The sequence below is a fragment of the Pelmatolapia mariae genome, linkage group LG3_W (genome assembly GCF_036321145.2).
Source record: "Pelmatolapia mariae isolate MD_Pm_ZW linkage group LG3_W, Pm_UMD_F_2, whole genome shotgun sequence".
Classification (NCBI taxonomy): domain Eukaryota; kingdom Metazoa; phylum Chordata; class Actinopteri; order Cichliformes; family Cichlidae; genus Pelmatolapia; species Pelmatolapia mariae.
In genome coordinates, this window is record NC_086229.1 from 1,043,291 (window position 1) to 1,105,191 (window position 61,901).

General features: G+C 42.3%; 2 protein-coding genes across 3 annotated transcripts; both read right to left on the minus strand.

Moving 5' to 3' along the window:
- Positions 1–32,191: 32,191 nt before the first annotated feature.
- On the minus strand, positions 32,192–34,453 carry LOC134624146 (E3 ubiquitin-protein ligase TRIM21-like). The gene has a single exon (XM_063469125.1). It carries the CDS (start codon positions 34,394–34,396, stop codon positions 32,738–32,740), a length of 1,659 nt encoding a protein of 552 aa, XP_063325195.1. The 5' UTR covers positions 34,397–34,453; the 3' UTR covers positions 32,192–32,737.
- Positions 34,454–56,131: 21,678 nt separating this feature from the next.
- LOC134624147 (butyrophilin-like protein 2) lies at positions 56,132–58,915 on the minus strand. 2 transcript variants are annotated; one of them, XR_010093456.1, is made up of 4 exons: positions 58,622–58,915; positions 57,102–57,452; positions 56,279–56,972; positions 56,132–56,191 (listed from the first exon to the last, which is right to left on the minus strand). XR_010093456.1 is itself a non-coding variant. In XM_063469126.1 (3 exons), the coding sequence occupies exons 1-3, from the start codon at positions 58,839–58,841 to the stop codon at positions 56,656–56,658; spliced, it is 888 nt and encodes a 295-aa protein (XP_063325196.1). In that variant the 5' UTR covers positions 58,842–58,915; the 3' UTR covers positions 56,169–56,655. The 2 variants fall into 2 exon arrangements, 1 of the variants encoding a protein (XP_063325196.1); XM_063469126.1 differs by having other exon boundaries at positions 56,169–56,972.
- Positions 58,916–61,901: the final 2,986 nt, after the last annotated feature.

Genomic DNA, 61,901 nt, shown 5'->3' on the forward strand with positions numbered 1-61,901 from the left:
GCTGAGACAGTGTCCTTCGCCCTGCCAGGCTAAGTAAACAGTCTTCCTGCCAACCCAGGTGGCCTTGCGTAGGATAGGAAGAACAGTCAATGCACAGTCTGACCTGATCACTGATCTACGTACAGAATCAAGCTGATGTTTGCAGTGTGAAAACATCTTTAAGAAGATTTGTCACCCTCATCAGCTTCCTCTCTATCAGCCCTGCAGTATTTTTAGCCTCCCATCTCCCCTCTGCATCACTTCTTCTTTCTGTGGTTTTTCTGCTAATCTGAGGACAGCTGTCCTTATTTTAACTGTGGGCTCTCCTGGTTGCTCTTCAGACTGTGACAGACGTCAGGGATTAAACATGATTATATTTAACATTAGTGTAATGTCTGACAGGGAATCATAGCTGAGTTCATCACATGTTTATGCACATCTTTAAAACACTTCTATTGGATCCATAAAGGGCTGTGAGGTCACTAACAAACATATCTGTGGTTTGTCCACACTGACCTCAGACCGCCTCGCTCCTGATCGTCGCTTCAGTCACATGTCAGAGTAAAGGCCCCGTCTCTCAGTCCTGAGGCTCCTTCTAGCTGTTTATAATATTCATAATCATTTCAGTTTGTGGTCAGTACAAAGTGAATGTTTCTCTTATGAACAGCCCACACTCCCAGGTTTCCTGTATGTTTTAACTCCACCTCCCTGGATCTTTGACTCTTCTATGACTTTAAAGTTGAAAATATCTTCACAGAGTTGAACGTCCTAAATCTGTAACAATGTCCAGTCCTGCTGGTTGTCCAGCTCACAGGGACAGCAGCCTAAAAGTTCAGCTCACCGATGCTGCGGAGCTCTGAAAGTGACTGACACTCTTTAATAAACCATCCCTCTGCAGATGTTCATACAGCTGTTTTACTGCTACTCTGGAGAGTTTCAGTGGGAACTCACCTGGAGGGTCTTCACACAGGCTTCTTAGGAGGACAAAGCTATGAGCACAAACAGCAAGGTAGAAAAATCCCAGTCTGTCCAACTAATCAGAGAGCTCCTTACATCACATGGTGTGGTTTATTTCACATTTCTTCAAAGTTTTAGAAGTGAGAGAGCTAATCTGATAGCTAATCCAGGAGCTAATCCAATAGTTAACCCAAAGGTAATCTCTTTGCTAATATAATGTGTATGTGCTAATCAGTGAGCGAACAGGAAAGACAAAAGTAGTGAGGAAATGGATTTGTAAATGAGGAATTTAAATGTCAGACACAAAGGTTTTTTGTTTTTTTTAAAAAATATTCAACTGTCCAAATTCGTAGACTCCTCCGAATGCAGCCGACAAATGCGTCCTCCTTTTCCCCGAATCTGAAGGATAGTTCGGGTGTACCACCATATCCCAGAATTCTTAGCGCGGCCCAGCCAAACTCCAGTTACCGGCAATGGCAGCCACTACTAAGTTTTAAAATTACTCTTATTAATCTTTCTGGGTTACAATATAAAGTTTTAACATATTAGGTTTGTGAATTTGCATCGACTTGTATTATTTATTTAAACAATCTTCGTAAAAAGTGCCTGTAAACTAGCTTGTATGGTGGGTCCTGCGGTTTTTCATTGCCGCTTACATACAGCTATTTTTTATTTTTCCCAATTAACTCTTTTGTGATATGTTTATAGGGACCAACGAGCAAATGGTGGACCTCATAAAAATTAGAGGAAAAAAAGATCAACTCTTCACCGGGGTAAAAGATTCAGCCACTGTGGGATGGAGGTACAAGAATAAATCAATTTACACATCATATTCATCTGAGTACGGTTTCAATAACCCTCATTCTGTACAGAACCTGTGATGTCCAGACGGATTTCCTCTTCTGCTCTGCTGTGAAAACTTTTGGATTTAGGGATTATCATAGTTGTCATGGTGTTGACTATGGAGGACCACAAGAGCCACGTGCATCGAAATAAAATATTCTGTGCTTAATTTTAATAAACTGATTTTTAAAATGCTTTTCAAGTCTTCATTTCAAAAAACATTTTCGAATTGCACTTTAATAAACTGCATTTCAAAATCCATTTCCCTTTCCTGTTCGCTCAAGGATAAAGTATTATACCTGATAATAAAGGTTTATTTTGTGTTTATTAAATGCTGTTCTGGAGTCTGCATTTTGGGTCCAGATTTTCCACAACAACTACACTTTATATATTCTCAGAGTTGAGAAATTGTCTGCTCCAGCAGACTGTCTGGTTTTACAGGCATCGATTCAATTTAATTCAATTGTATTTATACAGCAGCAAAACAACAACAGTTAAAGCAGAGCCTACAATAATCTAAAAGAACATCTAAGTAGCTCTGTCACTCAGCTCTGTGCTGTTTCCTTCCTCAGTAATCATCTATTTTTGTTGTGGCACGTCCTCCTTTTTTCTTTTGTTCCTGTTTTCATCTTCTTATCACTGTGAATCATTTTTTCATGTGACATTCATAACTGAGCCTCCTGCTTAGTTCAGGGTCACTCGGGTAAAACAGCAATTTCAGTCACAGATCAGGGTGACTTATTAGACTCCTCACATATTGATTTAATTACTTATTTATTTTGCATTTTTAAAATTAATTATAAGTGACAAGTTTGTGCCAGCTGGTGTTTTCTTTTTATATTTAATGGACAAAGAAATTTGGAGGTGTGTCATAAATGATTTCTCTGTATGTGAAACATGAGAGAAACTGTGTTTTTAAAAAAACATTTTCTCAACAGACATAGTCTACACCAAGCCTATTCAAATGGCGGCCCGCGGGCCAAATGCGGCCCAGAAGCAACCTGCGAGTGGCCCTGCATGGTCCTGGCAGAAACACAGAGAAAAAGCAAAAAATTAATTCAATAATTAATTTTAAAAAAATTAAAAATTCCTACAGCGTAGTGTAGACTGTGAATGCAACACTCCTAGTAGTCTAGCAATATTTAACCCACAATGCACAGTGATGTAAACATATTAAACTATCATCGTAATATATGATGCGACAACAGCATGTCTTTCTCACTCCAAAAGCGCAAAATTGACAATGAAAACTGTTTAACGGTTTAACCCTGCCTGGACTGACAAATACCACCAAATCCAAATGCCAAACCTGTGTTTAATTTGCAGTGAGTGTGTTGCGGTACTTACAAAGGCACCACAATGACAAACACCAGACTTTTTCCACAAACTTTCCAGAGCAATCTCAGGAGAGGGCTGCAAAAGTACAGTTTAATTGCGAGTTTAATAATCTTACAACTGGAGTTGTACTACCATGGTGAAGGTCCTGTACAGCCCAAGAGAGAGCTGCAGCAGCTTCCCTTCGCGTTTGCTTCTTGGCGAAGAAGAAAAGGCCTTTCACAGATTCTGAAACAGTGAAATACTGCATGCTGGCCGTGGTGGATGCGGTGATAAGTGACGAAAAAATTAAAGTAAGTGTGACATCTGCTATTAAAAACGTACCCCTGTAGGACAGTTCAAATATTCGTAGAGTTGAAGTTCTGGCGTCAGACGAGTTTGAAATGCTGTTAGATGACTTGAAGAAAACTGATGTAATGTCTATAGCAGGAGATGGGTTCACAGACAGAACTGATAATGCATATATGTCCGATTTTTGGATGGGAAATTGCTCGGCTTACTACCGTTAGAGGGACACACAGCTGGCAAAATAATGCTTGAGATGATTTCAGCTCTTTTTGAGGAAAATGGTCTGGATATGAAGTGTGTCTGTATAATTGTGACTAGGGATGGGTGCACCGGTTCTGACATAAACGGTAGTAACCAGACCGAAAAGCAGCGCACATTTCGGTGCTTTTTTTTCTTGAGCTGTCATACACTTTGGATTCTAGCCAATCATTTTACATTTAAGAGGATAGTAGGCGGGTCCAGGTACGTACGTTCTTTTAGAGCAGAGCTACAGATTAAAAATGCCCAAGGTGAAGCGGTCAAAAGTCTGGCTGTACTTCACAGCAAAAGATACAAACTCAGCAGCCTGCAACAAGTGCTTTAAGCCCCACGCCCCCGGTACCGCGAGCAAAAAGGAGGAGATCACGTTTAATCGGTTATAAGACGGGGTGAGAAATATAAGTCCAGACATGTGTGGTATCCACAGAAACCTCTGAGTCTCAGCTAAAATGTCATATAAACCATTTCTACAACCACCAAACTCAACGAAAACAAGCCATGATTAAACGAGCAGTTATGTAAATGCGCACAAGTCCACTAAACAAACAAGGCGAACCAGAAATTCTCCAGACTTCATGTAACCGGCTAAAGATAGGCTGGTTAGCTTCCAGGGCTATCACTAATTCCAAACACCAAGTTTCACCACGATCAGACCAAAATGCACTGAAATAGTCGCAAAAGAAGACCGCAAAAACACACAGCGGCGCAAATGCGCTAAGACAGAAATTGGCTTACCGTCCAGATTTCCTCCGTTATTTTCGCCGGTAGCCGGTAGCCGGTAGCCATGTGATTATCAGCAGTTGCCACGCCTACCTAGCTGCATCAGAGCCGTTTTCCGTCAACAACCTCCATTTTAGACCCACCTACAGACACGTGACCGGACAGACGCCACATGCAGTAAATTTGGACCCACGTGGGTTTTGGCATTACAACGCCTGATTGGTTGAAGTAACGTGAACGTGGCATCGTTACTGTGACTCTATTGGCTCAAACAATTAAAAAGAGGTGTCAATCATGCAAATTAACCAAAAGAAACCAAAGTTACAGCCCCTCAGAGTTTAAAGGGCCAGAGGCCAATTAAGCGCTCCATGGCGGAAAAGGCCCATTACCATGTAAATGTGTGGTTAATTCTTCAAAAACGTATTTTTAACAAAAGCATTTTTAGGCATGTTAATAAAATTAATTAATTTCTGCTCTTAAATACCTAAAAAAATCAACTGGCGTGGTGTCTAATTGTGTGCCAGAATTGGACATTTTTGTACAATGTGTGGATATTCATGTATTGACAGCGCTATAATTTTTCACTGTTTCACTTTGAAAACATAAATCTTTGCACAGATGATGTTTATATGTTGTTACGGTTCTTATCATTTTGCAGAAAAAAAGAGACTGCTAAAAATAAAAACATGAGAGGTTTTTGGACGAAGTTTGTGTTCTCCATTCTTTAAGCACCGGTTTGAGCACCGTTTAAGCACCGGCACCGTTTCAAAAGTACCGGTTTGGCACCGGTATCGGATAAAACCTAAACGATACCCAACCATAATTGTGACGGATGGGGCTCCATCCATGGCAGGAAAATCCGTGGTCAGCGGAATATTTATTTTAATTTGAAAGGGAATTATCAAAATGTTATTATTATTATAATTATTATTTCAAATGTGCAAAAAATTGTTTAGTTATAGCTCCCTTTTTTAATGCACCTTTTGGTATGCATTTGTGAGAGGTCACCAGATTTACAGGGGAAAAAGGAATAAAAAAAATTACTTGTTTTTCAATACAGTTGTGTGGGTTTGAAACTGATCATGTTCTGCTGTTTACTGACTGCAAAAAAATATCTGGCCCAGATAAATTCCTCAGTTTGAAAATCTGGCCCAACTAACTTCTTAGTTGAATAGCCATGGTCTCCACTGTAGTGTGGAGAATATACTGCTGATCACATGTACAGATCCCACATTAGGGACTCCACACACAGTGTCCATAAAGCTTTAACTAAACCTCTGTCATGGCGGGGTAACAGTGGAATGGACCCACAAACAGACACTAGAGAGAGCAGCTGAAGTTTTAAACACAAAGCCAGCCTTTTATTGTGGCTGATGACACAAAGCGAACGGGAACAAAACTAAATTAAAGCCTAAACTGGAATGACTGACTATTAAACAGGGACATGAACACAACTCTGCACAGGTGTGTGAGAAAAACTCTGAAGAACATGAACATGAATATAACCTGAGCATCGTGAAAGTCCTGACGTGACGTGGTAGGAGGAGAACAGACGAGCTGACACAGAACCAAACAGAGGACTTAAATAAAGAGGAAGTGGAAACACCTGGCAAACAGCTGACACAAATGGACATGACGACATCACAGGAGAAGAGTAAAACTCAACACACAGAACAAAGAAACACATCATCATCGGAGATGAGCCCCATCAGAGTGGTGTCGTCTGCAGATTTGATGATGATGTTGATGATGCATGGAGGTTCAGTCACTGGTGTAGATGGTGTATGGGAGAGGACTCAGCACACACCCCTGTGGTAAAGTCAATCTTTATTGTCACATATAAAGTTACACATCACATGTTGCATGTTACACGTACAATTACTTGCAGTGAAACTGGAGCCCTACCGACCACACAAGCACAAACATTCACATAGTGAAGACAGGTCAGAGAGGTGGAATGGCAGGAAAAACAAAGGAAATTCCCCACATCAGGTACAAGAGGAGAAAAACAGAACTCAAACTGAGCTCCTATGGGAGGCAGTTTATTGCTCTGAACACAGTGAACCTGCTGTTCTTGGAGGCTAAATGTGTGTTTGCTGTGCTCACAGGAGGCTGTGGGCAGTGTGCATGGTGGGGGTGTCTGCAGTTCTCTCGAAGTGGAAGTTCCTCTGCTAATGAGATGTCCATGTTATCTGTATTTGTCCCGTTGCCTTTGTAGTTGGTGATGTGTTTCAGGCCCTCCCATACCTTCCTGGAGTCGTTATCAGAGAGGAGATCTGATAACTTGTTTGAAATGTCCAGTTTTGCTGCTCTGATGCCTTTTTTAAGGTCTGCTCTTGCTCTGCTGTACATGTCCTGGTCCCCAGATTTGTATGTAGAGTTGCCTTTAACATGCCTGAACCTGACTTGTCATCCAGGGTTTACGGTTTGTCGCACTTTTCCGTGGTGACAGTGTCCATGCAGTGTTTGATGTAACCCAGCACTGCGGTTGTGTGAGTCTCTAGGTCGTCCTGTTCAGAGACACTCTGTGAGCAAAACAGTCCTGCAGCTGAGCCAGAGCTTCCTCACAAAAGGTGTTAATGGTTCTGATGGTGGGCTTTGTCCTTTTCCTGAGTGTTTGTTTGCTGGGACAATGATGAACTTTAGCTTGGTACATGATAACTACAGGCTGCGGTGCAGTAAAGTAAGCCCCGCCCTCACCAACCACACAGTGTGGTGGAGTTCAGCCAGTGAAACACTTCATGTGTTAAACTTGTTAAAGGGGAAGTGATGAAGCTGAAGGCGTCTCGCTGCTGCTCAGACTGATGTTCAGTCGTCATCCAGACACGATGAAGACTCCGTGTGTCTCTCTGCTCCTCGGTGAGTCAAACTCAGAGCTGCTGCTCATTTATTCATCAGCATTAAACTGAATGGAAGCTCTGCTACACACAGCCGGGAATGTGGGAAACTGTGATGCAGGACAGACACAGACACTAAATCCACACTGTGAAATCTAATTAGCTCCCAGAATTACAAAACTAATAAACTTGTTGCCTCAAAAAACAGAGTAAAGCTTAAGATGATTATATTAGGACAACTTATTCATTAAGTGCACAGTTCTAAGAATAACTTGATGACTGTGTAACACTGATTGTTCACCCACTGACAAACATGTCAAGTTCTGCTACATTAAAGAACAACTTGTAGTAACTTCTATTAATATAACACTGAATGCAAATGTGTTTCAAAGACAATAATTAACAACACTTCTTGTAATGGTGTTTAAATCAGCCCAACTTTTATTTTGAAATGTAAAACAAAGCCAACATCCTGGACACTGTTCTGCTGAACAACAACAGTTATACTGTCATCATTGTTATAATCTTACAATGAAACAACGTCTCAGATTTAATTATTCTTATTATTAGTTTATTAAGTTTGTTTGTAGTTACATTACTTCTATAATCAAAATAAAATGTATTTATTGTTCAGTCTCCAGATCAAACAACACATTTGTTTTACATTCAAACACAGGAGCTGGTGTGTTGTAATATTTTAAGGATGCTTGTTTCCAGTCCAGGCATCACTGCCTGAATGACTGTCATGGATCGAGCTGATCCAAATGTAAGTGCAGCAGAAAGTCTTTAACTTCCCTTCAGTACAGTGGCAGTGGATGTGGGCTGGAGATACAATGACCTTTGACCTGCAGGTCACTGACCAACCATCTGTGATGGAGGACTCATCTCTGCTGGTGTCCTGCAAGCAAACAATCAGATTCTTTAGAACAAAAACTTATTTGTTTTTCTTAAAAACTTTTTATTTGCTATTGAACAGACCCCAATATAGACAATCTCAGGCTCCCTCCCCACCAGAGAGGTGACATTCACTGATAGCTCTGACCACCACCCCACACACGATAATGTCATGAAAGCATAATTTTAAAAATAGAATAATTTGGCCACAAAACAAATTTCACTGTTCAAAAACTTGCAGACTTCACTATATACAGTGCAGACAGTGTGGACCCTCTAAACTAAGTCTGTGATCTTTGAATAAATGCAGACCAAACTGTCGTTGATTGTATTTACTTACACAGCATGTCTTGTAGGATTAACTGGAGTCATCAGCAACAGCACAGAGCAGTCACATCTCAGGTCTAATAACTAACTAGTAACTACATGTGACTTCCTGCTGACTTCCACTCGACTGGAAACCAGTGAGAAAACAACCAAATATGTCCAAAGAAAAAACTTGAATGCTGATCCTAAACCCTGGAGAACTGCTGCTCAAGACCACTTCAACCTCCCTCCGTGATACTTTGACCTTGGCCTCCAGTCTCCTTCTCCATGGAGACCACTGCTGCTTGTAGCATCTCACTGATCTCTCCTGCTGTAGTTTAAAGTTTAAAGAGGTCGTGTCAGAGAAAATGTCTTGAAGCTAAAGTCCAGAGGATCAAACATAAACACACAGATACAGATATGTAGATGCAACATAGAAGTAAACACATATGTAAGACTGTTCATGTGCATAATGCTCCATTTTAACATAATACAATGTGATGCATGTTCAAAGGGAGATAAATAAAAAGAGAAAGAACTTGAATTTCCTCTTTTCTGTTTCACACACTGACTGTGTCTCAGTGATACTGGTAACACATCTCAACCACAGTTTCCACTCTCCTGTGCTTTTGCACGTTTCTGCTCTGTGAGTAAACTGAGCTCCAGCTTGTGCTGCCAGGATTTTAACCCTGGCTGACTCAGAGCCTCACACACATGTGGAGGAGCTCACTGATGAGCTGGGAACCATATTTAGCTGTGATTATGTTGACTGTGGAGAAACTGCTTTAGTGTGTGGAGCCAAACATGGTGACGATGCTCAGAGTCAAAGCTGAGAAACTCGTCTCAGTGGTGGAAGGTCACCTCTTACAAGCTTCAGGTCCACGTTAGTCACATCAGCTGACTGCAGGCTGGAAAATCTGATTTGGTTGTTGGTTTGGATCTGACAGGGTCTGGGTCTGGACTGTGGTCTGCCTGTTTGTGACCTCTGACCTTTAGTGACCTCTGTCCTCCTGTTGCAGGTGTGTGTGTGCTGCTGCTGTCTGCACCGACTGTTTCTGCAGGTGAGTTGATGAAGTGAAAACAATCAGTGAGACTCCAACAAGAATACAAATACATTTACTGTGTGTGTGTGTGTGTGTGTGTGTGTGTGTGTGTGTGTGTGTGGTGTGTGTGTGCGTGTGTGTGTGTGTGTGTGTCTGTCTGTCTGTCTGTCTGTCTGTCTGTCTGTCTGTGTGTGTGTGTGTGTGTGTGTGTGTCCTCCAGTGTCTCTGTCTGTCGGTCCAAACCTTCAGCAGGTCTTCAGTGGATCTGAGTTGTGTTGATGATGGACAGACAGCTGATGGATGGACAGTGAAGAGGACCAGAGGAGGACTCACTGAGGACTGTGGAGCAGCTCCAGGCTTTGGGAGGCTTCTTGGTTCCTACTGTGTTGTGGATCTTTCTGCTCCCAGTGAAACCTTCTGGTGTGAGGACTCCTCTGGACAGCAGAGTGACAGAGTCTCCTTCAGTGTCCAATCAGACACTACAGGTGAGATGTTCCAGCTGTGTCTCTGTCTCTGTGTGACTCTGCTCTCATTAACTCTGTTTGTCTCTGATGGTCAGATAGAAGTGTCATCCTGGAGATCCCTGCACTTCCTGTGAGGAGAGGAAGTGATGTCATTCTGCGCTGCAGACAGAGGAATGGTGCCACAGTCAAAGCTTATTTCTCCATCAAAGGAAGTTCTGTTGGTCCTAAACCAGAGCTCATCATCACTAACATCACGCAGGCTGATGAAGGTCTCTACTCTTGTGCTACTGATGAGGGTGGAAAGTCTCCTCAGAGCTCTCTGAGGGTCAGAGGTCAGAACACTGACATCACTTCCTGTTTAAAAGCTGATGTAACATTGTGACCTGATAATAAACTGACTGAACCATCTTCATCATCTCTCCTGCAGATCCTCCTACAATCATCCATCCTCCTCCTCCTCCAAGCACCTCCACAGACTTTGCTCCTCCCTTAAAAACTGCTCTTACGTGTCCTCCCTGTTCTTCTCCTCCTCCTCCTCCCTCTCTCGTGGTCCCAGTTGTAGCAGGTCTGGTCTCTGGGGTTCTCCTGGTTCTGGTTCTGGGTGGAGTTCTGTTCCTCTGCAGTAAACTCAAAGGTGATAAACCTGCACAGAAGTAAAAGTCTTGTTCCTTTATCGCTTAAAGCTGACGAGAGCAGCCGCGCTCCCATCAACTCCTTTAAAACGTGCTGCAGGATGAGTTGGAACAATAATGTTTGTGCGTTTGAAAACAGAGGAGTTGTGTTTACACATCACACATTCAGCTGGTCCCAGGTTTCCTTCCACTCATGTGTCTGCAGGAACAACAAGTTCACAGCACTTCCTGCTGTCTAACAAACACCATCACGCTGTCAGCACCAACCATCACATGAGTTTGATGTGCTCCATTACTCCTCCTGTGCTGATGTTTCTCTGTGTGATGTAGGAGGTGCAGACCTGTGGAGCTGTGGAGGTGACGGCTGTCTGAGACGGAGCGTCTGCCTCTGCTGTGAGTCTCCTTCATGTTTCATGTATTATCTGTGTTTCCACCACTGGAGGGCGCTGTGGGTTATTGATGTGTGGGAACAGTAACCAATCACTGCAGTCTGAATGCTTCTCTTTGGTCATGTGACCATTTGATCTCTGATCAGTGTGTTCTTCAGTTTCAGGCCTGTTTCTGCTGACTGCTGCAGGTGAGCTGATGTTCCTACACCTGTCTGTCCTCATCATGACCTCTGACCTTTGGTGACCTTTAGTGACCTCTGTCCTGTTGCAGGTGTGTGTGTGCTGCTGCTGTCTCCTCTGACCGTTTCTACAGGTGAGTAGAGGATGAAGAACAAACACTAATAAATGAAGGAGGAGGGAGAAAAGTCCTCTGGAGGAAGAGCCACAGACAGAGTCCTCCTTCATTACTGCTGCACTTAAAAATATTGTTACCCCACTCTGCTCCTGAATCAGGAGTCTTTCTTTTTCTTTCTACCGTCTTGTCAGCTGTCAGCACTGCACAGTGTTTACCACCTGGAATGCACAGAGCTGATTGGCCGAGTAGTATCCCGTGGGATGCTGAACCACTACTGTAAAGACCAGAAAGGCTGTACCAGTTAAAACAGAAGTGTCCTCTCAGGTTTTGAATGTGTTTTGGTTGCAGGTCCAAGCCTGTGTGGGACAGCCTCTGGGTCTGGACCCAGAGCACAGTCCACCTGTTAGTGTCTTAAAGCCTGTTTGAGTTCACGCAGTGTAATATTCCCACAGAGATTTTCTAGTCTTACTGACCACTCAAAGTGTTTGGACTACAGAAATATTAAACAACCTAACTAATAGGGTTGTAACTCCCCCCAACCTCTGCCTCATGTTGCTTAATCGACATAATCATCTTTAATTTAATGCAAGTGTAAAACAAATGCACTGAAATCCATTTTTTTCTACAATAATTAAATAGATTCAACGTTTTTCTTTAACAGAATTGCAGACTGCACAGACTATAGCTTACTAGGGTATATTAGACTTAATAGTTACTATATACAGTAATGGACTTCTATACATTTTACATCAGATTAATAATAATAATAATAATGGATTGCATTTCTATAGCGCTTTTTGGGTGCAAAGTGGGCGATAAACAAACGAGAGACGGAGTCGCGACAGAAAAGCCGATCAGCTGATCATTGATCAGTTTCATTATTGAAACAGGAGAGAGAGAGAGAGAGAGAGGCAGTCGCTCCATATATTGGTTGTTAAGCTTAAGGTGGGAATGCTTTACAAACATTCAGAGATGAACTCACACACTTGCTTTACTTCTCTCTGAGAAAACTTTCTCAGAGATGAAATGCTGGTTTGGTAGCGAGGCTCCAAATCCTCAACCAGACCGCCGACAGGTCTCACACGCCACAGCCGCTCTATCACGTGATGCATACTGCTCCGACGTGCTAAGGTTATGAGCTGAGTTACTCCATGTCGTGAGTTTTCTGAGGTGCTTTTGTGATATTTCATGGATCGGATTACATTTTTTATTTCTCTCCGATATCCGATCCAGTAATTTAGGTCAGTATCAGACCGACACTGATACGTAATATCGGATCGGTCCATCTCTAGAACATACCGGACAGAAATCACCCAGCTGGGGCTAAAATCAACCTCCTTGCTGTGAGGGGACAGTGCTGACCACTGCACCACTGTGCTCTCTTCAGCTGATCAATACACACTGATATCTGCACCAGTCACAGTAGTATCTACTGCACTCAGGTTCCTCTCCTGCTGAGACCTGATCCATGATGGGAGTTTCTTTTTTCTCTGATCTAAAACTCTGATGGTCCACAGTAACAGTGGAACCCCCACATCCACAAGTTTGGATCATCTGACTTGGAAACTTAGGGTCAAAGGTCAGAGCTGCACATAGATAGTAGGTTATTACTGTGTAAGCATGAAATAATTCATGTGTGATTACAGTGTTTGTTAAACACAAACTACTCTGCAGCAACAATGACGTACAATTCAAAGTGTGTGACAAATTGTGTCCAGCTGTGTGTGCACTGAAACAAAAGAAAAGTTTAGAAGCAGAAGATTTTATACTCCTGACTCCTCCTCTCTGCTTCCTCGTCCTTCAGCTCCTCCTCCCTCTGAGCTCAGACTCTTCTGCCATCTAGTGGTCTTCTGTCCGTACTGCATCTCCACCGGTCTGCTGCTGTCCATCTGCTGGAGCAGGAAGAACAAAGCAGCCGTCTCCATGGAGATGACCCAGCGTGATGGAGGAGGTCAGGGATTGGACAGAGAGTATGATGATGTCACCACTGAGCATGCCTTCTGAGCTGTGGAGCCTGTTAGTGTTTAAGCTGCAGATGATGATTTTTCACTGCTGGTAAAGACTTCACTGGTCTTTAACTTCTTCTTCAAACTCTTCCACTGGACTGCTCCACATCAGCTCACAGTTGTTCATGTTTGTTGTAAACTGACTTCTCCTCCCACTGTCCCACAGCCAGGAGTGTTTATGATGGAGCAGCTGCTGCAGCCACATTTATGGAGGGTCGGGAGTGCCAACATGAATTAAAGAAATACACCAATAATTGTTTTATTTAAATGTTTCATTAATTTTATTATTTATTTCCAATTTTCATTAATTAATGACAAATTTGAATAATTACAGATTTAATTATTTAACCCTCTGGGTTTGTTAAAATCACGACCCTTTCAGCTTGTTCATGGCCAAAAGTGGCCTGACCTTACCCCCGATACCATGAACACCTCCATTCACCCATTTCACCATTGCTGTGATATCAGGTTGCAGTTTAACAGTGAAAGGATGAAACTTGACATTTTCTGACACAGTATCTTGTTTCTTTCTAGATTACACGTCACAATTCAACACTTAGATACTTCAAAATAAAAGAAATCAAATAAAAAGTAAAAATAAAGTCAGAATTTTCTATCACAACATCTTGTTTCTTTATAGATTATACACTACAATAAGGACTTTGCTATTTAAATAAATAAATAAATATATACAATTACTGAGTTCTAATGCAGCATGATTACATTACATTCACATTACAGTTCAGGTCACACTGATATAGATAAAAAGTACATGCATGATCATAATATTCTTCTCTGCTGTTTGTTGAAAAGCAAAAGCAGGGTCTGCTCTTCATCCATCAGCTGGTTTAACAACAGAGGCATCTGTGTTTTTACTCTGTGCTCCAGTCGGACTCTTTGTTCCTCCTGGAGGAGCAGACAGAGGAGAGTCAGAGAGAGAGCATCAGATGGATCCAGTCTGGTCTCATAATGACACACATGTAACATCACATGTTCCAGTTTCACACAGAGAAGTGGGCAAAGCTTTGATCCACGTCATGTGATCCCACTCAGCCCTCAGGTGGTCTACACCTGATCATCGTGCAGAGACTGCAGCATCCCTGGACATGAGGACAATATTCCAGAGAAAAGCAGAGACTGCAGGGACAAAGCAGCTGTCTGTCACTGTGTTTGTACATGAATCAAACAGGAAGTGCTGCTGTGGTTATCACTGCAGGTTTAATGTCATATTAAACAATAACTGCTCCATACAGTTCATGCGTAGATTATTAGTGCTGTGTTAATAACATGTTGATGCATTTTAACAGCAACATTAGTGACATGATTGGAGTGAACATCCTGCTGTGTGTGTTGTTGTTGGCTGTGTGCAGTCACAGAGCTCTGGTGGACATGTGGAGTTTGGCTTCAGTGAAACAGTTTTTATATTTCTGTTTGTTTAGAAACCTTTGAAACTGGCTCATCACAAACTTTCAGGGTCAGGAAAAAACAATATTTATTTCTTTTATTTAGAATTTCCCAGAAACAAAGAAGATTTTTTTAAATAAGGAACGTAACATAAAACAACCTATAAGAACAAAAACAAACAAGTAATCAAAAATAAACAAGCGGGTGTACCATCTAGTTAATATACATGTATACACACATATACTACATCACACACACACATATATGCACACACATATACACACATACACATATACACACATAGCAGTTCAAAAATATGGCGTACAGAATTACAAAGATTCAAAATGTAATGTTTCCATTTATCCCAAATCTCAATAAATGTATCATATTGAAATCTGTTAGAGAAAGTTATTCTTTCTATTTTAAACAACATAAACAGTCTCGTTTCAGTCATTTAGTGATGGGATTTTCACACTTAGACATTTCTTAGTAAAAGTCTTTGGGGCAGCCAGACTCAGAATACCATATAACAGCTTGGACTTTTTATCTGCATTTACTGAGTATAAATATCCAAACAGAAGTTCATCCCAATTAAAGGGGAGTTGCAGACTAAAAATGGTCTGTAACTCCGAGTGAATCGATACCCCAAAAGTGTTGATCAATGGACAAGACCAAAACAAGTGGAAGTTTTTTATTCCTGGGGCCCCTCAGTTTCTCCAGCAGCTGGAGTGATTAGAATAATGTTTACTTTGTGCAGGTGTAATAAAAAACCTACAGAGACTCTTCCAACCAAAACATCTCCATCTATTAGAACTAGAAATTCTCCACTGAAAGGCACACTGCTGATACCAGGTGTCATTTGAAATTACCATATTTGTTTCCCTTTCCCAACTTTGTTTAATGTAGATAGTATTCAACTTCTTAACCTCCTGTAAACCCTTGTACAGTCTAGAAATCACCTTGAGGCCAGGATCTGCATGGTAAGCCTTGACAAATATATTCAAAACAGGAAGAGAGAAAAGATCTGTTCTCTTAGGTATAAAGTTATGTAGATGATGCCTGATTTGAAGAAACCTGAAAAAATCCGTATTGCTTAACTGATATTGATCTTTTACTGATTGGAAGTCCCTAAGAGTTCCCTTATCATAAAACAGACAGTATACCATTAAGCCATGCCCTGCCCATTTTTTATATCTCACGTCTAACTTATCGGGTAAAAAATCAAGATCATAAGCGCACCATCTTAAGATCCTGGCCTCTTCAATCCAATCATTCTTATTAAGAAATTGTAACCAGAGTTTTAAAGGCAAGTTGATCCATTGGTTTCCTTGATTAATTTGTTTTTTAATAAGTGTCACGTCCCCTAAGCTTGCCTGAATTGGAAAATCTCTTGAGGCAGCTGTTTCTATTTCTTCCCATCTTGCTTGGTAGTCTTGCACCAACACGCCAGGATCCTCAGTTGAGCTGAAACATAATAATCTTTCAAACATGGGAACCCCAACCCCCCTTTATCTTTAGCCAGCTGGATCGTTTGGTACTTAATCCGTCTTTTTCCTGCCATATGAACCTGGAAATTATTTTGTCCCACTCCTGAAATTGTTTATCAGTTATTTCAACTGGGAGTGTTAGGAACAGATAAAGCATCCTAGGCAAGACGTTCATTTTGACTGTATCAACACGTGACTCGAAATTTAAAATTGTTATTAAGTTCCATCTTTTAATATCCTCATTTATTTTGTAACACAAAGGTTTAAAATTTGCATGATATATTTTAGAGAGATCTTTAGTGATATTTACTCTAAGATACTTAATGTGCTCCAACTCCCAATTCAAGTTAACTTTAGACTTAATTTCCTGATTTAGCTTATAATTAAAAGTTAATATCTGAGTCTTCGATATATTTAGTTTATAACCTGATAGTGAGCTAAAGGTCTCCAGAAGTGAGAACAGCTTGGGGAAAGTAATAATTGGGTTTGTCAAGTACATCAAAATATCATCAGCAAACAAGGAAATCTCATGTTCTCGACCCATGATCTTGACTCCGGTAATATCGATGCTTTGTATAACACTTTGACTCAGGGCCGCTATAAAAAGGGCAAAGAGTGGAGGACTAAATAACCCTGGCGTGTCCCTCTCTGTAGATTGAAAACATTAGAAAGCGCCCCGTTGACTTTGATTCTTGCCCTTGGTGATTTATATAATGCTTGAATGATCCTGATAAACGATTGATGAAATCCAAACTTGCCCATAACTTTGTATAGAAATTCCCAATTAACCCGATCAAAAGCCTTTTCAGCATCTAAGCTCATAAGGACCACCTGAATTTTATTTTAACTACATAATCAATAACATGTAGTGTTCGGCGAACATTATCTTGCGTTTGTCTCTGCTTAATAAAACCAGTCTGATCCAAGCTAATTATCTGAACAAGAATATTTTCAATTCTTTTGGCAAGAATGTGTAAATATCCTATAATCCTGGTTAAGAGGCGGTAATTTCCACAGTCAAGCCTGTCCTTTCCTTCTTTAGCTATTGTTGGGATTCAGAGATTCTTTTATTGCTATTATATAATCTGCCTTATGATGAGTGCATTGATAACGTGTTTTACAGTATTATTTTAACAGTAGTATTGTTTACAGGGTTCTTATTGCATTGAATATGTTTGTCATCACATTAACCTTTCTATTCGCAGGTTGACTTATGATTATTTTATACACAATGCATAACTGTGCTTGTTTAGATTTGATGTTCCATCCAAGAGGGTCTTAAGCTTCACTGGTGAGAGTGTCCAGGTGATACATGTTGAGGGAAGATGAGAACATAACAGGTTGATTACATGCATGCTTACAATACATAAATCTAGCAACAGGCCTGAGCGCAGGCCCAAGTGTCTTTGACCTTTTTGTAACTGGCTGCCCTTTTACCTACTTAGTAGCAGATGACGGGAGGCAATGATCAGCCCTCAGACACTCTGAAGGCTTAAGACTATGATTGTGCATTAAAGGTGTTGCAGAAACGGGAAGTTATATAAGATAAGATAAGATGGCCTTTATTAGTCCCACAGGTGGGAAATTTGTTTTGTTACAGCAAAAGTGCAAAGTTATGTAGCAGAAATTAGAAAACACTGGAATAAAATAAAATAAAATACTATGTACAATAGAATAAAATAAAATAGAATAGAATAATATATACAATAGAATAAAATAGAAATACAAATACTATATACAACTGAGTAGGAAAATACAAAAACACAACTTCATCAGAAGAAGAATTGCACATATAGCAGTCTTATTGCACATGTGTGGGTTTGTGTGTTTGATCAGCTGCAAAAGTCTTTATTGTAGAGTCTGACAGCAGTGGGGAGAAAAGACCTGCGAAATCTCTCCGTCCCACACCGTGGGTGCCGCAGTCTCCCACTGAAGGAGCTGCTCAGTGCTCTCACAGTCTCATGCATGGGGTGGGAGATGTTGTCTGGTTCATGTCTGTTTATAACTATTAAAGATGTACAAGACATTGACTGTACGTGATGAACTCTTGACTTGTGTTGACGCCATGGGGGGGGCGGATACCCCAGTGTGCCATGAGGGGGGCGGATACCCCAGTGCTTTAAAATGTTCTTCACATGTATTTTTGTCAGAGGACATATCCTGATATGTCTTCTCCGCTGCTAATAAACTCATCGTTTGATTGCACTTTTCTGGAAGCCTCCGTCGTTTGTTGTCTGGTCTGCAGTTGATCGATCTCGCTTCATTTGGTGGAGGACGCGGGGCAACTAGCGATCAGCTGGTGTTTGTTGTTGTTGTCGGCGGAGGTCGAGCCCAGATCGGTGATCGGACGGCAGACGTCACGGTGACTTTCTTGACTACTGGGCCCATATAACAGAAAAAGGTAAGGCACAAACCTCTTAAACAGAAATTGTGCTATAGTGGATTATAATTTTAAAACAGGTAGTCAAGTGGTCATCCGTTGATCTCTGTTTTGAGTTTTGTTTGAAACAAAAACCGGTGTTGCAACGAAAGTGAAACTTAAGAGTAGTGTTGTGTTCACGGCCGGCTCGGAAGAAGCAGTACTGAGCTAAAAGTAACTAGAGGTGAAGTTTTGATTAAGGAATAAAGAGATTAAAAGTGTCAAAGTCACGGAGCCGAAGGACTCCACCCCTGGGAAAGACGTTTCCTAGGATTAAACTAGCGGTAGGGCCGCGCTGAGATTTTGTGGCCTCAGATATAGCCCTGGTGATCAGAGGATCATCTTGAGATGAGAGACACTGTGACATGTCCTAAGAGTAAATGCCGGACAGAGGTTCCGAGGAAAAGTGACATGTTTTAAGAGTAAATGCCGGACAGAGGTTCCGAGGAAAAGTGACATGTTTAAAGAGTAAATGCCGGACAGAAGGTCCGAGGAAGTGTGACATGTTTTAAGAGAATAAATGCCGGACACGAAGGTCCGAGGTGTTGATATATGAGCTAAGAGAAACTCAGGCCAGCCATGAGCCTGAAGTGTCGCAGCAAACCGAGCCGACCAGCAAAAGTGAAATTAAAAGTGAAAGCCTGATAAGAAATATTGTGAGTTATGAGAGACGATTAAAAGCATTACCTGTGCATTTGTGGACCCGCCGTGGTCAGTGAAAATTTGTGGACCCGCTGTGGTCCGTGAAACGCTGTGTTTTTGTTGTGTGACGCCTCTCAAAGACAAGCAGCGGTGTGCGTATCCGAGTTGCTGAGACCCAGACACACAGCTGAGCTGGAAGCTGTGACGTAAGAAACTGTCTAAAATGATTTAAAAGTGCCAGCCGGCTGCAGGCTGGGTGTGTGAGAGGCTTTAAAAAGTCTCTTTTTCCTTTCTTTTTTGTCTGGTGAAAAGTGCGCAGTTAAAATTTGGGTGCGGTCACTTCCCCTTTTAATTTTAACAAAGGACACACATTGATTAAATGAGAGGTAGATAAAAAGGCATGCTCATTTCTGGATCGTGTCAAATTGAGTATTCATGTGCAGGGGATTTTGTTTATATGAAATGCATCCTCTTTTACAAGTAGGAAAATACGCACTGTAGGCCTCTGTAAGAGTAAGCACTGATTTAAAACATCTCATTTAGCTGAACAGTGTGATTTTGACTTTAAGCAGAAAGAGCAGAGAATTGTTTCTTGACATTGGGCATGTTTAAAAAAAAAAAAAAGAAAAAAACCTCCTGAAATACAGAACTGCGCAGTAGCTGAGTCGGTCTGCACTTCCTCTTTTTCACTGAGGCCCTGACTGTAAGCTGCACCAACTAAAATATTCGGTATAGAGAAGTGCTGTGAGCAAGTGTGTTTGGTCTTTTAAAATAAGACTGGCAACTGGTTTGGTACGTTGATTTTGAAGTGCCGAAAATGGCGTCTGTTTCAATACGTTTGTGAAATAAAAGCTGCGCTGTCTGGCCCCGTGTTGGTCAGGGTGTTATACTAAGCAGGTACAAAAAGTAAGTGTTCTCTGGCCATCAGGGCTTCTGATAAAAAATATGAAGTCACGCCAAAGACCTTGCGAGGGCGGAGACATACAGCAGCCATTCTGTGGGACATCTAGTGAACGAAAAGTATACAAGCCACTTAATGATCAGCTTGAATAGTTAAACAAAGCTATTCACATGACTTGTACCAAAACAATTAAGCTAGTAAGGAAAATGTTGAGAAGTTATGTGCTGCTCAGCAAAAACCTTTGCAAGACAGAAAACCTCTTCATGTAATTTTTGAAAAAGAAAGGGAAAAGTGTGAAAAACATTACAAGAATTGCAGCAGGAAACATTAACTCATGCAATAAACAGACATACCAGAGCAGAAATAAAACTTGTAAAAGAAAACCATGCAAAGCTTTGCAGATGGATCATAATGTGTAAAGGGATCTCAGCTTGGATGAAAGAGGATGAGTCTCAAGCTCAAGCTCAACAGGTAAATTCACCTTCCCAACAACAGGAAGAGAAACCAGAAACATTAGAACAGGTGCTGACCATGATAAATCTTCACTACCGTGAAGTTTTTCACTACCGTGTAATCTTCACTACCGTGAAGTTTTTAGAGAGAACAAATGTGGCCGAAGGTTGGATCTGATATGAGGTGAACAGAAGACCGGTCTAAAAGATTATAAGAGGTACGCACAAACCTGTTCAATACGCAAATTTGTGCAAATTGGCTGAATTCTAAATTATCTGTTCGCTGAGTAGATGATCTTAACTGTCAAAATTGGCTCAGTAGTGGTAAAACTGAGTTCTTGAGAATAAAGAAGCTTTGAAGTAATGAGAAACTTTGAAGTAATGAGAATCTTTGAAGTAAGCATAATGAAACTTTGAGAAACAGACAGTACTGAGTTAAAAGGTTATATGGTATTTCATGGTGAAAGAGAAAAAAGAGACCAATGCATATTTAAGAATAGAACAATATAAGAGTTATTGGTCTGCTTATGGTTTAATAAGTGTGAATAGATAATGATCAAGAGGATCATTTTGGGAGACGCTTATTTGTAAGTAAAAGGATTAAGTTCGGACGAGGAAGTCCGACAGAAAACACCGGGTGTTGTCAGGATGTTTAAGTGATACAGAAGTTCAGAAAATCGAGTCAGAAATGGTTTTGTGGCTCTTGGTAAACTGATTTTGAAGGAAAATCAGTGTTTATTGTGCTGAAGTAACAGATCCGGTGGTCTGAGGAAAATAAATAAATCGGTGAATGGTTGATATATTTACATGAATTTTGGTGGATCCGCTGAGGTCCAGAAGAATAATCAATGTGGACTGTGTTGGTTTGAATGTTGGTAAATGATCCAGATAAGACTTGCCCTGGGTCTGTGTCTGTGTGTGTTGTTGAGTGACAGTTCAAATTGGGCGCTGTTCCTTCCTCTTTTTAGTTTCAAAACACAAAGGCTGTTAGATTAAGAATTATGGTGTGAGGAACGGTTTGACTTTGACTAGGGAAATAAAATGCTTACTTTTGGGTTTATGAAGATCTCCTAACATTCCGGTGGAGATCCCGGGGTAAAAAGAGGGAGCCCAGACGAGGGAGTCTGAGAAAAAGACACCGTGAGATGAGCAAGGTGTTTAACTGACTCAGGATTTCAGAGAATCGAGTCAGCTGTGATCTTGAGTTTTAATGGTAAGTTGATTTTAAAAGGAAAATCGATGTTTACCATGTTGAAGTAATTCCAATGATATTATTAGAGGTGTTGTGACCCAAGTGAAGAATAAGTTGTACATGTGGACTCACAATTATGCGGATATGGATCGGCTGCAGTCCATCTGATAAGTGAGTGCTGGGTAAACTAAGACAAGAAACTGTTTTCAAATTAGCACTGGCCGCAGTGATGTGCATGTGCGGAAGATTACTGATGAAGTTCTTGGGCAGATAAATGACAGAAACAGTTTCTGAATTTTGAGGAGAATGTTGAAGCACTGAGGATGAATTTTCTCTGTGCTTGGTGCGCTGTGTGGACTTATATTAGAGTTATAAGTCCAAAGCTTATGACCTGGAGGTCATTCATGGTGTTTAAAGAAGAACAGGAATTAGAAAAGATATTTAATGTTATATTTTGTGTAAATTGAGGGGGACTCACCACATATGTGTTCACTTTTTTCATTTAAAGGGACACAGACATTAACACACACACAAAGTTCTTAGCGGTGAGTTACTTACTGTTTTAAATTTAAACTGCAACACGTGTGCATTAAACTAGAATTTCATTTGGGCTAGTTAAAGATAAAGATGACCTTAGTCAGTCCCACAGGTGGGAAATTTGTTTTGTTAAAGCAAAAGTGCAAAGTTATGTAGCAGAAATCAGAAAACACTGGAATGCCATAAAATAAAGTAGAACAGAATGATGTATACAATAGAATAAAATAAGAATACCAATACTATATACAGCTGAGTGAGAAAATACAAAATACAACTTTGTCAAAGAAAGAATTGCACATATAGCTGTCTTATTGCATGAATGAGGGTTCCGGTAAAGCACTAGTTCTGGTAAAGTAAAAGATTGTGTTCAAAGTTTTATGCTCTGGAGGCCAAAAGTCGTGTGTAGAGAAGAACATGACTTAGAAACGGACATTAAAGGTCACATTTTGTCTAATATAGGGAGAATTGTCCCATATGTGTTTATTTCTCTTCTCTTTTAAGAGGACAGACGCAGTTACTGAGTGTTGTCTACTTCCCCTTATTGATTCTAAACAGGCATGTTTGATAGAGCTTTGCGCGCTTGATAAAACTCTCTCTAAGACTCTTAGGAAAGCGTGTATGGAGTGATTCTTAGGGTATGAATGTTGTACTGGATTTAATGATTGTGTGTGTTGTTTTACATTATAATAAAAGTAATAATAACACTGCGTAGGTACATAGGAGAGTGAGTGAGAAAGAGGAAGTCTGAGGGAAGTATGTGTGTATAGCCAAGCTGGAGAGTGTGTTTGAAACCGGAAGTGTGAGATGGGGAGACGTTGCAACATGAAAACAGAGCAATTAGAGAAAAAGTCTTAAGGAAAAGTAATAAAATTATATTAATTATATGTTTTAAAAAAGAGAAAGACCAAGAACATAGATACATGAACTAACATTTACATTAATGAATAGAAAACGCACGTACACAAATTGCTACAGGTGAAATTATGGTGGGAAACAATCAGAAATGGGATAGTTTAATAAACCCAGGCAATGAAGAAAGCAGCTTACACTCCTTTAATTTCCAGAGCCAGTGTGTCCCCTAACCTCATAGCACTCGTGCCCACTTGGCCCCTGTAACAGGAGAGTATGGAAGGCTGGTAGCCCATGACGGGTAAGATCCCACTTGGAAAAACCACGGGACAACCTAAGGCAGGCACAGTCACGATTACTACGGCCTGAGTGAGCTCGGACTCACTGGTGGAGACGGGACTTCAAGCAGCTGGGCCGAGTAGAAAGGGGAAATGTCATTCAATTCTGGAGGAGGACAAGGAATGCTGTTATTTAAGGTGGAATATCAGAATTGGGGATAGAAGATTTGGGAAAAGAAAACTGATTGTTTAAGTGGAAAATTGTGAAGGAGTCTGAAAAAAACACAACAAAAAACATATACACAATCACACACACAAATAGAAAAGGCTTTAACCTTAGAATACAAAAGAGTTCATGAAGATCAGATGGCAGCTTTAGGATAGGAGTCTGTTTATCATGTTGTCCAACTCGCTTAGTGTGTAGTAGTTTTTAGAAGAGAAAATTCAGAATTTAGTGTTGATGGTGTGCAAGTTGTGTGGCGTGTATCGAGATTTTCTGTGTTTTGAGCAGGGGAAATTATGTTAAGTTGATCTGAGAGTGACAGGACCCTGAAGAAGTTGTGGCAAAATGTTCTGTGTTTAAGATTGTTGAGGTTGTTGTTGTAAGTGATGGGTTACTTATATTGGTTAGATTTGTGTTGTTTTCTTATTTTAATAGAGGGAGTTTTATAGAACATGGACATGTGTAGAATTGGGCCCATTTTTTTTTTTGTAACACTGCACTTAGAAAAACCTGTCAGGTGATTTTGTTTTGTGTTTTGATGAGCTAATAATCAGCTCTCTTCTTCTCATTTTTGTTCTAAGCAGGCCTGCAAAAGAATGAATAACAGCGCTGACAAAAGTTTCAGGAGAACAAAAAATAGGGTGACCTTTTCCAGATTAAAATGTCCGGAGGAAAGAGGCCACGTGTGGGGATCTGATCAGATTGTGAGTCCCTGTCTAAAAGGATTGCAGCGAGCCAATCCAGTCCAAAAGTATAAAGAACTATTTTCCTAGAAACAAGTAAAAAGAAAATAAATGATTATATAAATAAACTGAGTTTGCTGAAAGTGGAAAATCAGATTATTGGTGCGGAAGTCTACCAATACCCGATGTTAATGCGTGTGAGTGAATGTGTGGAAATGGACAGGTGAATGGACGGACCAGGCAGACCATAGGTTGGACCGACTGGACACTGACATAAAGACTGGACTAAGGTTGAACACATGACTGATAACTGTTCTGTTTTAAGTTTTCTTTTATAAACAGGTTGGATCATAAGTGGGAGAAACTGAGTATAAAATGTGAAGTTTTGGTTAACAAACAGGTTTTTGTTTCTAGGACGTTCCAAGGATGCAGGCTGTGGATGGAGCCAAGAAAAGATTTGACAGGATGATTAATTTGATTTCATTCCTTAAACACAGGTTTATACCTAATATGATATGACTAACCTTTTCTTTTAATTCCCTAACCTGAGTGAAGGATTTTGAGCTTGTAACACATGAGATGTGTCACAAAAGGGGGGGAGTTACAGAATTTAAGGTTTAATTTGAAATGGGTTTTAGGATTACTTGATGACATTTGGGTTTTTTGATAATTTAGGTATGGTAAAACTGAGGCAGAAATTGTTATTTTCAGGTTCTTTTTGATTTCTAGAATAATAGGTTATAATTTAGGCTTGAACATACAGATATGTCAAAGGAAAATCGTATATATGTGATCAGCTACATGAAAGGTGTTCTTTTAGGATTACTAAGCAAATGTCTACGTGATGTTTACCTAATAACTTTTGTGATGATAAACTTGTTTACCGACTAGCAGCTTGCTCTCTTCTAGAACATACAGACTTAGGAAAGGGGAACCTCAGCTCTGAGTTCTGAGAATAACTCTGGTAAGTTGATAGGAAACATGTCGAGACAGCCATATAGGGCAAATGTCGTAGGGCTTGTAATTAAATGTGGGCTTGAAAAGAGGAAGCAAAGTTGGTACAGGACGTGCTTGAGATGATCAGATGAGAGAAGGGGAAGGTCAGGAATAGTTTAAATTAAGATTGAAAAATTAAATTGGGTTAAAGGGGGGTGTAGCAAGTAAATGCAGGGCAGCTCACAGCCAAGTGTAAACGCAAGGTGCTGTTACACAGCTTAAAGTCTTTGTTTGATTTATTTTATGACAAAATAATAAGGAAATATTGAAAACATACATTGAAAACAAACATACAACATACAACCCGTTGAGGAGACAGATAGGGTTGGGCAATTGAAAGGTTTTGTTTGTTTAGCATAATCGCTTTTGCTATATTTTAGCTTTTAACATGGAACATGCCTCTCTGGAGATTCTCTCCTGATGCTACCCCGCCAAAGACCCTTATCCATAGAGACTATGTCAGCTCCCAAACAGACAACAACAAACCAAAACTAGCAATGAACAATCTAAACATAAATAATAACAAATTAAGAACAATACAGAATCCAAATCTGAACCGAAGAGTAAAACAGTGAAATGTGGATTATTAAATATTAGGTCTCTCTCTTCAAAGTCTCGGTTAGCTCATGCCAAGCGGTCGCAGCAGATGGCTGCCCATACCTGAGCATGGCTCTGGCAGAGGTTTCTTCCTGTTAAAAGGGAGTTTTTCCTTGCCACCGTTGCCAAAGTGGCTATACTATAGTCTGCAAACAAAGAACTGAATTGAGGTAAAAGAAGCAGGGAGAATTGAGGGACACCCTTAGGCAAAAACCATGGTTGCAGGAGGAAATCAGAGAGCAGATGAAGCCGCAAGGGAAGCAGCAGGCTTATAAAGGACAACAGCAAAGGGTGTAGGTAACTGCTGAAGAGGAGGCAGGCATCAATAGGTTGGAGGAGGCCAGACGGGCCCAACAGGAGACTTCTTCCCAGGAAAAGAGGGTGGTCTTTGAAAGGAGCCACGCTGGACGGGTCCTTACGAGGTCATTGCCAGAACCACTACAGCAGTTTAACGAACAGGGAAAGGCGATACAGCACATGAGAGTTTGGTAGAGGAAAACTCCTCTTCAACTAACACGGGTGTCAACAATAACGAGCAGAGGCAGAATAAATCCTCTCACCCGTGCACCGGGCCAACCAGTAGTCTACCTGGGGGGCCGAAGAAAGAAGAGCGGCAGTTGAGAAGGTCGCCACGCCAACAGAAAGGAGCGGTGACAAATTGAGGACTCCACAAAAGCAGGGGAGTTTCATTCCAGGATATAAAGTTTATATAACATGATGCAAACACGTGAATCAGAGACACGCAATGAGAAGAAACGTATTAAAATGTTCCTTACCACTACATGTTTATTGTATGCAATGATATTAACCATGGCTGTGTTGTTTACTGTTTATATTTTGCAGGGTACTCCAGACCCCTTGTCTGAACACGGAGGCCAGTCCAGTCCAGCACTTCCTGAGACTGTAGTTGCTAAAACGGGATCGGTAAAAAGACAAAAGCGCGAGGTGTCAGGCAAAGGTGATGAGTGTCTCAGCAGCAATAATGGCATAGAGTTGAATTATGTTAAAGGGTCTACCAGCTCATTCACGTTTGATTTGTGTAACGTCATTAAGTGTACAGGAGCTAATAGTAGTTGGAGAGCGTATGATGTACAGGTCTGCAATCACCCCATGATATGCTTAGGTAAATTTAGTTGATCCAAAGTCTAAGCCGCTCGCAGAAAGTTCTATCACCATTCTGACTGATCAGATGCTAACTTTGAGAGCAGTAGCTCAAAAGCAACAGGAACCAAAAGGGAGAGTACTTCTGACCACAGATTACTCTAGACTGGAGCTTAAGGATTTAATCGAGCGTGTCACTGCTTTCAAGGACAGTAACCTCTGGCTTGATTGGGTGGCTCAAAATGCTAGAGAACAACATGTATCTGATTATGTTGCCTGTGCTTTAGCCAGGCCACGTTTGTCTACAGAGCGACTGGGAGCTCCACTCATGCTGATTAGAAACCAGGTAAAGACTATTCCATAACACAACTCGCGAACTTTAGCTGCCAGACATAAGAGACAGATTTTGGCCAAAAGAGGGACCTAGGGTACACATGTTTATGATCCTTGCCTAAACTCACCGACCTGGGTAGACTCCATAGGAGTGCCTAGGGGAGTTCCAGACGAGTACAAGCTGGTAAATCTGATAGCTGCAGGATTTGAGAGTATATTTCTTTGGGTAACGCCTAATCAAAATTATGGCCGCATTAGGTTCACTAAAACCTGCTGAGACTCTCTAACCTCACCAGGGACGCCATGATGGGGTTGGAAGAACAATTGGGTCCGAGTTGGATGATGGGAGTGTAAAATCAAATGACCCTTGACGTGAGAGGGGAGGCGTATGCGCCATGTTCGGAGACATGTGCTGCACTTTTATCCCTATTAATACTGCCCCAGATGGCTCAGTAACCTGAGCTCTGGTGGGTCTGAAGATTTTGTCTAAAACAATGCATGAGCACTCAGGTATCGAAAATCCGCTGGCGTCCTGGATGACATCTGTGTTTGGACAATGGAAAGGTGTGGCTATGTCAGTGATATGTTCATTGGCTGTATTTTTGGGAATGTTGGTCATCGCTGGTTGTTGTATCATTCCTTGTGTAAGAGGACTGTTGGTAAAGGTAATGGGTTGTGAACCCTGGCTGGGTTGAGGGCATCGATAGGATGAACTTAGAACCCATAGAGCCGAGCAGGGAGTGATGCAACACGAAGTGTGGTGACATTCCTGATTGGAATGTCAAAAGAGGGAATTGTGGAATTACAGGGATTATTTTACATAACCATCATCTTATCATTGCATTAATTATCATTTCATCAAAGTGTTTATTGAAGCTGCTGGCATTATGTTATAATTTATATTATAGGGGTTATCATAATCAAATATTAACATTTTTATTACAGGTGCAGTTATAACTACTTTAAAATGATTGAGTTAAATATATATGTATCATAACTCATATGCTGAGTATATTGGTATAGTAAAATAGTAGCTGAGCAAAGGCCTGAATGTATTCAGCTTCTTGTGGTATTTGAGTTTGCTTAGTTACAGGTGACGGAAGGATGTCCAGTCCATGGTGACCTCAAAGGCCTTAGATCATCACCATATTCTTAAGAGTATGCCACAAGGAGGAACTTCTGTGTTTGCATTTAATTCTTAAAATACATGAATGTTCTGTACATGCAAATTATGTGCTTGTAAACGCAAGAAGGGGCGTTACAATACCCTGATGTTATAAAAGCAATCTAGAGTGTATTTTGGGTAGAGATGTACAACTGTTTTGCAGTTTGCACCTCTCCACGCTGCGTGCATTAAAATCAATTGTTTGACCGACCTCTTCTGGACTATCATTGTTTTACTCTCATCCTCAATTTCGAACCCATAACAAGGTGCTGCCAGAACTGACGAGCCCACTTCATCATCGACCACAGACCTGGCCAAGTATCTAATACGGCGAGAGATGATAAGGTCTGGGCTGTTAAGGTTCGATGATCAGCCAGAAAATATTGGGCCTGGAAGCAATCCTTCCACGGTTCTACAGAGGACTTAAAACTGACTTCAAGAGAAGAGCTTGATCTGCTATGTAAATGGCTGGGACCAAAGTCATCAGAGCATGCTAAGAGGATACGAGCGGTCCACATACACGACACAGCTGCAGGTGTAAGAATGGTATGGCAAAGGTTGGAAGACTGCTATGGATCGCCAGAAGCAATTGAAGAGGCTCTCCTAAAGAAACTGGATGATTTTCCAAGAATCTCAAATCGAGAAAATCAAAAGCTGAGAGAGCTGGGAGACATTCTCTTGGAGCTTGAAGCCGCCAGAGCCGATGGGTTCCTACCAGGCCTCAGTTACCTGGACACATCTCTGGGCATCACTCCAATCATCCAAAAGTTGCCATACTCCTGCATGAAAAGTGGGTCTCTGTAGCATCTTGTTACTAAGAAAATCATCAAGCGTCTTACCCACGGTTCTCCTTCTTCGCAAAGTTTGTTTGTGATCAAGCCAAAACGCTCAATGATCCCAGCTTTGCCCCTCTTACAGGTGGTTGGAGGACCGGGAAGCCAGAACACCCCTTCAAATAAAACATGAAAATACCAATTTCTGTCAAAAAGACAGAGATCTCCGCAAACTCTAAAAGCATGCAAGCCAGCCCCTCAGGGAAGAGGAGAGCCGAACCAGATGAACAATGCCCACTCCATAACAAACCACACCCCCTCAGAAACTGTCGTGGGTTTAGAAGCAAATCTTTGGATGAAAGGAAAGCTTATCTTAAAGAGAATAATATTTGCTTTAAGTGCTGCGCTTCGTTCACTCATCTAACGAAGGACTGCCACAAAAACGTTCAATGCAGAGAGTGCAGGAGTGAGAACCACCCTACTGCACTACACCCAGGGACGGCCCCCTGGATATCAGAGACTCCTGTAACCGCAAGAGAGCAAGGCGGGGAGCAAGGAGAAGAAGCTCCTCTAGCTGTCACAGCAAACTGCACAGACATTTGTGGGACTACCGTCAGAGCAAAGTCGTGCTCCAATATCTGTCTTGTCAGAGTTTATCCAGCTGGCCAGAGGGAGAAAGCTTTTAAGGCGTACATTGTTCTCGACGAGCAAAGCAGTAAGTCTTTGGCAAAAACAGAGTTTTTTGAGCTCTTTTGGGTTACAGAGGGCATGGCAGCAAACACCTTGAAGACCTGCTCAGGAGTTATGGAAACAACAGGGCGCCGAGCTAACAATTTCATCATGGAGTCATTAGATGGTACATCTCTGTTCGACCCTGGCACTAACAGTCTCCACATCAAAGAGAAACTTGACACTCCAGAGCAGCAGCGTCAGTTTCTAGGAGCTAATGCATCCAAAATCCTGTTTGATGGGAAAGATGGCCTTGGTGAAGGAGACTTCCAGCAAACACCACACGACATCAAACCTGCAATGTCTGTGGAAGACAAACTCTTTCTGGAAATAATGGACAACGAGGTCTTCATAGACAACCCGAATAGTTGGTTGCCTGAATAGTTACCCTTCAGGCAACCAAGGCGCAAACTCCCTAACAACCGAGCCCAAGCAGTCAAGCGTCTTTTGACATTACGGCACATGCTAGAGAAGAAGCCAGACATGAAAGAACACGATTGCCTTCATGCAGAAGATCTTTGAGGCAGGTCATGCTGAACCAGTACCACCACCCACTGATGAACAAGAGTGCTGGTAATGGCAATCTTCGGAGTGTATCATTCGCGAAAACCAGGTCAGGTACGGGCAGTGTTTGACTCCAGCGCTAAGCAGGATGGTGTCTCACTGAATGACATCCTGCTGAGTGGCCCTGACTTGAATAATTCACTTTTAGGATTCCTCATCTGCTTCCGCAAGGAACCTGTAGCGGTGGCAGCAGACAAAGAACAGATGTTCTATTGCTTCATGGTCCGCCATGATCACCCCACCCTCACCACCCTGACCCAACCTGACTGCAACCTTCAGTCGTGTGTGTGTGTGTGTGTTTCAGAGGTGAGGAGGTTCACTGGAGGAGACAGAGAGTTCCTGACCAGACTGGCTCCTCCCCTTCAGCTCACCTGTCTGCCCCTCCTCCCTGACTCAGCTCCACCTGCTTCGTTCTGATTTGATCTGTTCTACGTGTTCATACAAATAAAACTTCATTGTTCCTCCTCCTGTCACACGGTATCTCACCTTCACTGACCCTAACGCTGGTGATCAGGGTCAGAGGTCACACGAAGCTCCCTGGGTTTAACCTCACACGAAAGGGGCGGAGCTGTCATCATCACAAAGGGGCCTATAACAGGTCATGTGACCCTTCTACAGGAAGTGATCTCTGTGAGTGGCGCCCACATCAGAGACGTTCTCAGATGGTGATTCATAAAACCTGCACCAGTAAAATCTGACAGTAGAAGGATGATGAGTGAAACTGGTTAATCTGGTGTTTGTGACACAGAGCGGGACAATAAAGGTTTGACCTCCGCTGTGTGACACGTGTACCTGAACAGGTGTGCTGTGTGACGCGTGTACCTGAACAGGTGTGCTGTTCAGGTACTGCCATCATCCTGAATCGATTCGATCCATGATTTGATTCGATTCAATTTGATTTTAATTGGGGAAATTTTGCCTCAGTCAGAAATATAATTCTGATCATGTATCAGTACATTTCCATATTTTAACATCTATAAAAAGAAAGCTGACACTTGCGAGACATTATCAAAAGTGTGAGCATCACAGCAGATGCCTTTGTGTCAAAGTAATTGAGGATAAAACAGAAAAACATGAAGGAGATTTTCATGGCCTGGGATTTTATAGCAGATAACCTTAAAATATTCTGCAGTAGATCAAAAACGAAAGAAAACCATGAATCAACATGTGAACATTAGCTGATGCTGCTGAAGTGAAGCAGAGCAAAGTTACAGAGGTTTGATTAGAGACACAGATAAGAGTTTTGTAATTTTGCATCATCTTCACTGTTAAACAGCAGAAATGAGGCTTTCAGGTTGGAGGTCATTTTCGGGGGCGGGAGGGGGGGGGGCAGCGTAATAATAACAAGTAGGTCGAAGGTCAAAACGAGTACAGTTAAGTTAAAATTAATAGGTCAAAGGTCAGGTTAGTGCCTATGTGTGTGTCTGCAGTTGTTCTTTGTGTTGTTGCTGGATCGTTGCCTCGGGGGGAAAGTTGTGTGTGTGTTGAACATGCAGACTAACAGAGACTGCAGCTGTCAGCAGCCACACACACTTTATATTCTAAAAATCAAATCACAGTGAAACATGTTCACTGACAGCTCAGCTTCAGCATCTTATTCATGCTGTGACTGCAGCCGTTCAACTCTGTTTATCTTTAACCCAAATCATCACAACATGGAAATATAATCATCAAAATGATGTGACTGGAAGGATGCAGCAGTCTGTGCTCCACCTTTCTCCTCCACACCTGCAGGTGGAGAACATGGATGCATGAATCTCTACAGAGTTCTTTGAATATTATCCGTCTTATCAGTTTTCAGTCAACAAAAATCCTCACAGAGCCAAAATAAGCAGTTTGTATCCAACATAACTCAGCTGGACTCTGATGCTCCGTATAACAGCCACACATGAGTATGGATTCACTCAAAGCATTGAACAAACTTTATTGTAAATGAAACTTTTGGACATTTATTCTCTGATATTTGCTCTTCAGCTCGAGTCTCCATCAGTGGGAACATTTCCTGATTCAACTTTTCTTCTGTTCAAATCAAACTCCATGAGAATCAAAGTGTGAATCAGAGTCCTGATGATCAGATTCTATAGAAACATGGAGACTGTAGAGGATTTACACTCAATATGTTCATTTGTTCACTTCAAGAAAAAATCAGTCATTCATCAAATAAAATCAGTCGTTGATCGACTCAGTTTGATTGACAGGACAGATGATCAGAGGTGCAGAGTTTTTACCACCAAAAAAAGGACCGGTACAGAAGAATGGGTGGAGTTTGTGAGTGAAGGAGCAGCCAGTAAAGGAGTAGATCAGAGCTGCAGCACCTACATCATAAAAGGAGACCAGACCCTCCTCATAATCCACAAACACCCCCACCTTCTCAGGACCAGGATGAAGACGGAGACGGACTGGAGGACCAGCACCAGCTTTGTAGTCATTTCCATTTCTCAGCACTACAGTCCAGAAACCATACTGAGGTCTCACTGTGACTTTTCCCTTCCTGTTGATCGACTCTGTGGCCACTCCTAAATCCCACTCAGTCTTTCCTTTAACCTGAACCTCAAAGTAAAACCTGCCTGAAGAGAAACTCTGCTCTCCTAAAACACAAACACACTGAGAAAATCTCTCTGGGTTGTCTGGAAGATTCTTCTCCACATCACCACAGTACACTTGTTTTCCATCATCAGACAGGATGAGCCAGGAATTTGCTGTATCAGGATCCAGAGTCACATCCACCTCATGCTGCTGCACCCTCTGCAGCTCAGCCTCAAACAGCTTCTTCTTCATGGGTTTCCAGACTGTCTCCTGCAGCTGAGCCGCAGCTCTCCCCACAGTCCCCTCATATGATGGTGGATGAACTCTGACCTCTGTCCAGTCCTTGGTGGGTGGAGCAGCTTTCAGGGAGGAGAAGCTTTGGAGGAGGTGGAGGTGGTCTTCAGAGCGTGAGAGCTGCTCCACCTCAGAGCTTCTCTCCATCAGCTCAGAGATTTCCTGTTCCAGATCTTTGATGAGACCTTCAGCCTGTTTCTCTGTAGCTTCCTGTTTGTCTTCGATCTCCTTCATGAGCTCCTTCAGACGTCTCTCAACAGACTCCATCAGAGCAGTGAAGACCTGAACACCTTCTGCTTTCTGTCTGTCTGCAGCATCTTTACTCATCTTCACCGACTCTGTGATCTCCTGAATCTTCAGTCGTCTCTTCTGGATCATCTGCTGAATCTCAGCCTCTGTCTTCTCCAGCTCTGCCTTCTTTCCTTCATATTCTTCTCTCAGAGGAACAAACCCGTGGTTCTTGTGGTCTAAAACAGGGCAGATCACACAGACACATGTCTGGTCGGTCTTACAGAACAGCTCCAGAAGTCTTTCGTGCTTCGTGCACATCCTGTCTTCCAGGTTCTCCACAGCATCAATCAGCTGATGTCTTTTCAGACGTTTCACTGTCAGATGAGGCTCCAGGTGAGTCTGACAGTAGGAGGTCTGACACACCAGGCAGGACTTCAGGGCCTTCAGTCTGGTTCCAGTGCAGACGTCACAGGGAACTTCTCCTGGTTTGGCAGCTTGTTGCTCTGAGCTGCTGCTGCTGGCTTTCTGCTGAGCTTCACGTCTGAACTGAGCAACCATCTCAGAGATGAAGGTGTTGACCCTCAGCTGAGGTCTAGTGTAGAAAGTCTCTTTACACATGGGACACTGAGAGATGACATTCATGTCCCAGTGCTGACTGATGCAGGTTTTGCAGAAGTTGTGTCCACATGATGTAGTGACTGGATCAGTGAACACATCCAGACAGATGGAGCACCGAAACTGATCTTCAGATCGCAGATTGCTGGCAGCAGACATGTCTGCACTCTGAGGGAGAAAAAAAAGAAACACATTTGATTCAAAATTCACTTTAAAGTTCATTTTTAAAAAGAGAGAAACAAGCGTCAGTAGTCTGAGGAGCTTGGAAAGAAAAGCGTCTGAAGCTTCTTCAGTTCTCAGAGTAACTGGTGGAGACCCAGCAACACACTCAGACACAAACTGGTTTATCCCAAACACAAACTTAACATCGTCGTCTCTGCTGTACAGTGCAGCATCCAGATGAACAGAATCAACTTTTGGGGATGAAGGTAAATACAGTCGTTAGAAAGATGTGAAATTGTTTCTCTGACTGTTTTACAGAAGGTCCAAGATTCATCCAGATCATTTTATACTTGAATAAATCAGTTGGTTGGATATATTCCATCAATTACTGTGAAGTAAACTTCGACCTTGTTGGTGACTAAATACTTCTTATTGTAAGTCCGGATCAACGACCCATTAATATTAGACTCGATCTCTATGTTAGCAACTGCTGGTGTTCCCCGACTCACGTTAAGGTGACGATAACTGTGTGTAACAAACACATTGAACTGTTAGCAGTCGGTCTTCGACCATACTATTCACGGCGTGAGTTTTCCCTCGCCATTATCGTCATTGTTTACATCGCCCCTGATGCCAACGCGGCACAGGCGTATGACGTCATCAGCTCTGCGACAGCGGACCTACTAAATCGTAGTCCCTCTGTGTTTGTGGCTATAACGGGCGATTTTAACCACATGAACCTCTCCACTGTTCTACCTACATTCAAGCAGTATGTGGACTACAAAACAAGAGACAATAAAACACTGGACCTATTTTATGCCAATGCCACTGAGGCATACACCTCCAGCCCTCTCCCTCCTCTGGGCAGGGCTGATCACAACCTGGTCTACGTCCAGCCCCTTTACAGACCTGCCGTTCAGAGACAACCTGCAGCCACAAAAATGGTTACATGGACAAGGGAGTCGGAGGAGACTCTGCAGGGATGCTTTGAGTCAACTGACTGGGATGTTCTTTGTGATTCCAATCAGGACAATATTGACAATCTGACAGGCTGTGTAACAGATTATATCAACTTCTGTGTGGGCACTGTGGTCCCCCCAAAAAACATTCTGTGCTTCCCCAACAATAAACCCTGGGTTACCAAAGACATCAAAGCAACCTTAAACAAGAAAAAAAGAGCTTTCAGAAATGGTGACAGAGATCAGCTGAAACTGGAGCAGAAGGAGCTGAAAGCCAAGATTGCAGAGGGTAAAGAGTCCTACAGAAGGAGGCTGGAAAACAAACTGCAGGAAAACAACACCAGGAAGCTGTGGAATGGAATGTGGGCTATCACTGGCCTGAGACAAAAGAGAGGTGTTGGGATGGATGGGGACGTCGAAAGTGCTAACAACCTTAATCTGCACTTCAATAGGTTTGACTGCCCTGCGTCTCCTGTCTTCACACCCAGCTCTTCCCATCTTCTCCTTTCCCCTCCCCCCTCTCCTGCCCCCTCAGCCTGTCTCACCCTGTCCCTCTCAGCAGATGACATCAAAAAAGAATTGGGCAGACTCCACTCCAGCAAAGCTGCTGGCCCTGACGGTGTCAGTCCCAGGGCCCTCAGGTGCTGTGCTTCCCAGCTGTCTGGAGTTCTACAATGGATCTTCAACATGAGCCTGGAAATGCAGAGAGTCCCATCACTCTGGAAGACATCCTGCCTGGTTCCTGTCCCTAAAAAGATCAACCCGTCGACCCTCGGTGACTACAGGCCAGTGGCTCTGACCTCACATGTCATGAAGACGCTGGAGAGACTCATCCTGAAACATCTGCGTCTGCTGGTGGAGCCTTGACTGGACCCCCTGCAGTTTGCTTATCAACCTCGTATGGGTGTGGAGAATGCCATCATCTACCTGCTGGACTAGGCTTATTCTCATCTGGACATTGTTAGGAGCACTGTGAGGGTCATGTTCTTTGACTTCTCCAGTGCTTTTAACACAATCAGACCATTACTGCTGGGGAATAAGCTCACGGAAATGCAGGTGGACGCCCCACTGGCTGGTTGGATTACGGACTATTTAACAAGTCGACCACAGCATGTCCCACTGAAGAGCTGCCGCACAGATAACATCCTGAGCAGCACAGGGGCACCGCAGGGGACAGTCCTATCACCCTTCCTCTTCACTCTCTACACATCTCACTTCAGGTACAAGTCTCAGTCTTGTCATCTGCAGAAATTCTCTGATGACTCTGCCATTGTGGGCTGTATCAGGGATGGACAGGAGGAGGAGTACAGGAGTGTGGTGGACAGCTTTGTCAAGTGGTGTGAGCTAAACCACCTACAACTTAACATCATTAAGACAAAGGAACTGATTATAGACTTTAGGAAGCAGGCTCCTCCTCCTACCCCTGTCACCATTAGAGGGGCTGATGTGGAGATAGTTGACGACTACCGATACCTGGGGGTACACTTGGACTGTAAACTGGACTGGACTAAGAACACCAGTGCTATCTTCAAAAAAGAGAGGTGACTCAGGTCCTTCAATGTTGGTAGGAAAATGCTGACCATGTTGTATCACTCGGTGTTGGAGAGCGTCGTGTTCTTTCCAGCTGTGTGCTGAGGAAGTGGGGTGAAGACAGCTGATGCCAACAGGCTGAACAAACTGATTAGAAAGGCTGGTTCTGTCCTGGGCATCAGACTTGAGAACCTGGAGGAGGTGTCTGAAAGGAGAATGCTAAAAAAGCTTGTTTCTGTCATGGACAACCCCTCCCACCCCATGCACGCCTCCATGATGGGCCATCGGAGCAAACGCAGCAAAAGACTCATTGCCCTGAAATGCGGAACTGACCGCCACAGTAAATCCTTTGTACCGGTGGCTATAAGACTGTTTAAATCTTCCTCAATCTGTAGGTGATTTTCCTGAGACGATTACCAATGTTATTCTGTTCCCTTCCAGACGGTGCAATATTACCGAAGAGTACCTTATTGAATATTTGTTTCATCCCCCCATCATACGCTGCTACTCCCTTTATTCTATTGCACAATACTTTGTCACTTTCTAGAATCGCCTGCACTGATAGTTAAGTTATTTATTCACCAGGATATAGTTATGTATATTACTTCGTTAGAGTTATCCTACTGTATATTACTGTACACTACTACTACTACTATTCTTATTGTATATATTATATATCTTATATCTTATTCATCTGTTTCTCTGTCTCTCCTGCTGCTTTGAGCATGTACATGACAAAAGAATTTCCTCCGGGATAAATAAAGTTATTCTTATTCTTATTCTCATATTACACAGTGGCTGTTCCAACAGAACTGACAGTGAGGATGACATTGAATCATAAACTTCAGCAATGTGTTATTAACTGTTTGATCCAGTATATTAATGGCATTTATGAGAACATGTTTATTCAGTGGTGTCTGTATATTTGGTCCATTTGTGTGTCATTAAAAACTGTCCTGTTTTCTCTCACAGATACTGGAACATAACAGCTCCTCACAAACTCAGGATATGGAAGAAGATGAACTTTTCCAGTCACTCGCTGGGATACATCATTCATATTATTCTGGATCCATTTATCAGAAAACATTGATTTATTTTTGTATTTCATATATTTGTCCAAATCAAAGATTTATGTTAGTAGAGAAGAAGCCACCATGATAAAGCCTGTGTGTGAAAATGAGATCAGTGAATTTTGTTGATCAAAATCACATTTAAGGAGGAATTCTGTCCTCCAGTTTGTTTAAATAAGCTTTGGGATTAAACACCATCATCTATGTTTGTGTCTGATGACATGTTTGATCCAGTTCAGCTTGAATATCACAGCTGATGTGTGAACTCTGACATATTTAAAGCCTCGATTATCAGGATGATCTGTTTAAATCATCATGATTTAAACACGTCTGTTTAAATAATGAGATTTATGTTTCCACACAAAGTTATAAAGTGCAGCATCGACTGTTTTCTGAATGATTTAGGAACATCTGTGACTCTTACAGGATACACTAAGTCAGATAATCTCTCTTTGTAAAATGTCTGAATGACTTTTTGAAGCACTGACCAAAATCTGCTGGTTTACAGTATCAAAGGCTTTATATCAATAATGAATAAATAGGTCTTTTTACGGTTGCACGATTAATCGTTAGAAAATCGCGATCTCGATTCATACTTATGTGCGATCTCATTTCCAAATGACAACGATTTAAAAAAAAAAAAAGAAAAGACGACGACGATTGTACCGCATTTTGATCCGGGACGTAATCTGCATGAAAACAAGCGCTCACTCTTCCTGCTCAACAAATGACAAGGGCGGAGCCTTATACCACGTGATACAGAACCTGTGCCGTGATGCTCAAATTGGCAGGGAAAAAACAACGGAGAACACGTCAGGGATGACGAGAAAGTGACAGGAGAAAATCCGTCCCGGTCAACCACCCAAACATCAACAACGGGAACCTTATACAGCGCTTCCCTATACACGTCGAACTCCCGCAGGCACAAAGAAATTACGGAGGCTATTACTTATCACCTGACCAAAGATATATCAACACTGTGCAAAACGAGGGATTTAGGAAAATGATCAACACCCTAGACAAACGCTACACAGTGCCGTCCCGCAACTATTTTTCTATTGTTGCATTACCTGCTCTATACACGCAGTGTCGAGCAACGGTGGAGACGGAATTTCAAGCAGTACAACATTTTGCGGCAACCACAAAATGTGAGGCATTTATTGTTTTTATGTTTATTTATTGTTTTTATGTTCAGTTTCAACTGTTACGAAGTTGATGTGCAGTTAATAAGTGCAATAAATATTTATATTGGAAAAGAAAATTGTGAGAGAATCGTGATCTCAATTCTAAGCAAAAAAATCGTGATTCTCATTTTATGCAAAATCGTGCAGCCCTAGGTGTTTTCACGTCTGTAATCCTTATGATCAATCAGATCCAGAATCAATCTAATAAGAACAGGAAGTGATGAATAAACAGTCATCAGAATAGGAAGTGATGAATAACCAGGAAGTGTGGAGTCAGTCTGAAGTCCAGAGCACAGACTGAGTCCACAGTCCTGAGCAGAGCCACAGTGAGACTGAAGCAGCAGCTCGATGTTCCTACAGTGGATCTGTGGCTACATGAGCAGATTTCTATGGATCCAGTGTGACTGTGATGAGTCAGCATGAAGTGAACAGAGTGAAGATTTGTGTAGAAACAGGAAGTGTGATCAGCTGCACTCACCACTGTTGCTGAGAGAAACCTGATGGACTCCAGTGAATCTTTTAGAGACAAACAGGACTCGACTGCAGCTCTGCTGCTGCTTTCTCACACTGTCACTTCTGCAAAATGACGTTGAACTTCTCGTCTTTCTTTCCCCGTCTTCCTGCCTCTCCCTTTATCAGCTGGTCTGTACTCAGTGACTGTGTGCAGCGGGTGGGAGGAGTGAGGAGTGGCGTGTGGGTAAAGTTCACACAGTAATGACGGCCTCAGGTGATCAGGAGAAACTCACCTGGATTTCCTTTTTCCACAGCAGACTGAGAGCTTCAGGTGGACCCTGAAGGAGGTCTCAGACACAGGTGGTAAAAGTACACAGTGTGTACTGAAGTAGAAGTACTACTGTTAAAAATACTCCAAGTACTAATTCAACTTCTTTACTCAAGTAAAAGTAAAAAACTGGCTGTGAAATGTAAGAGAGTAAAAACAGCTGATTGAAGAACATTTCTAACAAATATGTTTATACAAAGGTAACTGAACCATGTGCTACATCAACATGATAATAAAGTAATATTATTCACTTTATTTCAGTCTAAATTTGAATTACATTAAATATTCCCAGCTTGAAGCAGACAAGTTGAACATGAGCAGAGAAAAAGAAGGAAAATCCAAATATTCCTGTGTTCAGTTTTCTCCATTGTACAGACTGACTGTGCCTCTAAACAGGAACATGAGCAGGAAGAGGCTGAAGTGGATTCAGCAGGTGGAGGATGCCCAACATCAGCTGGAAAGATTTACTGTGACATTTGTTTGCTGTTTTCGCCTCGTGCACGAGAACATCACCAAATAAACCCGAGACAGTTTTTAATACTTTATTGTTCAAGAGCAAAAAGACTGACGGACTGTGTTTAAGGCAAACTCACAAATGTTGCAGTGTAGCGATAATCATCATATTCAGTGTTTATTTGCTGGTTTGTTGGCAGCGGCTCCTTAAAGTCTGTCACACATCTGTTTGAGCGTCTCCAGTTAATCTGAGCATCAGGCGGCTCAGCTGATCTCTGGTGTGTAGTTGCTGTGCTGCGGTCCCATTCCTCAGTGAAAGTAACAGCAGAACAAAAACTCTCTCGATCCACATGTTTGAAAAGAAAGCTTTTAAACAGATGAACACACTCAGTAAAGGAAAAAGAAATAACAAAAGCATCCTGGAGCACTTCTGTTGTCTTTTGTACGTGTTTTGAGTTTTTGCGTGTTTTGGGGTTTGTACGTGCTTTGTCTCTAGCGGCCACCGTAAATGTACTTTTATTCACATAAAATGTAATAAATAAATCATATAATACAAAAACCAACTATTCACATTTCAACTTTTAACTATTTAAATTTTCAGCTTTTTCCTTTTAAACAAATTTAAAGTGAAATAGCACAAAACACTGCAAACCACAACACAATTAAATATAAATTAAAATATGAAAACAAAAAGAAGATGCACATTCTCTGTCATATGGGCCTGCATGAATAAACTTTATGAATCCCTTATCATCCGCAACTGAAAATAGTTGTGGATGATTACTATACCTTTCTCATGTGACGTGATTGTCCCTGGCTCTCTTTCTCTGTCTCCCCCTCCCGCTCTGTTCCTGTGCTACTGAGTGTAACTACCGCCCCTCCCCCCTCATCCCATCGTAAAGCACGAGCTCGCGTGCAGAGTGAAGTGGAAAAAAAGTGCGAGAGACAGGGTGAGAAAAAGGAAAAAAAAAAAGCCCATGGCTCGCCATAAGGAGCCGGCTCGCGTCGTTAACGTCAGAGATCTAAGAGCCATTTTGTTCGCGAACGACACATGACTACCGACTTACATGAAATACTGCATCACAAAGAACAACACAGCGATCACAGACATGTTTATGCCAACAAACAAACATTAACCCAGAAAAGCCTTTAAAACAACCTGCTGTGGTTTGGAGTAGAGATTCCTGAATTTACCAGGTGCACCTAAAGGCAGCACAATTTAAACCGTAAATAATGATGTAGGAGCGCAAATCCTTTTCCTTTTATATACTTATATAAATGCAGAGTATGCAGAATGGATCAATAGAGTAAATAAGAATACAAGGGAATTCCAAATTTCAAGTATTGTGAGTCTATTGCACCGTTGGATATTAACAAAAGTATTGCACAGTGAAAGGCACTACAGCTTTTTTTTACCCTAGCGTTTCTTTGTTGCTGATTTTTGTTCCACAAACCAAAAGAAAAGAAGAATCAACCTTTAATATATTTTCATGTTTGCTTCAAGCACTATGACATATCACACACACACATCTGGATGCTGAGTGTGTCACTGATAAAGCTGTGACACAGCAGCTCACTCAGTCCAGTCCAGGTAACAGACTCACCTGTTAGCAGCAGCTCTCCCCTCACAGAGCTCAGCTGCTTATTTTAGTCAGCAGGAAAATGAATATTATGGACTACAGCAGTCTGTCAGGGCTGTTCAAGGACACAAAGTCACACACAGGTTTAAACTGTTAGACTCATGAATATCCACAAAGTAGATGCACATTTATCTTTAACAGGAGCAAACGGCCTGATCAGATAATATAATAACTCATAAAAGCTCATTTATGTAAATCTCTGCTTGAACCAGTGTAACAGTCACACACTGATTAAACACCATCACTACTTCAGTAATGACAGAGGGGCGTAGGCGTGCTCGTGGGACAGTCCTCCTTCCTCCAGCTTTGGAAACCAGATGTGGAAGCAGACTCCCTGAGGTCTGCAGTCCAACACCAGTGTGAGCAGAGACTACTCAGCTGCTGGGCGGAGCTTATCTTCCTGTTCTGTTCAAATCCAGCATTAAACTCTTCTTATGTTCACTCTTCATTCTGATCATGTCTAACAAACATCACTGTTCATCTCCTCCTCCCTTTGTGACTCATTCATGTCCACTTTACTCCTTAGTAAGTCTCCACAGCTCCAAACCAGCTCTGCACTCAGAGTTAGTCCACGTTTATCTAACGGGTCCTTCCTGCTCCACTCTGAGCAGGAAGGACCCGTGGGTCAGAGGGGGTGTGTCATGATGTTTGTCTGATCTTCTCTGAAGCTCTGATGCTTCCTGACGGTCAGCAGCTTTGACCTTTGACTCAAATGAAGCATTTTCACTCCATCAGAACAGCAGAAACATGCTCAGGGTCATCATCATTATAAACTTCTATTGTTAGACAAACAGCTGCAGAACATCTGGCTGAAGTTAGTTAGCTGTTAGCAGAGGAAGGCCAAAGCAAAGCAGCACCTTCATCTTCCTCAGGGCTGAATACATAAGAGATACTGTATATACACACAGGCTGCTCTTCATCAACAGCTCCTCCTCCTCCTCAGACTGTTTCTTCAGCAGTCAGACGTTCCTGTTCTTGGTTCCTGTTCCTGAGGACACAGAGGACAGTCAGACACTCACATGGGTCCATGGGTTTGATGCTGGAGTCTATCCAGCTGTGCCAACTGATCAATATCCTACAAACAGACTGATCGGTTCTCTGATCTGTGATCGATCAGCTGGGACTAGGATGAGGATCAGAGCCAAGAATTAAACCAGGTTCATACATTCATACCTGCACGGGCAGGTGAGTTCCTCTGATCATGTGACCCTACACATCCTCACTCACTGAGCTCATTTAAAGTGGACCAGCTGCAGTTACCATGGTGACCTCACAGGTAAACACAGACACCACTGTGACCCTGCAAACATACCTCTTTTCCACTTTAATCTCAGATTTTGGTGCACTCCTCCTCCTGAGACATGCCAGCATGTCTGCCATGGCTCCCTTTAAGGTTGCTGCAGAGGAGAAAACAGGAGCGAGTCTCAGAGCTCATCAACTTATTTCTACATCACACACACAAACCAGGTGACCATGTGCAGCACTCTTTCCTCTCAGCTGTGGTTTAGTTTGAATTTGAATAGTGGAAATACTAAAATCACTAGTGGAACATGAGTGACCGTCCAAGCCTGCATGGACCCAGCAGAGCTGAACACTGACTCTGGTCAGGTCTCCATATTCAGGCTGTTAGAGTTATAAAACTGCACAACTCAATCTTAATGAGCAAGATTGAGTGAATCTGATTTCTGTGATTGAATATGTGGATGGAAATCTGGGTTCACAGCCTCTTATTTGTGCCCCTGCACGGTATTTACCACCGGCAGATAGAGGCTGACATCCAGAAATCCTTCCAGTGGCTGGACAAAGCTGGACTGAAAGACAGCACAGAGGCACTAATCATGGCAGCACAGGAACAAGCTCTGAGCACAAGATCCATAGAGGCTGGGGTCGATCACACAGGGCAAGACCCTTTATATTGTACAGTAGATCGTACAACAATAGATACAGAGAAAAACCCAACAATCATATGACCCCCTATGAGCAAGCACTTTGGCGACAGTGGGAAGGAAAAACCTTTAACAGGAAGAAACCTCCAGAAGAACCAGGAAAGGGAGGGGCCTTTCCTTTCCAGTCACCTTTCTCACTCACTATGTGTTAATAGACCTCTCTGCATTGAATCATATCTGTTATTAATCTCTGTCTCTCTTCCACAGCATGTCTTTATCCTGTCTTACTTCTCTCACCCCAACTGGTCGCAGCAGATGGCCCCGCCCCTCTCTGTGCCTGGTTCTGACGGAGGTTTCTTCCTGTTAAAAGGGAGTTTTTCCTTCCAACAGTATGATCTACTGTACAATATAAAGCACCTTAAGGCGCCTGCTGTTGTGATTTTCTGCTATATAAATAAAATTGAATTGAACTTAACAGAAGAGTGCAGACCTAGCAACAGCAAAGATACTGTGCAGGACCCTCAAGCTCTGAGGCCTCTGATAGATAATGTCAGGTCTTTGTTTCACTCTCGGTTTATTAATGATTGTGTGTTTATTGAAGATGATTCTGGGTTATGTAGGTGCCTGAGATTTTTCAGAGTTTCTCTGGTAAAGGAGCAGGAGAAGGATGGACTCTCATCATATCTCTTTATACATGACATGAGCCGTGTCCAAATTCATGGGCTGCATCCTCCTGAGGACCCGGCCTTCGTGGTCTACATGGGCCGGGTCCTCAGAAGGTCGGGTCAGCTGGAAGTAAACGGCTGTGAAATTGGACGGTCTAGCCTTCAGATTAGTGTCACCGCTGTCTCAGTGGAGTTTAATAAACTCGCCCGTCTGCTCCTTGCTATCTAAAATATAACAGGACACTGACGTAGGTTCTCGAACATCTCACACTTCTGTTTAATCAGTTTTCTGTTTGACGTTTAGTCAGCTGTATAAAAACCAAGGAGGAACCCACTCGGGGGATTAATAAAGTTTTATTTTATCTAATCGAATCTAATAACTTTAATCTCAGCCAAACCGATTTACTCACGAACAGATAAAACACTGATAAAAGCAAAAACAATAACATTTTTAGGTTGTCTAAGTGACTTATATATTACGTTTAACCTGAGTAGCGAAATGATCTGAAAATGATGTGCCGGGAGTTGTGCCGTTCTCGGCTCTAGTGACCCTCGAGCTCTCGGCTCGCTATCGAGCTGGTGGGTGACAGACGTCTCCGAAAATGTCGGAACACTTTTGCAAATATGCGATATCTTGATAAACCGAGCAGATATTTGAAGTTTACATACCCACATTGTTGCCTGAAAATATGTTTAAAGTTTATTTTGTGACCCAGAAAGAGTAATAAGAGTAATTTTAAAATTTAGTAGCGGCCGCCATTGTTGAAAACTGGAATTGGCTGAGCCACGCTATGAATTCTGGGATATGGTGGGCCACGAAGTATACACCCGACACATCCTTCAAATTCGGGGAAAAGGAGGACGCATTTGTCGGCTGCATTCGGAGGAGTCTTCGAATTTGGACAGCCTTCGTCACGTCGCTGTGACGTAATCGGCCTACAAATGCGTCCTCAGGAGGATGCAGCCCATGAATTTGAACACCCACATGATTTATTAGTCTGATTGCATTGTTTAGCAAATACTCACTGAGACCTGTGACTTGTTCACTCACCTCTGACACTGAGAGTCACTACTCTCTGTAGCAGCATGTGTCCATTCTTGTTGTAGACGGTGCAGGTGTAGACTCCACTGTCAGTGAGGCGGAGGTCTTTCAGGGTCAGACTGAGGTCTCCAGTTCTCAGTGCATCTTCATCCATCTCTGCGCGACCTCTGTAACCCTGGTGCTGTTTGTCTGGCTGGCTTTGGCTTTTCTGAAACACGCAGACTTTGGTGTGTTTGGAGTCTGAGCGTGTCCACTCCACTGTGACGCCCTGACGAAGGTCAGCTGTGGTTTGAAAGGGCAGCAGCGCAGACCTCTCCCCTTGTGTCACCTCCAACACGTCCACTTTGTTATCTGAAAAGAGACCAGAGCAGAACATGTCAAGTACAGACAGACAGACATCAGTGAGGTTGATCCTCCATCATGTCCTCTGCTGTGTAACCAGCAGCTCTTCATCCTGTTTTCAGTGTTTCTCTGACTTGGAGCTAAACTGCTTTTGTGTTGATGTGTGAGGCTGCACAGCTTTCTGTTGCTTTCTTTACTCTTACACATTCATTCTGTTACACTCACACTCACTTACATCACTGTGACTTGCCTTTACTGCAAAAGAAATGGTCACACACTGGACAAATGTTTCAAATTCACAGAAAAATCAGTCCAGGATCGTATCAAGTTTGTACAAGCAGAAAGGCTGTGTTTTGGATGTTTAAAGGGGGGACATCATTCTAAGAAGTGTGATAAAAGGAATACGTGTGAAGAAGCATCCCACATGTCTGCATGATGACAAGTTTGCAGAGCGTAAAAGGATAATGCCTGCAACGAATGATAACTCTCAAGACAAGGACGAAGGAGATGAACCAGCAACCGCAATCTCTAATAGAGTAACTCAAGTAACTGCAAGCACACTGACATCCTCCATTCTACCTGTCTGGGTTTCGTCAAAAAATCACCCAGAGAGAGAAGTTCTAGTATATGCCCTCCTCGATTCTCAGAGCGATACATCCTTCATCTTGGATGAAGTAGCCCAGGATCTCGACACAGATAAGAATAAGGCTCATCTAAGACTATCAACCATGTCCGCCAAGTCAACAGTCATACCATGTGAGAAACTGGTAAATCTTCAAGTTAGAGGCTACAAGCAGGAAAAGAGAATTACATTGCCACCGGTTTATACAAGAGAGTTCATCCCTGTGAACAGATCACACATCCCGACGTCTGAAACTGCTTTGAGTTGGCCTCACCTCGAAAGGCTGGCAGATAGGTTACCTCCAATGCTTGAATGCGAAGTTGGTCTGCTTCTCGGCTATAACTGTCAGCAAGCCCTTCTGCCACGGGAAGTCATTGCAGGTGAGGAGAATCAGCCTTACGCACAGCTAACTGATCTCGGCTGGAGCATAGTTGGTTGTATGTCTCAAGTTCAAAATCACAATGATGATACTGGCATAAGCCACAGAATCATTGTTCGAGAAGTTACTCCTGCAGTACAACAAGCAGTTGAACTTAAGCAAGAAGTGCATTTTGTATGCAGAACTCAAGTGAAGGAAGTTGGTCCAGTTGATGTAATAAAGGCTTTGGGATCTGATTTCTCTGAGCATGCAACAGATGACAATCCAGTCTCTCAGGAAGACATTTTGTTCATGTCAAAGATGACCAAAGGCATAAGGCAAAAGGAAAACGGTCACTATGAACTCCCGTTGCCATTCAAAACTGACAACCCGAATCTTCCAAACAACAAACAATGCGCTGAGCATAGACTGTCTTCATTGGAACCTCGGCTCAGAAGAGATAAGAAATACCATGAAGATTACGTCAAGTTCATGGACGACATCATAGCCCGTGGAGACGCAGAGAAGGTCCCAGAGCAAGAACTGGATAATGAGGCAGCATGGTATATACCACACCATGGGGTCTACCACCCCCACAAACCTGAAAAGATACATGTGGTTTTTGATTGTTCGGCCCGTTTCCAGGGAACATCTCTTAACGAACACCTTCTGACTGGACCAGATCTTACCAACGCACTGATTGGAGTGTTATGTAGATTCAGAAAGGGCCCCATCGCCATCATGTGTGACGTGGAAAGGATGTTCCACCAATTCCATGTCATCAAGGAGCATCAAGACTATTTGAGATTTCTTTGGTGGGACAAAGGCGATTTAAACTCTGAGCCTTCAGTGTACAGGATGAGAGTGCATCTTTTCGGAGCAGCTTCATCTCCTGGATGCTCCAATTTCGGACTCAAACATATTGCTTCTCAAGGTAGAGACAGATTCAGCAAAGAGACTATTGAGTTCATCCAAAGAGGTTTTTACGTTGATGACGGACTCGCTAGTGTGACATCAACAGTCGAAGCCATACAGTTGGTAAAAGAGTCAAGGGCACTTTGTAAAACAGGCAACCTACATCTGCATAAGTTTGTGTCAAATGATAAAGAAGTGCTGGCAGCTATTCCCCAAGACGAACAAGCTAAAGCCAAAGACCAGGACATGGCTCTTGGAGAACTCCACATTGAACGTGCACTTGGAGTACAATGGTGCATAGAGGCAGATGAATTCCAATTCAGAGTCCAAGTTAAAGACAGCCCATTGACAAGGAGAGGGGTGCTCTCGATTCATATTCTATTCTATTCACATTCTACCACAATGGGAAGCATGGTTGAGAGACCTGCCCAAGTTGGCAGCTCTGAAGATCCCACGAAGCTACTCACAAGTTGCTGACATTGTGCAGTACGAATTGCACAGTTTCTCAGATGCGAGCCTTAGTGGTTATGGCGCATGTTAATACCTCAGAGCAAAGGGTAGAGAAGGACAGGTCAGTTGTGCACTCGTCATGGGCAAGGCAAGAGTTACGCCCATTAAGCAAACAACCATCCCAAGGCTCGAACTGTCATCGGCCGTGACTTCAGTTCGCATCGCAGATGTGATCAAACGAGAACTAGACATCCAGAATCTACAGGAATATTACTGGACAGATTCACAAGTCGTATTAGCATACATAAATAATGATGCTAAAAGATTTCACACATTTGTTGCCAATCGAATCCAACGCATAAGACAAAGCACAAGTCCTGGGACATGGCAGCATGTCAGCTCAGAGGAAAATCCAGCTGATCAGGCCTCAAGAGGTTTAAATGCTACTCAGCTGAAAGATTCAAACTGGTTTAAAGGTCCCGATTTTCTTTAGAAACAAGATCTTCCAGTCAGAGAGGAAATGGTGGGAGAGGTTGAAGAAATGGATCCTGAAGTCCGTAAAGGCTATACGCACACTGTACATTCAAAGGAAGCAAACCCAGTGCTAGAGCGTTTGAAGAAGTTCTTCAGTTGGTCGAGAGCTATTAAGGCCATTGCCAGGCTCAGACGATTCATCAAAGAGTACAAAGGTGTTCAACAAAGAACGAACAAAGTGACAGATCTTGAAGAAAGAAAAGACACAGAATTATTCATCATCAAGCTAGTGCAAAGAGACGTCTTTGCTGAGGAAATACAGAAGATCAGATCTCAAGGAGAAAATTCTCTGCACAGGCGCAGCAGACTGAAGCAGTTAAATGCCTTTTTGGACAGGTCAGATGTTCTCAGGGTGGGAGCAAGATTATCTCAATCAGCTTTACATTATGATGTAAAACACCCTGCAATTCTCCCCAAGGAGTCCCATGTGTCAGCCCTACTCGTCAAACACTACCATGAACGTGTACATCACCAAGGAAGAGGGATGACAATAAATGAATTGCGGGCAAATGGCATATGGATTTTAGGATGTGGGAGTGTTGTTTCTTCACACAATTACCATTGTGTTAAGTGTAGAAGATACAGAAAGGCTACAAATGTCCAACAGATGTCATATTTGCCAGAAGTGAGAACAGAAACGGCACCTCCTTTCACGTATTGTGGTGTTGACTGTTTCGGTCCATTCATGGTAAAGGAAGGAAGAAAGGAAGTCAAAAGGTATGGACTATTGTTCACGTGTTTATGTTCACGAGCTGTGCACATTGAAACACTAGACGACTTATCGACAGATGCCTTCATGAACGCTCTACGAGTCCTGATAGCCATAAGAGGTCCTGTCCGACAATTAAGATGCGACCAAGGGACAAACTTTATGGGCGCCAAAAGAGAACTTTTGGAGCTGATGAAAGATATGGATCAAGAACCACAAAAAGCTATGGGTTGTGAATTTGTGGTGAACGTCCCGTCAGCTAGCCACATGGGGGGCGTCTGGGAACGCCAAATTCGAACAGTACGAAGTGTACTGACAGCAATGCTGGACAAGTTCTCAAACAGACTCGATACAACTAGTCTAAGGACACTGCTTTACGAGACAATGGCCATCATTAACAGCAGACCTTTAAGTGTTGAGTGTCTCAATGATCCCTTGGGACCAGAGCCATTAACTTCCAATCACATATTAACGATGAAGTCTTCGGTTATTCTTCCACCTCCAGGAGAGTTTTGCAGAGAGGATTTGTACTTGAACAAAAGATGGAAAAGAGTAAAATTTCTAGCAAATGAGTTTTGGCAAAGGTGGAGGCGAGAGTATCTGTTAAATCAACAGCGGCGACAGAAGTGGCAGAACGTCTCACAAAACCTGCGAGTAAATGACATTGTGATACTGCAGGATGATAATGCTCCGAGATGTAAATGGAAACTTGCTCTAATAGTAGAGGCTATAGAGAGCCCAGATGGCAAGGTTCGAAAAGTGAAGCTCAAGACCAGTGAAACTACCTTTGACAGGGGGAAACCACTGACAAGGCTGATATATCTGGAAAGACCTGTTCACAAGGTAGTGACTTTACTGGAGACTAACATGCAAAGTGAACCAGACTCTAATGTTGACACTCATTAGAAAATCACATTGCAAACAATGAGTGATTTTTGTGGGAGTGTAAGTGTTACAGAAATGACTTATATATAAGAAGTTTAATAGACGGTTCCAGCAGTTAAAATGTTCTTGCTTGTACAGTTCTGTGGACAATATTGTAAAGGTGTGTTTATCTTGTCATAAAGAACAAGTTTTATTACACCGCTATTATCGCGAGGTTTGGGGCGTGACAATATAGACTGTGAGCCCACATTTAATAATCACGCTAAGGAGTTCAGCGAGCTATCTGCAAAGGCCTGATTAGTCTACCAGCTGTACAAGGTATTTGTCCTTTGCCATAACTGTATTGTAATATTGTGAAAATTTGTAATGTATGGTGTTCTAATCATTTTATGGTTTAATTTAGAATGCGCAAGACTGTAAAGGTATTCTTCTAGAACCTCCGAAGTGGCAGGCGGCCACGAGGTAATTTTTTGTTGTTAAATCACAAATGTTACCTTTGATAGACTGAAGCGCTTAAGCCTTTCTGTTTTATGTTTGTAGTTTTCACGGCGTTCAATAAATGGAGCGAAGCGCCCGTCTTGAAGAAGCCGTGCCTGTGTTGTCATTTCGGAGTTACAGGGTGTTTTTGAAATGTTTAGCACTGTCACCTCCAATCAGGAGATTGAGGCTGAGCTCAGGGGATCCGATTCTACTGTTAGTGAATAAATGTTATCTCCTCTCAAAGTTAGGCTGACATATTTCTCCTCTGAGTCTGTGAACTCATTACTAGACAAGGTTTTGAGTTGGGATGATAATGTTACCACCAACACACAGCCTCAAATGTCACCTGTCTCAGCTAGGGATTCTAGCACTGTGTTATCTGTACCTGTCTCTCCACATAACCCAGTTAACACTCCTAAGTTACAGTTCGCTTCAAGTGTGGTTTCAAGCAAATATGGCAATCCTATATACAACTGTCATTCTATTAAGTTGCCATCAAATAGATGCTTACCTGGATATTTAAGGTTTGCCCTGGAACCCAGCCATGAAGGTCTAAGTTGTGTTTTTGTGGGCAATGCTGTAGATCTTGTTTGTTGTCCAGCCTCTCTGGACTTTAAAGAACTATTAATGAATGGGAATGTCAAGCCTATGTTCAATTGTTCTGGGTTTGAGGAGACTGAACTCACTGCTTTAGAGCCAGTTGAGACTGTTTGCATCACTTCTGGATCAAACTAGCTGGCTCCCCTGTCACCCATTTCCACATGCCCAGATACTGTTTGTTTTTGGACGTTTTGCTGTGGGGTTACTTGTCGGGTGGTGTGGCAGTTACTTGTGCCAGCTGGGGGCTCAGGCGAGCTCGCCCAGCATCCTGCTCCAGTGACCAGCCTTGTCTTGTCCAGCCTTGTCTCCTGCGGCTGCCATGCCACCGCCACGCAGTGCGCCCTGCACACCTGCGTCTGCCATCGGCCACTTTCCAGGCTGTCAGCTGGACATCTCCGCCATCATAGTCGGCCCCCTGAACTGCTTCGCCGCCAATCCCTTCCCCACGGTCACCCTCCTGAGCTGCTTCACATCAGAAAAAGCAACACATCATCTGCATACAGACTTAGTTTATGCTCTACATTCTTAATTACTACAGCCTGTCTAAATGCTGGTTTGATAAAAACTGCAAACAGTGAAGGAGAGATTGAGCATTCCTGCCTGGTGCCACTCAGAAGACAGAAGTTGGAGAATGTTTGGTCATTTGGCCTCAGACAAGCTGTTGCTTTCTCTCTTGCTGTGAGTTTTTTAGTGGCACCGGAGCAGAGAGTGGACAGTGGACTGGTGATTTTTGCCTGAGCAAAGATAGAAAGACAGAGACTAAAACACAACCACGGTGTGGTGGGTCCTTGTTACAAAAATCTACATTTATTTATAAGTCATATCTTGGATTTGGTCTGCTGTTCTGGCGTTACCCCCACTCATTGTTTCCCCAATCTGATCATATGTTTATTTCTTTTAATGTAATGCAACAGATTCCAAAACCTGTGACATCACATTTAGAAAAAAATAGTAATATTCATCTTCCTGATCTTTCATCTCCCATTTATGACCTTCCATTTATTCACAGCTTCTCATCCCCTGATGAACTTGTTTCTTATTATAATGTCAATGTTCATAACCTTCTTAACATATTTGCTTCACTTAAACACCAAACTGTCTCATTTTCCCATTCAGCACTGTGGTTTACACGTAACATGCACCATATCAAAGCTAAAGGATGCCAACTGGAACGTCTGTTCAAGTAAACCGGACTCACCATACACAAAGAAATGTATAATGATCATATCTTGTTGTATAAGGACTGCATTGCTTCAGCCAGGTCTGGATACTATTCTGGCTTAGTCAGTTCTAGTGAAGGTAACTCCAGGTCTCTCTTTTCTTTGTTTAGTAAAATCACAAAAGCTCCATACTCATTCTCCTCTCATGTGGACTCTGCTGACTTTTGCAGCTCTCTTACATCCTTTTTCACTCTTATAATCTCTGACATCCACCAACAATTTACCTCTTTAGGAACTTCTAACCTTGAAGTAGACTTTCTGTTTTCCTCACTGTCTTCCTGTCATTCATTTTCAAATTTACTCCTACCTGATGTATCAAATCTTATTCAAAAATCTAATTTATCCACTGGTCAGTTCGACCTTCTTCCCACTGTGTTAGTTAAAGCCTGTCTTCCCTCATTGGCTCCTCTCATAACTTGTTAGGGTGCCTGTGTCGTTGACCCAGGGTTTTGAGTTTATTATATTATTGAAATTGATTTTGATATTATTTATCATTTCTAGTCTTTAGTTTCTTTGTTAGATTTCTGTCTTATGGTTTATGTCTCTGTGTCCCCTGTCAGCTGTATCCCCTTGTCAAGTTCGCGTCTCTGTTATGTTTCCTGTTTTACTTTGAAAGTCTGTGTCTCATGTTAATGCGTCTGGTTTTGCTTCCTTTGTCTCGTCAGCCCTGATTTGTCCCAGCTGTGTTTCCCTCCTGTCTCTCACCTTCTTGCTTGCCTGCCTCGCAGTTTTGTAACATAACTAATATTATCCACTCACACTGGAATTGTTCCTTCATCTTTGAAAACTCCTTTTGTCTGTCACGGCGAGTGAGATGAGCCGTGTGGAAAAATAAAGGAGGATCCAAACGCAGGCACTTGTACAGGAGTGAGGGTGGTTTATTAAACACAACAAGGAAAAGGACAAACGGCGAAAGGAGCAAAGACTAAACTAAACTGGGAACAAACTAACTACAGAACACGAACCTGGACATGAATGAGAGCGGCGGAAACAGATGACGACGGATGACAGCAGGGCGAACACACGAGTGGAACATGGAGGATACACAGACGGACCAGCAACAACAATGACTAAAGACGTGACTTAAATACACACAGGGAAACACAGGGAGATTACACACAGGTGGTGGACACAGCTGGGAGTAATTAACAAGACGAGACAGAGGTAAAACTGAACACACTCACAAGAGACGCAGACCTTCACAGTAAAACAGGAAACAAGAACACTACACCAAGACGCAGACCTGACACAGAGAAACAGACGGAAAATGACACATAGAACTAGACCCACACCAAAACATGAGAACACAAATCCTAAATATCAATAAACAGAAACATGGAACTCAAATAACAGACATCATCATAATCATTACCACAACAAGAGAACAATAAAACAATCCCAGATGCAAAATAAACCAAAGCATAATAAACTCAAAATACTGGGTCCAACGGACCCAGAACCGTAACATTGTCATTCCAATTCTCTCAAAGCCTGAGGCAGATCCCAAGAACTTTTATAATCTTCGCCCAATATCAAACCTCCCCTTTATTTCAAAAATCCTTGAGAAAGTTGTTGCCTCCCAGCTTCACTCATACCTCAGTGACCATAATCTCTACGAACAATTTCAGTCTGGTTTCCGCCCCAATCATAGCACAGAAACTGCTTTGTTAAGGATTACTAATGACTAATGACCTTCTGATGGCAGCTGATTCTGGTATTTTAACCATTCTAATCCTTCTTGATCTTAGTGCGGCATTTGACTGCATTTGTCATAATATCCTCCTGAACAGATTAGCATCCATTTGCATTAGTCATACCCCCCTTGCCTGGTTCACCTCCTATCTCTCAGACCACACTTAGTTTATCCAATTTAAATTCCACTCTTCAAGTTTCTTTACTGTTTCTGCTGGTGTGTCCCAGGGTTCAGTATTAGGGCCTCTTTTATTCATTATCTACATGCTCCCTCTTGGCCATATATTCCGAAAATATAATATCAGTTTTCATTGTTATGATGATGACATCCAGCTCTACATTTCCTCCAAACCTAGTTCATCACTTCCACTCTCGAACGGTCTCATGGAGATTAGATCATGGTTCTCCTCCAAACTTAACAGTAATAAAACAGAAGTTTTATTTTCACAGCCTCCATCTTAACCAGATCTCACAGTTTCTCCATTAATATTGAAAATTACCACATCCTTCCTTCCCTGCAGGTGAAGAGTTTGGGTGTTTTCGATTTTAGTCTCACATTAATTACATAACCGGTCTGCATACTTTCCACTTACATAACATACTTGTCTATAGTCCTATTACTTCGGGGATTATTTATTGCAACACCATCTTATTTGGTCTCCCCAAAAAGTCCCACCAAAAACGTCTTCAGAATTCTGCATCTCGGGTAATAACTCGTACTCCCTTAAGAGACCATATTTCCCCAATTCTCCACATGCATCCACAATCTTGCCCCTCCTTGTATCTGTCATCTGCTTCTTCCGCTTCTGTCTTGTCAATATGGGAACAGAGCTTTCAGTCACTCTGCTCCTCAGCGCTGGAACTCACTTCCTTCAGTATTAACCCTCTCGAGCCAGGCGTTGCCGATTTGCAACAGTAAAAAACTCCCCACATATAGTTTTTTTTGGATAATTTTCCCCAAATATCAGATTTTTCCTGTAACTAAAACTTAATTTGAGCCTGAGAGGGTTAAGAAATATAGATTCCCTACTATTATTCACTTACTTCATCCACTTATCTCCAAGGCCGAGGTCAGAAGCCGGGTCTGGCCCGGCGCTGGATAAATAGCTGCAGGGCAGGATGGCTGGGTCTACATCGGCTTACTTCTCACCAATTACTTCTCGAGATTGATAAAAATGTCCGGGTTTTCCTATATTCCGACAGAAGACCCATGTGTGACGTCATCCCCCAAAAGCTGCTTTGTGAGCACTTGTTCTGCTCTCACAGACAGGACAGACAGCGCACAGCAACGAGTCTAATGATGTTTAAAAGATCCCAAAGCATAAGTCCTTCTTTCAGACGAACTGCAAAAGAAATTTCCCGCCTACCGACCATAGCTGGACTGGCCATGGGGCATTCCGGGCATTTGCCCGTCGGGCCGATGGTGATTTTTCGATTTTACGGGCTGATGTTTTTTTGTTATTGTTGTTTTTGTAACGGTATAAACAATGAAAGGTGGTGGATTGGCCAGATGCTGGCTGATGCATAAAAATAACTCAGTTTTTTGGTAGTGCTCCTTCCATCATAAAACTGATCAATGTTCAGCTGATCGGCTTTTCTGATGCAAGTCGCGTCTTTCTTGTTTGTTTATTGCCTACTTTGCGCTAAACAACAGCAGCACATTTAAGCTTGATCAGCTGTTGTTAGAATGTATTTGATATTAATTTCTAGTATCAGCTGATGTTTGCTGGAGTCACAGCGGTAAACGCTGCTGGTCATGATGTCGGTTTGGTTATCTGGTGAGAGGGAAACACAAAGATGAAACCAGGAGATGTCCTTACTGAATCATCAGAGCTGAACAGGTGATGGAGAAACAGGTTTACCTTTTAGGTCACATGAATGAGTTGAAGGGAAGTTATGAACTGTTTCTGAGAGACAAATAACACCAGGATCTTTATTTCTCAGTGGATCTTCTTTCATCTCTGTGCGACCTCTGTAATCCTGGTCCTGTTTATCTGGCTGATTGTTTCCACTCTCATACACGTGGACCTTCATTTGTTGTGGTTCAGTGAGAGTCCACTCCACTGTGACGTCCTCAGGAATGTCAGGTGTGGTTGTAAAGGGTAGAAGGACAGACGTCTCTCCTTGTGTCACCTCAACCACCTCTGTCTGAGAAACTGAGAGAAAAAAAGAAGCAAAAAACAAACAGATCCTCCTGTTTTCAGTGTTTCTCTGACTCGGAGCTGAACTGCTTGTGCGTTTATGTGTGAGGCTGCACATCCTTATTGTAGACGGTGCAGGTGTAGACTCCACGGTCAGTAAAGTGGAGGTTTTTCAGGGTCAGACTGAGGTCTTTATTTTTCACTCGATCTTCGTTCATCTGTGTGCGACCTCTGTAATCCTGGTCTTGTTTATCTGGCTGATTTTTTCCACTCTCATACATGTGAACCTTCATGGGTTTGGGTTGAGTGAGAGTCCACTCCACTGTGACGTCCTGAGGAAGGTCAGGTGTGGTCTTAAAGGGCAGCAGGACAGACCTTTCACCCTGTGTTACCTCCAACATCTTTGTCTGAGGAACTGAGAGAAAAATAAAACACAAAGTTTACAGACAGACATCAGGGAGTGTGATTCTCCATCATGTCCTCTGCTGTGTAAACAGCAGCTCTTCATTCTTGTTTTCGGTTACTGTAGAAAAACAGCTGTTACCTGTGACATTGAGAGTCACTTCTTTCTGTAGCAGCATGTGTCCGTCCTTGTTGTAGACGGTGCAGGTGTAGACTCCACTGTCAGTAAGGCGGAGGTCTTTCAGGGTCAGACTGAGGTCTTTAGTGTTCAGTGGATCTTCATCCATCTCTGTGCGACCTCTGTAACCCTGGTCTTGTTTATCTGGCTGATTGTTTCCACTCTCATACACGTGGACCTTCATGGGTTTGGGTTGAGTGAGAGTCCACTCCACTGTGACGTCCTGAGGAAGGTCAGGTGTGGTCTTAAAGGGCAGCAGGACAGACTCCTCTCCTTCGGTCACTACCAACACCTCCACCCACTCTGGAGGAGGAACTGAGAGAAAAAGTCAAACACAGTCCAATCCTACTTTATTTATAAAGCACTTTAAAATACCCAGCACAGGACCAAAGTGCTGTACATAAAATAAGTTAAAAACAATAGAATAACAGAAAAAGCAAAAGTAAATAAAACACACAATACATAAAAATTAAAACAGCGCTATATTAAAAAAAGAAAACAAGATAAAACCGCATAGAATCAATTAAAACAACTAAAATGAAACTAAAAAATAAAAACTAACATCTCACGTAGTGTCAAAGGCCAGGGTGAAGAGGTGGGTTTTCAGGAGTGACTTAAAAACAGGTAGTGAGTAGGGATGGGTATCGTTTAGGTTTTATCCGATACCGGTGCCAAACCGGTACTTTTGAAACGGTGCCGGTTCAAGTTTCCTGCAGTTTCTCAGGAATATTACAGTCAATCTGGATGAAACTTGGAACAGATGTACAGTAGGTGTCCCAGAGGAGAAATCTGTCGAAAGTTGGACATCAACTATCAAGAATGATTTTTAATGAATTTTTTGACATCAACCAGACTGTCCCGCTTTAGGCTGTCCCAAAGCAATTTATGCACGTGCGTGCATGTGTGAGTCCGCTCGCGTGCATGTCTGAGTACGTGCGCAAGTGTACTTGTGCTCGGATCTATGCTTTCGATCGGGAAATAAGGAGGAAAGGCGCTGCCGTAAAGACTGGTGTAAAAGCGGAAGAAAATTTATGCGGCGGATAAGAAGCGGCTCACTTGACCGCGGTTCTAAAAGAACGTACGTACCTGGACCTGCCTACTATCCTTGTAAAATGATTGGCTAGAATCTGAAACTTTCCCAGGAAGGCCATTAATTGGCTGTAAACTACCTTTTCAAGAATTTTGGAAAGAAAAGGAAGTTTAGTGGAAGGCCTGTAATTTGGAAGAACCGTAGGATCAAGAGCAGGTTTTTTAATCGGGGGTTTGACTACTGCATGTTTAAAATCTTTAGGGACAACACCTGACATCAAAGGGTTTACCAGCTCAAGAACCAAAGGTCCAACTGTTGGTAACACCTCTTTTAAGAGTTTACAGACAGACAGACGTCAGTGAGTGTGATCCTCCATCATCTCCTCTGCTGTGTAACTAGCAGCTCTTCACTCCTGTTTTCAGTTTTTCTGTGGACAACCAGCTGTTACACTCACCTCTGACAGCGAGAGTCACTGATTTCTGTAGCAGCACGTTCCCATCCTTGTTGTAGACGGTGCAGGTGTAGCGTCCACTGTCAGTGAGGTAGAAGTCTTTCAGGGTCAGACTGAAGTCTCCAGTTCTCAGTGGATCTTCCTTCATCTCTGTGCGACCTCTGTAGCCCTGGTCTTGTTTATGCGGCTGATTGTTTCCACTCTCATACACGTGGACCGTCATGAGTTTGGGTTGAGTGCGAGTCCACTCCACTGTGACGTCCTCAGAAAGGTCAGGTGTAGTTTAAAAGGGCAGCAGGACAGACTTCACCCCCTGTGTCACCTCCACAAACTCGCTTTGAGGAACTGAGAGAAAAAAGCAAAACACAAGACAGACAGACATCAATGAGTTTGATCTTCTCTGTGGAAACACACACACACACACACACACACACACACACACACACACACACACACACACAGATATATACCTTCACTCTGCTTCATCCTTTTATGTTCAAAATACACACAGAGACCACAGAGAAGAGTCAGGAGAAGAAGAGTACCCAGGACACCTGAGAGGACTTTGGGCCAGACTGGAGCAGCTTCTGTAATACAAACATGGGAGAGGTTGTTTGAGTTCTCTGTTGTACGCACTGCTCACCATCCTCTGTTTGGACTGTCTTTTTGTATGTTTTCTGTTTACAGAGTTTTGATTTTGGACCACAGTCAGTAGTTGGAGCCGGCTCTTTTTAGTGATCCGAGCTGAAAGAGACGGTTCTCTAAAAAGAGCTGGAATTCCCATCACTACTGAGAACAGCTTTCTTGGTGTGATAATTGATGGTAAAATAAATAAATCATATACATAGCAAAGTTTCAAGAAGTGCTTCAATACTGAGTACACATTCTGGAGCACAAACCACTCCACAACCTCTATTGTTCACTGCTTTTACCATATTTGCATTAGTGCGCAGAGGTTTGAGGCAATACTTATAAATGTTCACTTTAATCAATCTTCATATTGCAAAAAAAGGGTCATAAGGATGATCCAGAAAACTATTACAGTTTAATGGATTGTGCCTTTTCTGTTCTTTACCACAGATTGGTAAATATGCATTAGTTAATGTACACTGCACAGCTTACAAGCAGAGATTATTTGGTCATTTGCACAACTTGGTAAAGGAAGTGGTTCGTTATGACAATTGTGTGTAAATTGTGAGGGAGGCAACACATCTGTGTGTGTGCAGTGAAGCAGGTGGAACAGACCTCAGTGAAGACCTGAAGCAACGTCCCAGCATGACTTAGGTTAAAAAGAGGTACAAAAATGTGTTTTTTACACAGTACGAGGAGGAGGTAGGGCTTTATGGGGTGTATCACCCACTGTTTTTACACTGTGTGTGAACACATATGTTTATATGTCTGTAAATATGTTTATCTCTTGGAGTGAGCTCTATCAACAGAACTGACCTGTGACCTTCAGCTGTACTTCAGTCCGGCTCAGCTCTTGTGCTTGCTTGCGGGCGGTGCAGGTGTAGGTTCCACTGTCAGAGACTGTGGGGTTCCTCAGAGTAAGGCTGAGGTCTCCAGTCTGCAGAGCGTCGGCTCTCATTGATGTTCGGTTGGTGTAACGATCATTTTGAAGAGAAAGATCATCACCACTCTTCACACGTCCGTGAACCATTGGCCTCGTCAGTTCCTCTTGGTCCCACACTGCTGCTGTGGAGCTCATGGAAACATTAACTGGTACCTGACAGGGCAGCAGGACAGACTCAACCCCCTGCTCTACTTCCACCCCTGAGGCATGCTGGGAAACTGAGGAGAAAAACATGAAGAGGTGAGTGCTGTGAATGTAGATATTGATTATGAACTTCGATGTTTTTATGATTGATCTCTCTCCTGTGCTTTAAAAGTCACATTTATTTACACAGCCTAATTACATCACACAGAGGTCACAGTTCAAGTGATTGCTGTCAGTGGGAGCGTGCAGCTGCTTAAAGCTGTAGCACCTAGAATACTTACGTAGACAGCTACTTCCATGCAACTGTGCAACAAACATGTTTATACGTTTGTTATTAGGCAAAGTTATGCATTCACGGAACTTTAAGCTTTCTTGTAACCAAATTATGATGATTGTCTGAAGTTTATTTGCAGTGTATAGCACAAGCAGCACGATGTTATAATTAATACCTACAGCTTTAGTATATCTACTCTCATTGTTCATACTGGTTATAAGTCTGAATAATTTGTAGGTAAGACAATAAAAACCGATTGTGCCAGTTTCCCCATGACTCTTTCTTTGTTTTTGAGAATAACGACTGACAACATCCATTTTCAAGCTGCCAAAAAGTGATTGCTGCTTATAACTTGTGACAGAAATACTGTTTTTACTTCATACTGCTGGATATCATTCAGGAGGGTTATATGTGACACATTATACTGCAAACTTAAAGCAAGCTTTTAGTGGACAATCCAAAGAAACTCAAATGTCCAAAATGTTGTAATTCACAAAATGAGACCAAAACAGGAGTAATGGCCTAATTTAATCAGGTGGGAGGAGCTCCGCTTAAAAAAATCAGTTTATATCAATTTATATCATGTCTGTGTGACTCCACATGTTTAGACTCTGACTGTTATCAGTTTAGTTTACTATACATGAACATGCACAGCAGCTCCTGGGAGACACAAGTTGTATATAAAACACAAACAGATGTGTTTCATCTGGAAAAGCTGCCTCAGATTAACAGGTGAGAGTGAAACAGATGTATAGGATGAACTGCTACCCGCTGACAAACATGTGAATACTTCTGCTTTAAAATGCATTTCTTTGTTATTTTCTGTTTAAACCGTGACTCATGCCTGTGCTGTCACATTGTTTTACCTGCTGAGAGAGAGCGACTGCTGCTACAACATTAAAGGTGTGTGACTGATGTACTGGCTGATATTTCAACATGTATGATGGATGATTAATGAAATAACTGCACATAACAAATGTCACAGAAACCTGTTTGTCTGATGTATCTGACAGAAAAGTGATATCAGGAGTATGTCAGATTTTTAAATCATTCATTAATTGTATAAGTTTGAAAAATCATGGTTCTTACTTTTGTGTTCGGAAAAAATCATTGTACAGTTTTTATTTGCGTAAAATTACAGGTTAAAAGTTACTTCTGTACTTTCAATGAAGACTTATTTAACCAAAATAAAAACACTTTGGCCAGATACGCTTGAAATTCATTGTGATGAAGGTTTAATATAACTCAGAGCTAAAATCACAACAATAAAGTAGCTTCTAACAGAACAAGCC

Excerpts from the sequence above, each read along its gene's own strand:
- LOC134624146 (XM_063469125.1), bottom strand. The coding sequence starts at position 34,396 with ATGTCTGCTGCCAGCAATCTGCGATCTGAAGATCAGTTTCGGTGCTCC.
- LOC134624147 (XM_063469126.1), bottom strand. The coding sequence starts at position 58,841 with ATGACGGTCCACGTGTATGAGAGTGGAAACAATCAGCCGCATAAACAA. Across the intron at positions 57,453-58,621 it reads AGTGACTCTCGCTGTCAGAG|TTCCTCCTCCAGAGTGGGTG; the intron begins GTGAGTGTAACA and ends TTTTTCTCTCAG. Across the intron at positions 56,973-57,101 it reads AGTGACTCTCAATGTCACAG|TTCCTCAGACAAAGATGTTG; the intron begins GTAACAGCTGTT and ends TTTTTCTCTCAG.